Consider the following 72,089-nt stretch of genomic DNA (forward strand, 5'->3'; position numbering starts at 1 on the left):
CTAAAAATCAGTTTTCTGAATGACTGAATAGAACAATAAGAGTTTGTAACAACTGGGGCACATCATTGCCTTCGTCAGGGGATAATAGGAGCTATAGAAAGGCCTTTTCATCTTCAAGCAAGGGTCCATTATTTCCATGTATCTCTTCTGTGCTTTATGAAAAGGTTTGTACAGTAAATAATGACTGACTATGCAGTCGCTCTTTCTTCCTCTGCCAAGCTCTTTTTAGCTTTGGCAGCAATTTTGTTTTCCTTGTCATCATCTAATGTCTATTTATTCTGCGTTGCTACAAAGCCAGTGAAATTCCCTCATAAATCCCAGGTCGCGAAGATGAAGCAGGAACTCGATTCCTTTTTATTAAATGTCTCCAATGTCCTCTTCTTTTTCTAATTAGGCTCAAAGTGGTCAGTGGCTTGAGGGGCCTCGAGACAAGAATTGAATTCAGTTGGATAGTACATCCCCAAGGCCGGGCCACTTTTAATTAAAGGCCAGGTATTGAAAGCCAGACACTCACTGAATGAACTCAGGGCACCGCTAAAAGTTCCCTTTCCTAGCTGGGTGATTTGACCAAATTCCTACCCCTCCCTGTGTATCTCCCTCCCACACGCACATACAATAAGCATTAGGTATTCATTCAGAGCCTGGAGATATTACTCACCCGATGGCTGTCTGGGGCTGAAGTTCTCTTTTGTCAGTGCTGCCACAGCATGAAGGTGAGAACAAAAACCCTGAAACTGAAGGGAAAGAGATAAAAGGAAAAGTGTACAGAAGAGAGAAGCTCTTAAACTCCTCTGTCAACTCAATTTCTCCCCCTACTTGGCCACGGGCTTGTTCTAAAGATGGATCAGCCTTGGCATATGTACAGATGGTACTAGAGAGCAGCTGGGCTTTCCATCTGGGTACCATTTAGTAGCAGATAAATGTTTTCAGGCTGGTGTCTCCTCCAATTGTTGAAGATCGAGAGGGAAAGTGAGAGGCCCACTGATTTTTCTTCCCTCTGAATGCTCTAATGCTAAAACTAGTGCCTGTCTCTGCCTTTGGCTCCCTATCAAAATCTCATCACCCATTTGGAAAACAAAAAGGGGAAAATGAGTTGGTTGTGGGGAATGGGTGATCAGAGATGGTAGTGCCCATACACAAAGCATCACATGGAGCACATTAAAGACTGGGCTTGCCCAACACAGATTTCCCATATTGTCTTTAAGTATCCTACTTACAAATGTTCTGACTGCCAGGCAAGCTGTTCATCTTATGTGTGGGTTTTGGAAGTGGAAAGGAAAAAGGATTTGGGGAGAGAGTGGGTGGGAAAGATGTCAAAGGCTATGTCTGTACAAGATAAAACAACTGGTTGAAAAGTTTAAGATTCAACACATTGACCAATTTTTTAAAGTGTTTGTAAAGAAATCATTTTGTCTACATGTGATGCCAAAGGACCCTGACCAATTATTTTAGTTAAATCAGTCAAATAGGCAGTCAGTTCTGAAATAGTAATAATAATAATAATACTAGCAATTACAGTAATAATAGTTTGCTTTCCTCGTATCTTATAGACAAAAATATACTGTGTTTTTTTTAAAGTTCATCAATTTTCAACCAATTGTCTTGGTGTTGGCTATAGATTGTTAAACTTTGTATCATCCCCAGCATGCAGCAGTGTTTTAATAATCACTCATCAAGCATTTATTAAATACCTACTATGTCCCAGGCACCATCCACAGTAGGAACTTGAGAAATGTTTGTAAATTAAAAAAATTCATATAGACCTCAACTGAGTTGACCAGTTTACTTTTGGAAAGAATTCATTGGTTGTTGTTATCTATGGCCAAAGATAGGTGATCTAGTGGAAACAGTAATGGAATTGCAATTGGCAGAGACCTGAGTTCAAGCTTCTGTCATTTACTAGGTGGGCATTCACTTTACTTCTCTGTGTTTTGGTCCCTTCCTCTATAAAATGGGGGTAATAATCACACTTACCTGATGGCATTGTTTGTTTTTCTTTTTGGCTGAACCCCTGATTTCATTGGTGCAAGGAACAACTGTTAGGGACTTCCCTCTGCCAAAGGCCAGAGCCTGTTCGTAGATATGTGTCAGGAGCGAATACTTGATCCAAGGTCTTCCTGATTCAGAGGTCAAAGTCTCTATGCATGATGCCAAGCTACCTGTCACTGACTTTCATTACAATGAAAATCTATTGAGTTTATGTATGGAAAGAGCTTAGTACACATTAAAATTTTAATTAAAAGGTAGAGGTTGTTTTTCACCTCCTTTTCTTCCTTGTCAGTATTGTAATTAATTCTTCTGAGCAAAATAACCCTAATGGCACCAGCAACATAGACATTCTTTCCTCATGGCTGAGAAGATACATCTCTTGAATTATATGTATCCTTCAAACAAGAAGGATCATTTCCTTTTCAAAGAGGTGGTTTATATTGAATAATCATTTGTAAATAGTTCTTCCTATTATTCATAGTTAAGACCTTGAGTGTTTCAAAGAATTAGAAAGGACTTTTTTGACTGAGGAAGACATGTCAATATCTGTATAATTGTTGGTTTGTTTTTTTCCTGGCAAATAAATCTCTGCTGTGATTACGAACATGGAAAATCTCCATCATTCGTTAAACCTTGCTCTTTTCTTAATTCTTCTTGAGTTCATATTTTGCTCCCCTCTCTCCTTCCTCCCTGGGAGAAGTACCAATTTCTTTTGTCCCTTGGTTTGCTTCCCATAACTATGATAGGAGTCCACATAATTATGACCCTTGGTTTACTACCCTTTAAGCCAAACCATGTTGATGAATGTTTAACTTTTCTATAAATCCATCAGAATATAATCAAGCTTAATTCTTTTTTTGTGCTATGGAAGGGAAAGAGAGTTTGAAGAAGGACAAAAAGAGAAGAAAAGGATCATATATACTGAACTGGATTTCTTAGATATGGAGGGAAGGACTGACTTCATTCTGTCCCTACCAATGTCTTTCCCTCAAGCTGAATATTTTCCTTGTGCTTGTAATTTCTGAGCCTGTCAGCATTTTCCCACCTATTCAATATTTTTAAATCCCACCCAATTACATGTAAAAACAATTTTAACATCATTTTCTAAAAATTTGAATTCCAAATTTTCTCCCTCCATCCCTTTTGTCTTTTCTCATTGGGACAAGCAATTTGGTACAGGTTATGCATGTGTCTGTCAGCTTTTTAAAGGCATCAAGTAAAGTGGTTGTATTGAGGCCTTTAGGGACAATGTTTAGACTGAGGCTAGGGCATGATAGGGAATGGGGCCCATAGCCCACTCTCTGTTCAAACAAACAAATGAACAAAACTTTGGGAGTTCCTTTATGGGATCCAGCTACCATGGGAAGATGGAGAAGGAGATTTTAGTTCATTTAGCATTTGCCATGTGGTCTATAGAACACTTTATGTTCATAAGTAGCAATAGTGTCAGTGGCTGCTTCTCTTCATGATGTGTTGTTGTTTTCAAAATTTGAATAACTTACTTCCTGGGAAGTTTTTTTTTTCTTCCCGATGGAGCAGGTTCCTGGGATCACAGAACTGGGGAGAAGGTAGACACTGGGAAGCCAGTCATTCTGCTGTTATATTCTCCATCTCCCTCTGGATGCCTCTGAAGGTACAAAGTTTCCTTGGCCACTTCTTTATTTTGATTGGTTGGTTCCCTAAGTGTAACAGGGTGGGTTCTCTTCTCTTTGCCAGTGGTAAGCTACTGTGGGAAAAGCATCGCCTCTGGAGTCTGGAGTCTGGAGTCTCGTGTCCAAATCCAACTTTTGTCACTTACTACATGTGTGACTTTGACCAAGCCATTTAGCATATCTGGGCCCCCATTTTCTCATCTGTAAGGAAAAAAATAGTGTTCTTCAAGGTAATTTCTAACATCCTTTCCAGCTATAAATCTAAGACCCTAAATCCGTTCTGAATCCTGCCTCACAAAAGCATAGGGGGATATCGAGCCTAAGGCTAAAATTCCAAGGTTATGCTGACTCCAGAAAAAGCAGTCTATGTTTGTGCTCCCTCAGCCTTTTGGTGACTGGCTGAGCTGTTGGAGGTCATCTTATGACTTTAGATGTAGAATTTAAAGGCACCTTGGAGGTCATGTAGTCCAACCTCCTCATTTCCTCAGTGAGGAAAGTGAGGCCCAGAGACTCCCCCATAGTCAAACAAGTCATAAGTGTTATTCCTGGGATTCAAACCAAGGTTTTCTGGTGTACAAACTCTTTCTATTTGGACTATGAATGACCAATCATTTTGTTGCTTACTTAAAACTGAATCTATTTCTAGGATATTGCATATTGCATAAGTAATTTTGATCTTGGAATGGTTTTTGTTTTTATAATTTCCTTTGTTATTTAGTTCCCAGGAAACTCCTGAAATATGAAATAGAAACAGCATTTCCATTATTCCTTTCAAGCTAAGTAGGGCATAAAGTGGTGATCACAGGGGAATCAGAGATTGGAGCTTGAAGAGAGCTTAGTGGTCATCTAACCTAACCCACTTTTCTTATAGATGGGAAACTGAGGCCCAGAAATATTAAGTAGTTTGGCCCTTTAGTAATCCTTTAGCCTAGAGCAGTTAGGTGGTACAGTAGACAGAGTGCTGGGCCTGAAGTCAAGAAGGCCTGAGTTCAAATGTGGTCTCAGACATGAGTTGTGTGGCCCTGAACAAGTTATTTAGCCCTGTTTGCCTCAGTTTTCTCATCTGTAAAATGAGCTGAAGAAGTAAATGACAAACCACATCTTTGCTGAGAAAACCCCAAATGGGATCATGAAGAGTTGGGCTTGACTGAAAATGACTGAACAACAGCTACAAATCCTTCAACCTATGAAGTGAGTTAAGGAGAATCTGAGAAAGACAGGGATGAGTGAAACTCCCCCCTTTTACAATCCAGGACAAGGGTGGCATATTGAGCACTCTCAAATAAGAGGGTGAATATTAAATGGAACAGCATAACTGGGATCACTATGAACATTGGCCATATGTCAGAACGGCCTGTGTTATTGAATGCCAATGGCTTGATATCAAGTTTTATGTCCTAATTGGTACATTTTTTACATGTTCCTCCTATGTTTTTACTGGTTCCTCCCTGCTCTGGTGCAAACACAGAGAAGATCCTCTCTGCTAATTGTGATAATTCCCTACTCATGAGCACAAGACACATCCTGACCTTTCCATGTAAATGGAAACAAAGTTATCTACCCTCCATGATAGAGATGGCCTTTATTTCTCACTAAAAATAGAAAAATTATATCCAGCTCATAAGCAACATTCAGACAGGTTATGCATGCTTCCAAATTTGCATGCAATGTTTTTGAAATATAACCAAGCACTGTCCCTTTCCCACCCTTCCCCTCCCCTGACTTCAGGAAAGCAAATGAAATAATTGTTCTTAGTGTTCAATCTTTTTAACAGTCACTGGGCTGGGAAAAAATAAAAAAAATGCATTTATAGGGCTGGAAAAAATAGTGGGGGATTATCTCTCCTATAAAAACCAACTTTTAAACCTGAAGTTGTATTTCTTCCAGACTAATACTTTAGTTTATCTTTGATCATTATAAATTCTTCTTCTTTTTTTAAGGAGCTATGGTTGAGAAAGCCATTGGCAGTCTGTTCCACTGGAGCTTAAATGGCCTTATTTATTGAAAAATACTCAAAAGTAAAAATCTAAAGTGCTTCCCATTAAACTCGTCTGAACCCACCAAGATAGTTGCATGTAACTGTGTGTGTAAAATTATGGTCAGAGTCGAGTAACCACCTCTGGCTCCAGATCTAACTTTCCATGCCTCTTTGAGCCAAATGCATTTGCTTACTCAGATTTTCACTTGAATCATAATCTTTTTTTGGGTGATTCTAAGTTGTGAGGAGGTGGTAGGGGGATCTTAGGAGGAGGGGAAGAAGAAAAGGCCAATACTGGTAGGAGGGAAGGTGGGAAGGTCTTTAAACCTTTTCCATCTGGAGAGACAGATCTTCAACAGTGGATTGAAAAACATCTCCCAGCAGCAAATGATTCCAATCACAGTATGGAAATATTGTTTCATTATCAAGGGCAGAGGCAAATTATTTTGGCGACAGAAAATTGCTGTATTTTGGAGCCAATTGGTGTCCTAGAGTCCAGATGACAGGGATGTAATCATGAGAACATAAATTTGCTTGAGCTCTCTTCCCCCATGATGGGCAGGAAGGGACTACAGGTCATAACCACACTGAGGACATTTAGGGACATTATCCTTTTGGAGATACCTGGGTCCCCTCTAGGAGTCCTATCTCTCCCAATTGCCCTCTCCAACACTTGCAAGTTAGCTAGAGACCCCTGTAGGAACCAGAGACAAGAGTTGTGATTGTTACTTTTGGTGCCCAGGGCAACCCTTCCTCCCAAAGTGCCTGGGGCAAGCAGCACCAAAGATAACCTTAAATTCTTGTTTTTTTTTGGGGGGGTGAGGCAATCAGGCCTGGGTTCACACAGCTAGTAAGTGTCAAATGTCTGAGACTAAATTTGAACTCAGGTTCTCCTGACTACAGAGCTAGTGCTTTATCCACTTCGTCACCTAGATGACCCCCTTAAATACTTTCTTAAGACAAACTCTGATGGAATAGGGGGATAGGGTCTTCAGGGAGAGACTTTGTGCCATGTCTGACACACAGGTCTCCAGGGGCAGAGACTCTAATACACCTTGAGGATGCTCCTGGGTAGGCCACTTCCAGGATAGGGAGCAGGAAAGACCTTCCCAGGAGAAACTCCCCTTCAACAATGATTTCCTCTTTATACATTTTAAAATGGGCCATAACTGTTCCTAGGTCCTCCTATTTCTATGTTATGGTCCTCAATATTTTTTGGACCATAATCATTACTAAGTCACCATTATTACAAAATTTCTTCATATAGTCCTGGTGATCTATTTTAAACAAGACAGAAAAGTATACTGGTGAGAGAGCCAGCAAGACCCAAGTTCAAGTCTTTTCCTTGACATTAATTCACTGTGTGACTGTGGATAATACATTTAATCTTTAACCTCTTCATAAGCCAGAAAACCCACTAATGTTCTAAGTTATAGACTGATGGCCAATTTGTATTGGTAAAAGGAATTTCTATCCTTGTTCTTTACAACAATTAAATCATGAATCTAGTACAAAAAATACTTCATAGCAATGGTGTGAAGATCAAGTGAGATACTTTATGCAAAGCACTTTGCAAAACTTAAAACACTAGGTAAATGTCAGCTATTATTATTGTTAGTGTCTGGATCTTCTCATGGTTAGACTAGTGGTGTCAAACTCAAATAGAAAAGGATTCGCATATTGCCTAAGATAATCAGAAAATCACATTATCTATGTGTATTGTACTGTATTTTTGCTTATTTTGTTAAACTTTTCCCAATTACATTTAAATCTGCTTCTGTGTTTCCCTGAGATCTATGAGTTTGACACCTTTGTCTTAAACCTCATAGGGAAATATGGAGTCCTGGTAGTCAAGACCATTTTCAAGATGATTTCCCCTCCCAATTTTCCAAGTCTCCTTTGATGACCCAGAGATATTCTTTTGAGACATAGATTCTCAGATTGTAGGAGTGGTTTTCCCCAACCACTGAAAAGTGTAACCAAGTCATTTTCAGGGTCTCTTAACCTGACAGGCAGAGAGGGTATGGGAGGGAAGTGGAAGGAGTGGGTCATTATATCCTTCTGGATAGGAAAAGTAGAAAAGGATTGAGGACAGTTATGTGAGGAACCAATAAGTCTCTTCATTTATCTGCCATGTATTGTATGATTGAACTATCGGGATATAAAGAGGTAGGTGGAGGAAAAGATTTTCTATTTGAATGTTCTATTATGTTTAAAACATAAAGACTCCTCATGAAATGTTTGTATTGTGAAATGTTAAGTTTTTGGTATTGTTATTTCACTTTATAGTAATTTTTTTCAAGCAGGGACAGCTTCCAATGAGGTTATATAAGCTGTAACTTTCCAGTATATCCCTCCTTTGGATATCTTGGAGAACAATGATCACAGAGAAAAATTTAGTCAGTCAGAAGCAAGATTATTTTTATCTTCAAAGGTTCTAAAGGACTGACCACAGATGAAATGGAATGACACATTCAGCGCTTAAGACACATTTAGTGCTTTGTTGGGCTCTTCTTAGACAGTCAGGAAATCTTTCTGTGGCAAAATTACTTAGGCTGTGTTTCCTCAGTGTTCAACCAATCAACTAACCAATATGTTCTTGCCAATGGAGAAATTAGTTGACTGAAATTTTCTACGTTTTGACTGGTGATTTGATATCAAGTTGACACAATAAGCACAGAAATTTGAGAAATAAGAATGCTGTCATAAGACTCCAAGCCTAAAAGGCATAAGGGAGTAACTCAAGTGACATTTACTTGCTTGATTTTGGGTAGAGTTGCTTAACAATGAATGAATGAAAATAATATAATACTTAAGAGAAAGAGGGCACTTCTTTCTCCTTGAATTTCACATGCCATTTATCTCTTATAGCCCTTTCTCATGCAAAGCATGCATTCATTCCTTTTGCCTCTTAGAATTTCTGGCTTTCATCAAGGCTCTGTCCAAGAGCCCCCTCTCACAAGTACCCTTTCTTGGTTTCTCCTCCCTGCACCATTGTTCTATTGATAAAATTACTTTTTATTCACTTCTCTATGTACATGTTGTAATTCCAGGGAAACTTTACCCTGGTAGAATGTAAGCTCTTTGAGTACAAGAATTTGTTTCCCCTCTCTCTCTGTCTCTTTCTCTGTCTCTCTCTGACTGTCTGACTAACTTTGTATCCCTGGCTCCTAGCCCAGTTTTGTACATAGTAGGTACTTAAAATTTTTGTAGGAAGCAAGTACATAGTAAGTACTTAAAAAATTTGTAGGAAGCAAGGCACTGGGTTTTTCCACCCACCAATTTTGAAAATCAAATGTTCACTACCATTACTGTAGTCTTCAAGCATAGACCATAGAGGATTTACGTCAGCTTATGCCCTACTATACCTACTACATGGAGAAAATAAGAAAGAGAAATTTAATTTTTAGGTAGGTGGGCAAAGAAGATGGATATAATGGAAATTTTATTTGGGCTGGATGAAGTCAGTGAGTCTGGTCATCAGCTAGAAAAGAAGCCCTAGTTGATTGATCTTGTACTATATAGCATTGAACTATATGTGTTTGAAGGTAATGAGCTAGGTATGATGTCCACCATAGAGCAGCTTACACTCTAGCAGAAGAGAAAAGACAGACTCAGAAAATAAACCATCAACAAAACACAAACACTTTACTCCTGTGAGTACTTGGGCACACATTTAACTTCTTTTGGACTGTCTCCTTATCTCTAAAAAAATACAGGGGCTTTATTAGATGACCTCTAAGGTCCCTTCCAACTCCAGATCTATTGAATCCTGGGAGAGAAAGGGTACAGATGGTGCTGACTTATCGATGCAATGAATCTTGTTTTTAAGAGGAGGAGATCGTCAAGCTGTGATTTAAGAGGAGTGCTGTGGTTTGGTGGGTAGATAATCTGGTGGGCAATTGAAAAATTGATTCCACATTCTGAGCTCCTTTTCCAATGTATCCACACTTAAAGTGGAATGGTGTATTTAATTTCAGGAAAATATAAATTTTAAAATACTTTAACTGAAAATTCAAATGATATGATTCTAAAAATTGGAGGAACAATTATTAGCAGCCATCCTGGATTTCTACTACGCTTGCTTCTGCCAGCTCATATATGGGCTTGAGAATTAGTTGATTATTACATATTCAGTGTGAGAATTTACACCTCAGAAACAAGCAAATACTACAAATCAGGGCTTGAACTATTGTTTTGTTGATTGTCTAAATTTTAAAAAGTGATAGAGAAAATGTTAATGACGCAGATTAAACTTAAAAATATGTTGGGCATACTTTTGGGGGGAAGAACTTGTTATTAAACATTTCCTGTCATTCCCCAATAGTTGGTCATTCAGCCTTTTCATGGAGACTTCCATTAATGAGGAACCTACTACCTCGTGAGGCTACCCATTTCACTTTCTAGATGAGAAAACTGAGGCCCAAAGAGATTTAATGGTATGCCCAAGGTCTCACTATTAACAGATGTTCAGGTCTTCCAGACTCCAGGTCCCTCTCAAATCCTGGGAGCTCTTACACACAGCAAACAATCTAGGACCTTTATTTGACCCATCAAATAAGACATTGATTTGGTCAAGGAAAGTACTATTTCTCAATATTATAGTACTTGGAATTATTACAGACATTCTATTAATATTCATTGGAAAGAGAACTAAATCTAGAGAAGAAGATCTGGGTTGAAGTTCAGGTTCTATGGGATATTACCTGTATGACTGTGGGCCAGTCATTTACATACTCTGGGCTTTAGTTCACTATCAGGAAAATGAAACTATTGAACAAGACGACATTTAACTTTCCTTCAGGCTCTAAATCTACAATCCTGATTTTATGAATGGACAGTATGCCCTGACAGAAAGTGATTATTCTGTGTTCTTTAAATGGTTTAATTATTAATATTTTTAACCAAAGAAAGCTTATGTCACATGTTTATTTAAGAAATTCTAGGGTGCAGGAATGGGTTAGACAACAAAAATGTGTGTATCTCTCTAAACAAAGGAATACCCAGAATGTGGAATATGTGCATTTCATTGTCTTCCATGTTGGGTGGTTTGGATTCCCTTTCCAACCTAATCACTTCAAGTCCTACTGAAATAGAGAAAGTTCCCTGGGGGGATTTATTGACTCATAACTGCACTCATTTTTATACAGTTCTGGTTCCAATAGTTCATTTTTACTCGTGGCCAAACCATCTTTAATAAAATTTACCATTGTGATGCCACCTTTAGTTATACTAGTCCAGTATTGGACTATTTTTCTTCTCTACCTGGAATTACTGTTTTTATAATCAGCAAGTGCCTTTCCTTATCTTGGTTTTCTGTTTTCCTATCTTAGGGCATAGAAACAAAGTCCCTATGTATGATATAGAAAGAATAAAGTGGATTTTGGAGTAGACTGCAAGGATAATTTCCTGTTTTCTTGGTATAAACCATGAATAGAGTAAAAATAGAGTAATATCTCTGATGATGATGAATTTCTAATTGTAATTATCATAAAAACATGTAGTTTAGGACCCCCACCCTGGATAGTGGTGGGAGATTCATAATCCTGAGTTGGTAAAGTGACTGAACTCATAGCTGAGGACAAATTTTGATCCTCTGGTATACTGTCACCTTGGCTCAGTAGGGAGTTAAAAATGACTCACATGGGGACATATACTAAGAGTAAAAGAGCAAACGTGTATTTTACTAATTAGGTTCTAGAACTCTAAGCTCAAGAGGTTTATATTTGCCTGGGTTTCATGACTTAGGACACAGTTGTCATAGGCATTAACGTTTCCCAAGTCTTGGCCATTGGTTTGAGGGTGATTGGCTCAAGATGATGGTGGAATAGTGTAAGAGCTTCCTGCTGAGACTCATTTATACCATATTGAAGATTGAGAAAACAGATTTTGGAGGGTTTGAACAGGCTGCTCTAGTCAACCAATTTCACAGCAATAGAATTTTAACTGTTCCAGTCCTGGACAAAGAAGATGATTTTAGGCAAGAAAGAGCAGTGGAGAATAGGCAGATATTCTGCAATAATAATAATAGCTAATCTTCATAAAGAGTTTTCATGTTTGCAAATTGTTTTATATAGATTATCTCATTTGATTGTTACAATCTTGTGAGTTAAATGTTATTCCCCTTTTATGTATGAGGAAACTGAGTCTTGGAGATAGTCTCTCGCTCAGAGTCATAGAGCTGTTATGTCATTGCAGCAGGATTCGGACTTGGGTCTTATTTGTTGACCTAGGTCCAGCACTCTTTGCACTATGCTAACCTGCCTCCCAAATGACATAATTGTGGATAGACTTAAACTCCAAGTAGAATTTTTCCATATGGAACGTTATCCTTCATCTCTTGTCATTCTTCTTCCTCCATTCTGTTTTCCTGTACTGATTTGTCAAACCCTAAGCAACTGATGTTGAACTTCAGAATTTCTCCTCCAAGTCCTCAATATATGGTCTCCTCTAGGGAGACCACATGTTTCCTTTTGTCCCCATTGCCAAGAAACAGAGAACTAGAGGAAAATCTATGGTCTTTTCCTCGGATGGGTCTTGGATTTGAGAGACCCACATGTGCAAGGCTAAATAAAGTGTCCACTTGAAATGTGAAGGTGATAGCAGTAAGTTTTGAGGTCTTAGTTTGCTGATGGAAAAAAATAAATTGGTTTTTGGGAACAGAAATTGGAGGAGACAGACAAGAATCACACAGATGCATTTTATATTCGAAAAAGAATGGGCTTCATCCTTTGCCAACTACATAGTCATGTCAGGCATGTCATTGTGCATCTTACTCAGAAAAAGGTAAAGAATCATGTTTAGCACAATAAAGCTGTGTCCCTATTGTCAATGGGGAAGGAAGGGAACAAGTATTTACATATATTATCTCATTAGGTCATCACACAACCCTGGATGACAGGTATGACCCTCATTTTACAGTTGAGGAAACTGAGACAGACAGCTGTTAGGTGCCTTGTCTAGGGACACACAACTAGTAAGTGTATAAGGCAGGATTTGAACTCAGGTTTTCCTGACTCCAGATCCAGAACTCTATCCATGGAGACACCTACCTACCAACAGAGGGGTTGGGGGGAATTAAATGGATTCTGAGACCTTAGGCTAATCAGTCATATGTTCATCCACTCAACAAATATTCACTAAGCTTCCACTTCATACAAGGTATTGTGGAGAATGCAAAAGTGAATGGATGCTCATTTCCACCCTCAAAGGACTAGAGCCAAGCTCCCAAATGGTCTAGAGTAAGTGACTCTTTTGGAATATTCATTGCCTTTCTATTTTTGGTCCTTTGGATTGAGCATGACAGCTGTCCAATGATAATCATAAAGGTTTGCAAAGCATTTTGCATACAATATCTCATTTTTATTTATAATGACCATATGAGGTGGGTGCTATTGTGATCCCCATTTTGCCAGATGAGGGAGCTGAGCCTCAGAAAGATTAAATGACTTACCCACAGTTACTCATTTAAGTATCTGAGGCTGGGCTTGAACTCATATCTTCCTGACTCCAAAGCTAGTGCTCCATTCACTAGGCAACACTGCTTCACACAGAGTTCCATGAAATTTTGTGCTACATGTAGTCATGTTAGATATTTGTCTAGAGGATTTGACTCACAATTATTTGAAACTGGAGGTCCTCAAAAGTTAGTGTGGTGTAGGAGATAATGTGCAGGTTTGTAAACCTGAATTCAAATGCTACCTTAGATACTTGCCAACCGTATGACCCTGAGCAGGTCACTTAACCACTGTCTGCCTCAATTTTTCAACTGTAAAATGTGGATCATAATAGCACTTACCTAACAGAGTTGTTATAAGGATCAAAATTTGTAAAGTACTTGGTACAGTGTAGATACTTAAAAAAAAAATGTGTGTTCCCTCCTTTCTCTGTTGCCAAGAGGCACACTGGTTTTATAGTGCTAAACATGACTCAGTCTTTGTCTGTTTCTTTCTCTTCATCTATAAAATGAGGGGGGTGTGTATGGGGTGCTCAGGGAGGTCCAGCACTTGGGGTGTGAGGGCTTGCTGAGATTTTTCAGTGCTCCTCATCATCCTATAGTATCCATTTGTCACCCATCTCTTCTTACCTGTGGCTCCAAGAAGCTGTAGAATGCGCAGTGGCCATGCTGTGGTAAACCATCGAGGCAGATAGGCTAAACCAGGTTGAGGGTAACTGACAGACTTCAAGCCTGAATTGGGGGAATGTCTACCCCAAACATGTGAATACTTTCTCTGGCAGAATGGGCAGATGAGAACAATTTGTTCCAATGTCCATGAAGACAGGTAAAACAGACACTGTGAAGCACTTAGAGCTTAGTCAGACACCAAAGTTGCCAAGGTCATCCACTGCATCCTGGGCCACCTCCAGTCATCTTGATTTTTATCTTGCTACTCAATTTCAATGACTCTTAGAAGAAGGAATGGGGCCGGTGACATTGTGCTATTCTGTGTACAATTCATATGCAAGTCACGATATTGTTTTCATGATGTCATTGGTCTTCTTCAGAAAAAAAGGAAAAGTAACAACAACAAAAAAAAAAAAACGAGGGGGCTCAACCTGATGAATGCTGAGGTCCTTTCTGGCCCTAAATCTATGACCCTATGATTATGGCAAGTTGAAATAAATGACTCATGGAACAGAGGCAGTAAGAGACAATATTTCAAGTACCAAGTTTTTTAGAATTTCCTAGCTGAGTCTCATAGGCAAGCCCCACAAAGGTCAAAATATTTCATAACAATGTGACTTCTGAACTTCCACTTTTCAGCCTTCATTGATGAGTGAAAAAACTTGTCCAAAGATTTGTTGATAGGGACTGTTACCAATCATGCCAGAAACCAGAAACATCCTTGTAGCTGGTTTATTATATGCTCAGTATAGACCCATATACAGAAAAGCAGTGGACCCTGAGCAGATATTTTAACAACCTTATATAGGTTTTAGTTTCATAGTCAGAATAGATACAATGGGATTTTACAGAGGGCAGAAGGAAAGGTAAAGGTTTACACATCAAAAGATGCAGAAGGGGAATTTCTGCTGTAGGTAAAATGATAAACTGGTCAGGAAACACTAGGGATAAAGCTGGAATTTGCAGACTAACCATTAACACCAGAACTATAACTAGTTACTTAACATGTTTATGCTAAGCAGTAAAGTTGAGCCAGAAATTGTCTTATCATTGACTATCTGAGTTCAAGTTTGATGTCAGCTACATTCTGCAAGCTCTATCTATTTATATGACTTGCTGCGTTAAGGAAATGGCCAACAACATGGAAAACTTCTCTTATAGCATGAGTTATGTTCCACTTAGACTCCAAGACAATAGCTGTACTCTCCAGTGATCTCAGGAAAAATTTTAGTTGGAGCGACATAGAACAAGGCCAACCTCGTTCTGCTATACAATGATGAGAGATGACAAGTGTCCACCAAAAATCTGAGATGCCACTGTGTCCTGGAATGGCAGCTTCTATTAGTCAACTGAATAGATCTTTGTGCGCTGTGTCTAGACAGAAATGGGACTATGATACCTCATGGACCCAAGTTTAAGTGAAAGTCCTCCAAGGGTCTAGCATTTCACATTCTTTGGCTGTTGGTCCTGGCTATGTGGGACTGTTCTAGAGGAAGTCAGACCACTGCCCAGTGGCCTGTGGGACAACTTGCACTTTCCCAGAGTGGAGGGTGAGCAACAGAGATTTCCATTCCTGGAAACGAAGGCCAGTGGTGGGGTATCATGAGAGCTTTGTACATCTCGCTTAATCCTGGATCCTGGAATCTCTTTCAACTTGGATTGGCTCTCTTTGTTTTGGCTTGATGAATGGAAGGAGCTACAGCATGGGAATCTGGGAAGACTCTACTCTTGTTCTGGATTCTTACATCCATGAATATGCAGAACAGGTTGTGACTCTTCACTTTCCAAGGTTTAACAAAGATGTTTCTGCTTCAAAGTAGCCAGAACAGCCTTTGTTTGCTTTTCATTTGGAAACTCAACAAGCATTTTGGACCTCAACTCCTTGTATCCCCCCTGGCCAGCTGGAAAATACCCACTTGTTGCAAGGAAACACCAACTAATTACTGACAAAATTCATGTAAGAACTCTCTCTTGACCTGATTCTCTGTTCCCTTTCTTATTCCACTCTTAAAATCAGGACTTGGATACTTTATAAAAAGGAAATAGTATCATAGTTTTTGCTTTTGCTTAAGCTCCTTCCTAAAGTTCTTCCTTTGTACCAGCCCTGGTGCACAAACAATGAAATGTCACCTACCTAAGAGTGAAATCTAGCCACCCCAGCTCCTGTAGGCTGCTGACAGTGCTTTTTGGTAGCTCTGGAGTCTCATTAATTAAGAATTCCTGATAATTCAGACATGGGTGGGATAGTTTTACTTTGGCATTATAAAAAAAAAGAGTAAGTGCAAACAATATTGTCTGGGATAAAATCCACTATAATTAATGAGGACAAACTGGTTTCTAACATCCATAACCCCTGGAGAAATCTCTATTTGCATAAGTGAACAAACTAACTTTCTTAGAGGGTCTTCAAAGTGATAAATTTGCTAAAGTTGTTACTAAGCAGAAAGCACTTTTTAATTTTATTTTACAGCATAGTATGAGTAAGGTAAAGGTAGCTTTAGTTAGTTAGAACTTCAAGATCTTGGGTAGACCAATTAGCACTGACATTCAATAATCATGTTTTCCCATTTGTAGGGAAAATGAATGTCTCTGGTCACAGAGGGGAGAAGATAATATCCCACAGAAATACATGCAAATCAACTTTCACTAATATAGAAACAATTAGAAGTAAATCCTTACCAGCCATTCCCTTAGTGGGAAGTGAGTCAGCAACATCCTCTTTATGTTAATATGGCTAAGGACAAATCACATTTACAGGGTGCTTTTATTTTGCTAATTCTAATTTATTGAAATACTATCTCTCCTATTAGGATATAAACTACTTGAGGGCAGGGAGTAAAAAAAAAACATCCTTATTGTTTAGCTTAGTGTCTGGCACTTAGTAAGGCTTAATACATACTTCTTGATTCACCACTTGATCAACTGATTGATTGATTTAGAATGTGTTATCTTCACAATAATCCTTTAAAGTAGGCATGGTAAATAGAGAAGAAATGTGGTAGAATGGAACTGTAGGAGGGCTTTTTTCCTTTACATTCTAACTCATTACTCTTGTGATTTAGGATGAGCCTCTTTTATCAATCCCTGGGCATTTGTTTCCTCATAGGTAAAGTCAGGAGGCTAGACTTGAGGTCCTTTATGGGTCATTCTAGTCCTTACATAAATCTGTTGATCCTCATTTAAAAAATGAGGAAATGGTAGCTTAGAGATGTTAGAGGACTTACTAAGACTTATACCTCTTAAGTAGCAGAATTCAGTTAAATTCAGAGGCAGTACCAGCTTGGTAAAGGGGATAGAGGGCTGATCAGAGAGACAGACAGAGTTAGACTCAAGTTTTGCCTGTGACACAGACTGGTTATGTGACACTGGGCTAGTCACTTAACCTCTTAGTATTGTGGGCTGCTGTCTAAGATAATATGGAGTAGAAGGTACTAGATTGCATTGGTAGAGGAGTTTCCTTATCCAAAAAGGTCCCTATTATTAATGAAATTATAGGTCTAGTCTGTGTGTGTGTGTGTGGCTGTGATACATAATCTTTGATTTCCTCAAAGGTAGTTATCTTAAACTTAAAGAATCCTAGTGAGGGAGAGCCCACTATCTCTCAAGAATGTTTATTCATTGATAAAAATGTTGAACAGGACAGGTCAAAGACCAACATTCCACCAGTAACACTTCTCCCAGGGTGATTTTGAACCAGAAGCAACACTATTTTTGGTGTTGCTTTCTCTTTCTTCCTTCCTTTCCTTCTTTCCTTATTTGTTCCTTTCTTCCTTCCTTTTTTCCTTCCTCTCTTCCTTCCATCCATCCTTCTGTTTTCTTTGTTTCCTTCTTAATTTTTTCCATTTCAGACTATTTACTTTTTTGGAAAAGTTATGTAATAAATACTACACATTTTCAAAGCTACCCTGCTTTTCTGTGCTTCCTTCTAAGTTTTCTTTTATTCTCTGCTGTGCACTTTTTATTTTTTTCTCTCTCCCTCTCCACCCTACCCTAGAGAAGACTACAACTACAAACATACAGACACACATACGTAGATACCATATTATACATACTTCTATTTATCATTTCCCTGGAAGTGCATGACATCTTCTTTCATAGGATAGCCTACCACTTTCTGTAGTTGATTTTTGTAGTTGATTCAAGTATTTATGATACTCAAGATAAATTAGCCATTGAAAGTTCTTCTTAGGACAGTATTTCTGTTACTATATACAATATTCTCTTGGTAATGCTGATTTCACTTTTCATTATTTCATGGGTGTAGTCTTTCAATGAGCCACAAGTCCACCTAATCACAAGATCATCCAGTTCACATTTCTTCCTCATGTCCACAAGGATATTATAAGGAACTTTGCTCTTGACCACTTTGGCCTGCTAGATTAAAAAATTTTTTTTTGAGGGGAGAAGGCAAGGCATTGTGGGAAATCTCTCTATCATCATGGCTTATTAGATTAGTCTTAGGAAGCTGCCAGAGTCATATAGAAGTTCAGTGACTTGCTCTAGGTCACAGAACTAATAAGAATAAGAGATAGGATTTGAATTAAATTTTTCCTTATGCTAATCAATCACTCTATAGCTATGTATTATAGCACTTTATAATATGTTATAAGAGATCTTAAATTTACTTAATGAAGGATTTAAATTTTTGTTATAATATTCATTGTAATATTAAGAGAAAAGGGTTCTGGGTAGGAAACCTGACCCCTAATCATACTACATTACTGTATGAGCAAAAGACTTAAACCCAGAGCATAGTCCCACGACTCCTGACACTATGACCAATGGCTCTTTCCAATATATGATAAGGGCTTACTATAGTCCTTAAAAAGAATAAAGATACATTTCCTAAAAAAAAAATAAGGCATCAACATAGTACTGGGGAAAGAACTCTTGATTTGAACTCAGAGGACCTGAGTTTAAAACTTAGTTCTACCACTTATTACCTGTGGGATTTGGGGCAAGTCACTTTCCCTGTATCCTCATCTGCAAAATGAGGAGATTGGGCTGGATGACCTCAGAGATCTTTTTCCCGATTGAAATCTATGGCCCTATGATACCACAGAGGATCTAAATTCCCTTCTACCTGTAAGATATCAAGAACCTATGACTCTAGCTTTCAGACTTTTAATTCTTTCATGCTGGATCTTCTAGCCAAGTTGTTTGAATTTAGAAAAGGTATTTGGATGTTGTAATGGAAATGTAAATTTTTAAGATCTTCCCTGCCCCTAGGCTAAAGTGCACCTAAAGCCTGGGGTGGGAGGCTTGTTTTTCAGTAGATACTTTTTTGATTAGCCAGTGGGTTCAGAAGGTTGTTACATTCTCTGAGCCAGGAGAAGGCTATATAAGCTCTGATGTGTAGCTTTGTTTGGGGGCTCACTTTGAGAAGTGTTCTGTGATCAGATGAAACTCTGGGAAGCCGGTTGTTGAGAGCCCCAACTTTGAAAAACCCAGATGTTGATTTGGTATGGATATAATGGTTGGACAGTTTGGAAAGCTGTCTACTTGATCTGTTTCTCTGTCTTGATAATTCTGTCTGTATACCCTGAAGTTCGGGGTGCTGACCTTTTTCCCCTGAACTAGGTAAATGATATATATATTTGACTGATTAAAGTAAGCTTGTTAACCCATTTTGAGTTGCTTTCCTTTATCAAAGCAGATCTAAGAACCTGTGCTGGCAGACACCCTGGGGATACTGGGGTGCTTGCTGCTACAGATGCAGAGGCAGGGAGGCAGAAAGTTGTGGGCTATCTTCCTCAGTGTCAGCTTGGGAAGGCATTGCAGTATATGCATGTGTAATATAGAATAAGATCAGCACATTAAAAAAAATAAAGGAAAAAGAGGTGACTATTTCTCAGGCAATAGTGATGACAGGTAGGACAGTTTCAACAGTTGACTCAATTGGGAAGTTCCATTGGTTCTACTTCTTGTCAATCTTCCAATGGACTGGCCTATAGAGCTAAAGTCTTTGTTGTATAATTGTATGGCTCTTTCAAGGAAATGGAAACTTTTGGATGTAACTAGAATATTCCTGAGGTTATGAATTCATTTATATATGACTTGCATTGAGTATATATCAATTCAGCTATGTTTATAAAGATTTTTTCAGTCATTTTGCATTCACCTGCTATAGTTGACAAAGCTCTTAATGATGTAGGAACATAGCTAAATAGTAAGGGGAACATACTAAAGATGGGAGATGACCCTCTCATCAGATAAACAGAAATCTAATGTGTAGTAGTCTATTGAAAAGAGTGTTGGATCTGAGGACTTGAGTTCTCCTTCTGACTGTCTCCCTTGCTAACTCTGTGAGGTCTTGGGAAAAATCACATGACCTCCCTAGGTCTCAGATTCTTCATATATGGTGTTGTTCTTCATTCTCAAAGAGGGCAAAAATTATATGACCATGTTGTGGTCAAAGCACAATGTGTCTGACTGGTTGATCTGACCAATATAAACTTGGAAGGCTCTACCACAAGTTAGGCACAAATAGTTCACATGAACATTTGGGGTGGAGATGTCTCTAAATTTGCACTGCTCACACTTCCTTTGAACTACTGCAATTTCACTTCACTCATAGAGCACAATACCTTTTTTTAATATGGGCACACACCATGTTGGGTGGTCCTGTGCCAGTGTCTCCCATGTCTTACAGTCAATTCTAAAATCCTTCAGAGAGACCTTGAGAGTATTCTTGTATTGCTTATTCTGACCTCCATGTTGAGCACTTGCTTTATATGAGTTCTCCATAAAATAGTCTTTTAGGCAAAAGTACCTTTGACATTAGAACAATGTGGTCAGCCTATTGGAGTTGTGATCTTTGCAGTAGAGTTTAAATGCTTGGCACTTCAACTCAAGAAAGGACCTCAGTGTCTGGTACCTTATCTTTTCTGTGACCTTCAGAATCTTCCTAAGAATTCAAATAGAAGTGATTTAGTTTCCTGGCATGGTGCTGGTATATTGTCCAGGTTTCACAGGCATACAACAATGTATGCACAATAGCTTTATAGACCTTCAGTTTGGTAGGCAGCCTAATATCTCCTCTCCCAAGTTTTCTTTCAGAACCTCCCAAATACTGTATCAGCTCTGGCAATTTGTGTATCAACCTCATCATCTATTTATGCATCACTGGAAATACCAAGATAAGTGACGTTATCCACAGAATTCAAAATTTCTCCATTTGCTATAACTGAAGGTTCTACCTATGGATTGTGTGGTGCTGGCTGGTGGAAAATCTCTGTTTCTTGGTGTTAATTGTTAGACCAAAATTAGCACACACAGGAGAGAATCAATCCATACCCTGTTGCATCTCAGCTTCAGAGGCTGCATTGAGTGCATGGTCATCTTCAAACAAAAAGTTACCTGTGTACAAAAAGTCATGTACCAATTCTTCCTTCATTTTAGTCTTGGCCTGTAGCCTTTCCAAGTTTGATTTAGCTATATGTACAACAGCTGATCTTGATACTGTTTTAATCTTCATTAAAGGTGTCTGACAACATTGCTGAAAACATCATGCTAAAAATCATGGGAACAAACACAGTCCTGCTTTAGTCCATCGAGAGGGTTATATTACTTGATCTCTAAGATATCTTCCAACTCAACATTCTATGATCAATGTGTGTGTGTGTGTGTGTGTGTGTGTGTGTGTGTGATTCCATGGGAAGAGTAACAAATTTGGGTCAGAGCCCTTGGGTTTAAATCTCAGTTCTATCATTTGCTGTTTGTATGTTCCTGAGCAAATCTCCTTATTTCTTAAGGTCTGAGTTTCTTCATCTATAAAAGGAGAGGGCTAGGCTAGATTATCCCTGGGTCAGTGATGCTATGATCCTATTTTGTGCAACCTACTATCTAGAAAAAAAATACTCTAAATTATTGGTAGAAATCAAGCAAAAAGTAAAAATAAATCCAGTATTTCAATGAATTAGTCATTTGGGGGGTGAATGACATTCAGTAGCTGTGTGGCCATTGTTGTTATATCTTATTTTCTCTTTATTCTTGCCCTTTGTAATGATTTATCTCTCTTCCATTCTTCTTTGTCTTCTATTTACAGTGTTTCCCCGATAATAAGACACTGTCTTATTATTTTTTTGGAAAGAAAAACACCAGAGGGCTTATTTTCAGGGGAGGGCTTATGTTGTCCTGACTCAGCTCTCCTCCACGGCACTGCTCTCAATGGCGCCAGCAAGCAAATCACTGGGGAAGAACAGGATGACGCGCTCACTGCTGCAGCTCTGATAGGATGCAGCTTGGAGTGCGGCGTGCGTTTCACCTGGGGAGGGGGGGACGGTGCGTACAGAGGGTACCATAATGTAGCGTGTAGCGCAGGGGATCACCTTCACTACAGTAGCAATCTCAATAGGGCTTATTTTCGGGGGAGGGCTTATTTTAGAGGAATCTTACACAGTAAGGGGAGGGCTTATTTTAGGGATAGGTCTTATTATCGGGGAAACACGGTATTGATTCACCTCTTTATTCTTGTTACCTTCTTACTTCCTTATAATAATTTAAGTGGTGATGGTTAGAGCATTGGCCCTTGGAGCCAAGAAGAATTGAGTTCCATTCTTGCCTTAGACATTTCCATGACACTGGTTGTCACTTAACCTTTTTCAGTCTCAATTTCCCCAACTGTAAAATGGGAATATTAATTGTAGCTATTTCATGGAGTTGCTGTGAAGATCAAATGAGGTAACATGTAAAATGCTTGTAATCTTTAAAGCCCTATATAAATATTAGCTATTACTATGACACTCATAATTATAGTTCATTCCTATTGGTGTCCCTCAAGACTGCTGACTTGGAAGTGAGACAGGTCGCCTCAACTACCCCCAATTTACTAAGAATCAACAGATCCCTCTGCTTGATTTTGGCCTCATAGGCTTCTCTATATAGTATTTTGTTTCTCAGAAGGTCTGTTTTTGTTTTATAAGATTTTTTCTTTTGGAGTTCTAGTGGAGTAAGGAGGCCCTTTCAACCATTAGAAGTTTGGAAGTTTCTGGTTATATCAGTGTACTGCATCTCTAAGAGTGGTGAGTCTTCCAAGAATGAAATCACCATCACACCAAACAAAGCCAATTGGGTGTGTTTGTATTCTTAGCACTTGTGCCTATTAGTTTTTTCAGTTCATTTATAGGTGAAAGTTACAAAAACTTTCTGCTATAGGTATTTATATATTTTTTTAAATCCATCAAAATTTCACTGAACTAATAAACCCAAGGCAGACATACTGTGTGGTTTGTGAGGTAATGAATAGTTTTCCTTGAAAACTTCTTGCAATTTTATAAGCAACCCAAAGGGGTCAAATCCTGTCCAGCATTCCTATGTAGAAGTTTGGGGTGACACAGGGACAATGCTTTGTTTTGAGGAAGAACAGACCAGTTCATTGGATGATTAATGTTCTGTCCCAGCAAAGGGAGATCTCCAACCCAAATGGTTCATTTTGTTTCATGAGGTGTTGAAATAAAGAAGGGGAAAGATCCCCTGGTCTGATAACACCAATCACATAGACATGACTTCAAAGCCCTTGGGGGCTACCAGGAGTTGAATGAGTAAAGTTATGGACTACAGTCTGTTTGTAACTCTATTCTCCCAAATGGTGATGTGCCAATGCCTCATTGTGGTATAGAGGTGACCCTAAGTTCTTGGAGGCTGTTCCCACAGAGTGCAACCTCTGCAAGGTCCCACCTGGAAAGAAATTTTCATCCTGAAGACAGACTGTTTCTGCTGTTCAAAGACCAGCTTTGCTAAGTATGAAGATATTTAGCAAGTACAATGGACTAGCTACTAGGCAATGAGTTATTTGACCCCAACAACCCATGCGAGAAAGGAAAAAAATATTGCCATTAAAACCATCAACGAAGCATTATTTAAGTGCCTACTATATGCAAGGCACTATGCTTGGCCCTGGGAATACAAAGCATGAAAGAGATCCTTGAACAGACACTGCCACATTACCTAGGCAATATCAGTTCCTACTTCTAGACTTAGTCCCAGATTTGCCTTCAAAGTATTTAAAGTGCTTTTTGATATGACTTCCACTTACTTTTTCAGTAATTTCTTATCATTTTCTTTTTTACATATTCTCTTTTTCAGTTGAATTGGTCTGCTAATTCTTCCCTAGACACAATGTCCTTTGCATATGGACCTGATCTTGTACCCCCTCCACTCCCATTATACTCTAGTTTTACCTTCACCTTGTAGAACCTCTATCTACCTTCACAGTAGAGTTCAGGTGTTTTCTAGAATTCGACTTTTCCTCCTTCATTTAGAAGATGAACTCCTTGTGGGTGAGAACTGTATTTTTGCTTCTCTTGGTATATGCAGTGTTTAAGAACACAATGCTGGAAATATCATATGGCACTTAATAAAGGCTTTTTGGCTAACTGACTTTCTTTTCCTTCTTCCACTTTTCCTTGTTAAAATTATTTTGCATATGCATATTTCCTTGTCTGTGTATAAGTTTTATTCTCTTACAAGAATATAAGCTGCTTGAGGACAAGGGATGGTTTATTTAAATTTTTGTATCTCTAGTAACTAGTTCAGGGCCTGGTCCATAGTAGGAATGTAAATATTTGTAGAATTGCATTGAATTTCATTGAATAATCTAATAATCATTTTTGACTGTTGAAGAACTGGTAACTTAGAATCACATTAGACAATTTAGAATTTATACATTTTTCATTTAATGGATAATTGATTTTTATGCTAATCTTGTCTCCCTTAAGAAGCTATTCTGTCATCTTTTCCTTCTTTAATATTAGACACAGTGCTGGACACTCAAGACACTCAGAATATGTTCATTATTGACTGACTGATTGCTGGCATGATTGTCTATGAAAGCTGAGGGCTTTCATTCCAATGCGTTGGGAGAGGCAGTGCTCATTGCGGGCAGGTTCCTGGATCTCTGAACACATGGTCTAAGGCCAACAGTATTTCATACTCTGAAGGGGCTGAAAAAAAAATCCATGGAACGAGAACAACTGCATGGCAGGTCTTGACCACTGCAAGGCAGAACTTTCCAGGAGAAATGTCATTATTATTATTATTTTTATAGGTGGACTTTGGGCAATGGAAAATGGGCCCATAACTATAGTGAAAGGCAAATCCCAAGCAATTTTCTCCCTCCTTATTTCCATGAAAACCTGGAAGTATGTCATTCCCTTGCTCCATCTGTCTCATCCACTTCAATACCGGCAAATCCTAGATGGGAGAGACACATGCTAATCTCAAGGTTATATGTGGCCATTTCCCTTCCTCATAAGGAAGTGGTTCAGCCAATCATTGGAGCTGAATCACTTCTAAAAATCACCTTTACTCAGAAGAGTGTCAGCAAATAACTAGAATAGGAATGGAAACTCTAAAAATCAAATGTAGAACAGACACAGTGATCCCCACCCCCATCCATTTTTTCTCTGAGAATAACAAATATTTGGAACAGACTTCCAAGTCTAACTGTAAGCAGCACAGAAGCAATTAGATGCTGTCCTAGGAGAAAGAGCTTATTGGAAAGGAATGGCCTCAGTGGACTAAATTGACCTTCTCTTGTTCCTAGTGTTTCTTACATTCACATGAATAATGAGTGAATTTGAAACCACTATACACCAGGGCATTACTCTCTCTGGTCTTTATGTTCTTCATTTCTTGCTTCCATATGCTAGAGTAATTCTCCAAAACATTCAGTCCTGGTATATTAACTGGCCATTCTGGGTGGGAGGGGAAGATGGCTTATAAAACAGCCGATAAAACAGTCTTACTGTATAGTTTGACACAGTGAGCTCTTCCAAAAGTGACCCTAGCAAATGGGATTACATGTGCAACCTCTAGTTTAAAGGCAAAGGCTTCTGAATCACCAGTTCTGCTCAGCTGGCTGATGTATAAGGCTCACAGTAAACAATGTGTTCATTTCGAATTCAATTTGTCAGCTGCTTTTGACTATTTCTTACTCAGCTAGGGATCAGTCTATGAGGAATCTCCCTACATCTTGAGAAGAAGGATGTTGTCACGAAAAGAGCACTGCATTGGGAGTCCAGAGAGACTTGAGTTCAAATCCTGTTGCCAACAACTGTATGCCAACAGGCAAATCACTTAAACTTTGAGTCTCAGCTTTCTTGTTTGCACAATAAGACTATGCGGCACCTATTCATGCCAGTGTTTGTATTGTGAAGATCCAATAAGCTAATGTATGTAAAAGTGATGATGATGAGAGCTATTATTATCATCTTAGGAGTAATAAATAAGGTAATAGGATAGACTGATTCACTGTAGGGTGAATTATGCTAGGTTGTTACATAAAAACTGAGCCCTTTATAGGACTGAAGATTTATAGTTTCAGTGAGTTCTGAAGTCAAACCCATATTCAAACAGGCTTTTGTTTGTTTGTTTTTTTAAAGACTGGGTCTAATTAACTTGTCCAGGCTGGAAGTTCAGGGGCTACTCATGGGCTAACCCTATACTGATTGTTATTGGAGTTCTGATCTGGATCAGTATGGCCCTTCCTAGACAACCTGTTGATCCCTTGCTCCTGGGGGCTCTGTACATTAAGGCCTAACAGTGTGGCCATCTGATTGGCTTATCCCACTGCAACTCAGAAATTCTGAGCCTAAGATATCAGTCACCCTCCAATTTCCCCAGCAGCAGGGATTATAGGTACAATATCACCACACCTGGTGAGAACATTTTTTTTTTTTTACTAAACCCAAGAACATAGAATCCTATTCAACAAGAATTACTGGGAAGACTAGAAAACAGTTTGGCAGAAAATAGGGTTAGGCCAGCCTTATGGCATATACCAAAAAGACCTTCAAATTAGAGGAGAATAGAGCTATTTTAAAGATAATTTTTATTCTGAAGGGGAAATATTTCTTAAGAAAATCAGAAGGAAGGGTGGCTAGATGGCACAGTGAATAGAACACAAATCCTGGGGTCAGGAGGACCTGAGTTCAATTTCAGCCTCAGACACTTAATATTTACTAGCTATGTTACCTTGAGCAAGTCACTTAACCCCAATTGCCCTGCCCTTCCCCCTCCAAAAAGCAAAAAAAGAAAAATGAAAAGATAAACAGGAGTGGTGATCATAAAAGATAAAATAAATAATTTTGATTAGGTAAAATTAAGATGCTTTAACATGATCAAAATTAATGCAACTAGAATAAGAAAAGAAGCTCTTGAATGGAGGAAAATATTTGCACAAAATATCTTTGATAGTATTATTATATGCAAATTATATAGGAACTTGAGGAAAAAATATAAGACCAACAGTATTTTCCCAGTAGTTAAGTGGTAAAAAGAGTTGATCAAATAGCTTTCTAGAGAAGAAATATAAGCAATCAGTAACTTTATGAAAAATGCTCCATATCAGAAATATGAAAAAGTAACTGAAATTTCACTCCACAGTTTGCAAATTAGCAAAGATGACAAAATAACAATTAGCTAAAATTTATATAGCACTTTAAGCTTTGCAAAGTGCTTTACAAATAATATTTTATTTATCCTCACAACAACCCTAGGAGGTAAGTGCTATTATTATTATCCCCATTTTGCACTTGAGGAAACTGAGGCAGGGAAAGCTTAAGTGATTTATCCAAGGTCTCACAGAAATTAAGTATCTGAGTCCAGAATTGAATTCAGATCTTCCTGACTTCACATTCAGTATTCTATATGCTGCATAAACTAAATGCCTCTATGTTGATGTAGGAGGGGGCTGTGGGAAGACATCCACATTGATGGATTGTTAGTAAATCTAAGTATTGTTCCAATTGTTAGATAAAACAGTTTGGATGCATGCAAGAAAAGATATGAAATTGTTAATATCCAGTGGTCCAATGATCATATTATTTGATATATGCCTAAAGAAGTTAAAGATAGAAACACTTTACAGATATATTGAAATGTTTTTAGACTTCATTTTCAGGTGGCAGGGGAGGATCTAAAATTGGAAACGAAGTGCCTACGTGTTCAGTAAGTGCTACATTTTGCAACCTGCAGTGATGGGTTGAACATTTTCTATTGATTACTTGCATAATCTTTGTTGATTGCTAAGAATATCCTTCAAATCCTAGATAAGTATAATCCTTCTGTAACTCCTAGTGTTTATTAACTGACTCCAAATTGGCATCATAAATCCTTCTATTAAAAAAAGACCATACATTTCACCCACTTCTGTAATATTTCTTTGTCAATATATTGCTGACTGAGTTCATGTGGATAATGCATGTGAAATGACTTGCGATTCCACTCTTGTATCATAATCATTTCATTGGCTCTATGTAAAGATAAACCACTTTTACTTACATTAGACAAATCCCAGGTTAATATCTATTAATAGCCTTAACTACTGCTTTGTGAAGTCTATTTATTCCAAGTATTTATGTGACTTTTAAACCTGTTTATCGTGTGCTCTGAGAATATCTATCAATCCATTTATTCTTTTTGTTTAAGGGGTCTTTTCTATTGTCTTAGGATCACAAAATCTGTATTTCGTTTATATTATTTGAGTTTTTGTTTAGATACTTTCTAGATCCATTGTTGTCCATTTTGCCATTAAAAATGTATACATTAAGCCTGATATCATACAGGTGATAATTGCTCCAAATATGTTCTTTCTGTTAAAATTTAACTTCAGGATGCCAGTCAGACTCAATATATATTAAGCTTCAACTTTATTTTGATAGTCTTAAACTCAATGTGTCTTTCAAGGAGAAGAAGAAGGCATTTTTAAGTAACACCATTTATTGGTTCAATGAACTCTAACTTCACATTCAAAGCTTTCAGTCTTTCTTTCTCCTTGACATACATTAAGAAGTTTTCACTTATCTAACTAATCTAAATGACATTTTGATATCAATGGATAAAGATCCTTCAAGATGAAAAAGTTATTTAATGTACCTTTAAGTACAGCCATATATACTGATATAATCTATGCATATTAAATAATTAATGTAGTATTTTGTTTTGACTATGTTTTTGATTTCAAAGTCATACTTAGTTTTTCAGAAATAATGATAATGTGATTGGTGCCAGGCAGAAATGAAGGCTTAGCTATCTTCCTGGAAGATGCCATGTTCTGTATTGACTGTTTTCAACATTACTTGTTTGTGGCATGTTTAAATAGAGAACAATTTTCCATGTGGATATTTATGGATATATACAGTGTTCCTTTGATGTCTGAATCAATTTTATACATTTGGAGGACAATCAATCCTAGGATTATAAATCAGTGCAGAGCAGAATCAAATGCTTTATATGCATCTGTAAGAGTTATATAAATGTTAGAGCACTTAGACGTGGCTTGTTTTAATAATCATTAAATCAGTAAGAAGTTGCTTTTTAGATGTCTGAGACATTTTGGAATATCCTTTTTGTTCCTTTTCAAACTATTGCTTTTTTAATAGTGTTGATAGTTTTTATGTTAGTGATAATTATTTTACATAATGTACATGAGTAGGTAATTGGCCTATCTTTGAGAGGAAGGGAAAGGAAGAATTTATTATGTGCCTAATGCCTAATTTGTGCCAAGAACTGTGCTGGGTATGTCATAAACATTGTCTCCTTTGGTCCTCAGAACAGCCCTGGGAGGGAAGTGCTATTACCCCTATTTTAGGGTTGAGGTATATATTGACAGAGGGTAAGTGACTTGTCCAAGGTCACACAGTATCTGAGATATTTAGGATATAAAATTTCCTTTGATTCTCTCCTCTTCCATCAGATTATATGTATATATGTGTTTATGTGTATATATGTATATACAAGCGTACATACATATTTACACACATACAATAAAGACACACACTATGGTAATCTTATATGAGAGTGCATATTACATCATCTAGCAAATTAAATTAACATATAGTTTGCATGAATCAACATACTGTAGAAACTTAAGATAATGCCAGTAAGCCAAAAGTTACTACTCAAAAATCTTTATACAAGAATATTTTAATCTCTTTTCATTGTAGAAGCATTTGTCTACCAGTTGTCTGTATCAACACTTGAAATTTACATGCTAGCATTGCTGATACTGCAGCTGTCACAATACTTTTTATCCCCAAATTTGATGTCACCTCTGATTAAGTCACATCTAAATACTAAATACTTAGGTGCATGATCTAAGTACTGTTTTCCTGCAGAAATCTGAGTCTGGATTAGAAATTTGTTGTCTTAAAGCACATGGATGCCCTGATGATTCGTCCTTGGATTATCAATTTGTTTCTTGAAAACAGTGGTCCAAAAATCTTTGCAAATGAACTTCATAATATCTAATTCATTCTTGAACCTTGCGGTGTCCTTTGAAAAACTTTCTATCAATCCTTGTTCCACTCTAAAATCAATGTTCTCCAGCTTAGTGATGCAGTTTTCCATTTTCTACTTCCCCCTGATCTGCAGACTTGTAGACGCCGGTCACCATCCTGTTGTGGAGAAGCAAGAAGAGGGCCTCGTCTGCCATTTCCAGCTTCTTCTCTCAGGCTCCCCAGAGCCCGGGAAGGCTGAGGTTAGGTCTGGAAAGAGGTCGCTGCTGAGGTGGATGCAGCCTCCTTGTGGCCGCTGCCCAGCCCCTCCTTGTTTAGCTACCCCTGTGTGAGGCATAGCTTCAGCACAGGCAAAGTCTTATTTACAAAGCAATTTTGACACAAGGGGACATTTTTTTTTTCACCAAGTAATAAAGGTGCTGATTGCATTAGGATTTGGCAAGCCCTTTTGTTCCTGAAATCTTGGCCAGACAAAGCATCTGGGGACATGAAAACTCCTTCCCACCCTTCTTCCTACTCCCAAGTGCTTCCTCTATGAAAAGGGTGGAGGAGAATTTGGTCATTCTGTTGGAAGCTCTTAGGCTTAGGCAAGAAGTATGAATAGATGACCAAGGGGATGTTTTCCATATCTCATTGAGTCAGGCCTGGCTTTCTACTATGTTATATTCAGTAGTGACTGGCATGCTTGATGGGTACCTCTCCTTACTTTCCTCTTACCAATTTTCTCCCCAGTCCAAGCTCTCTCCCTAATAATATGCCAGTTATTTCTTAGTTCTGCTTCTCAAACTTGTTTTTCAAGCTTAGAAGAATGGGAAAATCACTCTCTTCTCCATTATGCTATTTACTGTGTATTGTGAATCTGAGGTTAAATTAAACTTTAATCTACACAGATTTCTGCAGCTGAGTTTACTGGTGCTGAATTGGTTTGCAAATAGCAGCTGGATGTGGATAGCTAGAAAAGGCCAGGAATGGAAGTCCAGTTAAGCAAGTAGGGTCATACTAATGATGCAGAGTTAAGCAGAACATGAAGTCAGGTCTTTGGAAGGGGATTTGTTCTGTGAAGTCTGGATTCGGTTGAAGGGCTGCACTTGAGGACCTAGAGGTCAAGAGGCCACAGGTTCCTCACCCCTGGTAAAGACTAAAAGAAGTAAAGTATCACAGATCTTGTCAGTCATCCAGGCAGGGATCACAATCTGAGAGAAGAAAACAACAACATCACAAGTGAATAAGGTTGACACTTTGACCCTAGGACAGAGACTGATGGATCTTGGTTCTGTTGGTTCCTATTTATGTGGGTAAAGCTGTGTCTATGGGGATTGATCATAACCAAAAAGAATCATAATCCCAGAGTTAGAATTGGTGGTGTTTCACATATAACACACAGGAGGCACTGGAGTTTTGGGATTCTAGCCTCTAACAGGTTCACACTTGATCTGGTCAGACAGGCAGACACCCTTTGGAGGGGTTAATAATCAGTTTTAGTCTAGTTGAATCTTCTCAAAGAGTTGCTGATCATGGGAGAATGAGCTCCTAGAGCATTCCCTAATCACCCTCCTTGCAGGGGCCAGTGAGAAGGGCCGGACAACTATCCCTGACATCTTGATGAGGTCAGTGGAGACAGATACATCTTATGCACTTCTCTAGATCCCCTCAAGCCTTGATGAGAGCCTGTCAAGGCACACACAGATTCCGCTATAGATTTTCCGTGGTTTTCCCCATGTGTTCCCCATAATTTCTCCCATTCGCTGACCAGTGCCCTCTTTGCTTTATAGAGCAATAGACAAAGAAGGCATCTTGCCAATATTAAGCTCACAAGTTAGCTGTAGCAATATCATCATTCTGTGTGAGTGTAGTAAATACCAATTATGTCACTCCCATTTCTCATGATGCAGCCTCAGTAGGACTGCCTATCAGTATAATTCTAGGATTTACTTCCTAAGATCCTAGGGGCGATTCTGGGAGTTATTATCTAACACCTGGAAACTAGACGTTGCCATGGCCACGGATCCTGAGAAATTAAACTAAAAAGGATAACAGAATCCTCCTTACATACAGATGGATTAACATAATTCTAGAACCAGAAGAGAACCAAGAAGACATCTGGTACAAACCATGGTGAGATAGGAATTCCCTTTATAAAATCCCTGCATTATCCAGTCTCTTCCTAAAGGTATCTAGATAAGGAAAACTCATTAGCTACCAAGGCTGCCCATTCCATATTTGAACAATTTAATACTTAAGAAGTATTTTTTTTAATACCAAACTCTCTATAATTTAAAATCATTGCTTATTTTTTCTAAAAGTTTATGCCAAAAAAGCATAACCACTTTTTAACTTTTTAAAAATTAATTTTTCAATGAATATGCATTCATTTCCCCTCCTTTCTATGCTCCCCAACCTGTCCCCCTTGAAAAAGAAAAGAAAAAACAAAACCCTTGTAACCAATATTCACAGCCGAACAAAACAAAGCCCTGTCTTGGCCAAAGCATAATTTCTCTTCTGCATGATTGTTTTTCAATTATTTGAAGGCAACAGTTATCTATTCAACATTTTTCCAGCTTGTCCCCAAAGATATTGTGAGAACATCAGAGGACAATAGGTTCTTGGAAGTGAATCCTCTTCCTGGCTGAGGCAGGGACAAAAATGTAAGGATGACCTTTTAATTGGGCTTTGAGATTTCAAATTTAATAGAGATATTGTTATTTAAAAAAATGTTTTTTTAAGTTGATAAGTGCTTCTTTGTAATTTAGTACTGAAATCCAAATAGTCTAACTAGTAAAAAGGCCTGGACTTTGAGTCAGAAGACCTGAAGTTTAGTTCAGAATGATAGAAATACATTGATGGACTATAAGACCTTGGTCAATTCAACATCTCTGTCTTGATCTACTCATGTATTTTATTCCCAGACCTGTATTTGATTGGTGTAAATAATTCCCAATAAAAAAAATCCCCTCTACCAGTGTAAATTCATAACTGTACTGAAATTTAAAGTCTTAGAAAGTTGCCTGGGCACTAAGAGCTTAAGTGACTTGCCAAACATTTTTTATTAAAATATACAAAAGCAATTAGATGGACCCAGTGGACAGAGCTCTGGGTCTGGGGTCAGGAAAGACCTGAGTTCAAATCCAGGTTTGGACACTAGTTGTATGACCCTGGACAACTACTTATGCTCTGTCACCCTCAGTTTTTTCACCTGTAAAATGAAGATGATAATAGTACCTACCTCTTAGGTTTCTTGTAACCAAATCAAATTATATAATATTAATAAAGAATTCTCAAAACTTACAGATCTAGATAAATGATAGCTATGATTAATAATTAGCCTTCCAATTTATAAAACAATGATTTAATATTAATAATGTTAATTAGCAATTGATGTCATATTAATTACTAATAACAATAACTTAACACAGGTTTTTCTGACTTTAAAATCAGTTCTTTATCCACTATCCCTTGCTGATTAATTATATTCTCCCTTTCTAGTCATAGTGATAATATGAGTATATATGAGAATATTATATGAGGGATAATAGATGTCAAAGCCCCAAGAAGATAAATCAGTGGTCAAGTACAATTGCCGTTAAACATGATTTTAAAAAGGAGATTAGTCAATTTTATCTGATGCCATCATGCAAATAGCTACCACCCCTCACTTCCTTTTCCTACCATGACTCCTGTGGGTGGAGACAAGGGCCCACTTCTCTCCTATGATTACTAAAATATGTTTCTTTTCTAGTCACACTTGGTTTCATTCTTTTGATCTATTGTGTTTTGATTGAGGGAGGAGAGGTTTCAGAGGAGCCCTTTTATACATTTCTGTGCTATGTGATGGTCTTGCTTCAATTCTAGCTTTTCAAATTTTAAAGGAGAAAATAAAGTCACATTGTAAGGAGGAGAAGAAGGAATTTGATGTGGAGGCTTCCTCAGCTCAGACATGGTGAAGAAGGCTTCAGATGTGAAGGGGAGGGCATCTTAAGTGATTCAGGAAATAGACAAGAGATCCCCCAGGGGAGGTGGGTGGGGAACCTTGTGAGGGAGGAAGTGCTTTTCACATTAAAAAAAAAAAGAATTTATTTCAACACATAGCAGGGGTTTCCATGAAGTCTTCTTTGTAATTTATTTCAGCTCACTTTCTGGCACCCAGTTAATTCTTCCTCCCCCTCTCCTGGGGCTGGAAAACATTACAGTTACTGAAATGCACAGGGAGTTTCTTTGCAGTCAGCCTTGAAATCCGCTCCTGGTGAAAGAGACAAATATGAAATGATTTTCTGGCCAACTTAGCAGAGATGATCATAGAAGTAGGTCTGGAAAGGCCCTCAAAAGCCATCAAGCCCAAACTCCTTATTTTGCAGATGAAGAAACTGAGGCTTGAGCCAGTTAAGTGATGTGCCCAAGTTCACATAGGCAGGAAGTGGTGAGATGTGTATGCCAGGTCCTCTGACTCTGCAGAGTATATTTCCACTATATCATGAAGTATATTTCAAAGATACCCACACATTTCCTCATTTCATTCTTGTTTTCTTAAATTAGGAGTCTGAGAGATAGTAATGCTGGAAGAGATGCCCCATTTATCATTAGAGTTAGATGCTCCATTTCAGATATCCCAAAATTCTAGAAAGTACATTGTTTCATGGAAGGTCATTGGAGCTGGAAGGGACCTTAGATATGAAATAGGTAACTCCCTCCCTTTATAGTTGTCAGGTGAAAAAGCATTTACTAAGTTCTTACTATTTGCCAGGTATTGTGTTGATCACTGGGAATATAAATACAAACAAATCAAAAATTCCTGCCCCGAATGAGCTTGCATTCTAATGGGAGAAGTCAACCTACAAAGGAGACAGAAAATCAGGAAAAAGGAGAAGATAGTCATGTAGTGAACTGGTGGAGAATTTCAAGGACTTGGGAGCAAACCCTATAGAGGAGTGAAGGAGTGAGCATTGCTGGCTTGGGCACATCCTCAAAATGGAATTTCTCAGGGTTAGAATTAGGATAGGAGAGGAGGGACCTTCCAGGATGAGAAAGCTACTGGGCAATGGTGGAGACATCTGAATAGTTAGAGGTAGATCCCAGAGGAGAGTAGAGGAGTGATAAGGAAACTGAGTTCTGAGCGTGGTCAGAAGAATGCTGGGTTTGGAGTTAGAGGACCTGAGTCTGAATGCTGGCTCTGCCCCTTAAATGTCTTGAATTTGGGGTAAATTATTTCCTTCTCTGGCTTCTCTTCTCAGTTTCCTCATCTTGAAAAAGGTGTAATGATGGGACTTGATGGTACCTTCCATTTCTAAATATGTGATCCTATGATCCTATTCTCCAGATCACAAGGGAGTGGGGTAGTGGTGATGGTGGTAGCAGAATGGGTATTATAACCCACATTTTCTGAGTCCCAATCCCATACTTTCCATTAAACTTTATGCTGTAGAATGGTATTGAATACTCCAAAGAGCCCTCTTAGATCTTCTAATCCCCAGTAGATACATTTCTATGGGCAAAGGCTATTATGATTGTCTGCCCTACATGAATGTAAGACCTGGGCCCTATTTTTGTGTATTAAACTCCCAATCAAATCATAATATCAAATACTCTGAGTACCATTTTGAAGCTATTACTTTTCAGAACTGATTGTGAAGGACTCAAAAGAGACCAGAATGCCTAACAAATGACTAGAAATAACTGAAAATAAATAAAAACTGGACCAAGGTAATGAGAGGGGGGGCAGAGAAAGAGAGAGAGGGAAAGAGATAAAAAGAGAGAGAGGGGGTGAGAGAGATAGATACAGAGAGAGAAAGAGAGAGAGAGAAAGAGACACAGAGAGAGAGATACAGAAACAGAGAGAGACAGAGACAGAAACACAGATAGAACAGTCAATTTGGTTTTTAGTGGGTCTCGAGACATGTCTATTTAGTCCCATCCTCTCCCATTTGCCCTGTAACCCTATCTAGGGTCAGTTGCCTATTCCCTTCCCCTGGGTCCAAAACTGTCCCTAAGCAGTAAGATATCAAGTTATAGGATAATACAATTATAGGTTTGGGACCTGAAAGATACCTTAAAGTTCATTTAACACAATTCACTCTTTAGAGAGATGAAGTGATTTGCTCAAAGGCTACATAGAATCTGTTTGGCAGAGCTAGAATTTGTACCCACATCCTTTGACTCCAAATCCAGTGAGTTCTCTATTTCACCAGACTGACAGCCCCCACTCGGTAATTTCTTGATTAGGCATCTAGTCATTCTTGCTGACGGTCCCACTTTGGCTTGGTGACCTAATCTTTCAGTGATGGACTTTCACATCCTTGTAACCTAGTCTTTTGCTCCAGCTCCACACACATTCACTGCATGCATCTCTACATGTCCATCATGTGGTCTTCCTGCAAGGTCTTTGAGTGGAGGTGTTCTATCAATACAATATTTCTGAGCAGATCCTATTATATTTCCTAGGAAAGAGTAGGAGAAATAGACATGTACACTCAATGTATTTATTTTCTGGATCTGGCTACAGAGGCACTGGGGGCAGTAGAAGGAACATATGCTACTTACCTCACAGGGCTGTTATGGGGAAAATGCTACAGAAACTTGAGCTATTATTTTTAATAAGTACACCATCTTTCAAAAAGTAATATTTTAACCATGGACTCAGATGCCATCAACCGATACAACCTTTCTTGATGCTCTACTGCAAATGTGGGCCACAAATCGAGTCTACTTGGATCAAATCTTGTACAATGTAGAGCCAATCTGGCCACAGCGCATACGTCAGCATTGTATTCTTCCTCTTGCCATATTGTCCTGCCTAGAAAATGCTGACTCTTACAGTGAGTGTGGCCTCAAAGAGCTCACCCATGTGGATGACACAAGCCTAGTACTTAACCACTTTTCCCTTTGCTAAGCCTTATTCTGAAAGAGGCCACGAGTACAGCATATTAATTCAAATATTTCATAACCATGAAACCACTGAATATCTCAATATCCGAATGTACATTCTCATTTGCCTACTCTGTGTTAACAGAGAAACATTTGGTTTTAAACAAGACTTTATTTGGGGGGAAAAGTATATAGAATTACATGTGAAAATGTAATTATTGAAAAGATAAACCATATGTCATCTTTTTTTGTGTTTACTTCCTGTTCACCATGCCTGTTCCAAAGAGTTCATTTGGAGGTGTTTAGAATTCCTAATTCTTTTGTTACCAGACTGGATAAGTTGAATATATCTTTCCTCACCAGTCATGTGTGTTCTTGTTTTGATGGAGCTCCTGCCAAAGTATCTAGAAGTCCCAGTGGTATAATCTTACTACAAAAAAAGAACCCAAGTTGTTGACTCAGAAATCCTGAGCCTAAATCTTCTCACCCACTTCCCTACCATGAAGGAGGGTTATCATGAAAGAGGAACTATCATAAACATGCACAGGCAGTGCTTGGGATGAGGGGGAGGAAGGAGAAAAGACTGGAGGAGAAACAGGACACAGATTATGATGTTGGTGACTCAAATACTGCTTCCTCACCTCTGAGTCAGTGCAATTTAGTGCAAGGTCCCCTTTCAATCCAACTGCATATAACAACATGGAACCCATCCAAGGGTAGACAACCATTAAAGGATATTCAAGTCCATTGAAGCTATTGATTTTAACTGAGGATCAGAGGATCAGGGGATTTAGAGCTCCAATTCTCTCATTTTATATATGAGGAAACTGAGGACAAGAGAGATGAAAGGACCTGCCAGGGTCATATTGGGATTTTTTTTGGAGGGGGGAAGGTAGGGCAATTGGGGTTAAGTGACTTGCCCAAGGTCACATTGTTAGTAAGTGTTAAGTGTCTGAGCTGGATTTGAACTCAGGTCATTCTGACTCTAGGGCCAGTGCTCTATTCACTGTGCCACCTAGCCACCCCTCCATATTGAAATTTAATAGAGCAAATAAACTTGTACACATGTAAAAACTGGTTCTGCTACTCTTCAAAGACATTTTGTAAAATGAGAGACTGAGCTCTGTGAGAGCAGGAATGTCTTTTGACTTTGTGTCTTAAACATTTAGCACAGTACTTGGAACATTGTAGGCTCTTGTAATGGTAATGGGAATTTGAAGATCTTCCCTGCCCCTTGTATTTGCAATCAAATAGGTACTTAGTACTTACTTTCAAGTCAAGTATTAAGACCCAGACTTGTGAATTCCACAGTGGGATGGATTTGTTGACATAACAGAAAGGGGCAGAACAGGAAGGAGCTAATACCATATATAAGGAAAAGCCCAAGCTGAGAGAGGCCAGAACTTCTGGGAACAAGCATTGTGGAGGCTGGGCTGCTACTGCTGGAGAGAGGGAAGAGAACTGATAACTGAACTGAGAAGAGAAATGAGAACTGAGGACTGAACTTAGAATTGAGAAGAACTGAGAAATGAGATGAGAGGAGAATTGGGAGGAAGCATGGCTGTGGTGTCAGTACTTTGTCTGTTTTGATATTACTTTGTCAGATTTGTCTGCTGATAGAGGATGGTGCTGTTGTTAGAGAAGCCCTGGGACTTTACTGCTGGTTCAGAAGCCCTGAATTTTCTTGTTGTATGTTTATAGAAATCCTGGAAGAGGGTCTTGCTGATAATCTCAGAGGTCCTGGGACTATACTGATGATTTGTATTGATTCCTCAGACCTTGTTGTTGGGTTTAAGTTGATTTCTCAGGCAGAAAGTGAATTGATGAGGGTGCTAGCCATGTGAATGAATGTTATTGTGGCTTTGTTAAGCTTTGTCTTCTCAGGAACAGAAACCGTGAAGGACTTCAGGTGGACTAGACACTGTGAGCTTCAGTACGGAATAAGAACTGGACAACAAGGAGCTGGCAGGAGCTGGGACCATGGAAGGAGAACCATGGAAGTGGAGAGCCAGTCTCATTAAGATAGTTTTTGGAATATTTTCATTTTCCTCTTCAGGATGATACCTATGCAGGAACTGCTTAATTCAAATTTTTTGAATTAAAAAGAACTGAGAATGTACTGCAATGATGGTTGCCAATGCATGTGGTACTTTTAGATATTCATGTAAAAAATTAATGCAAAGCAAATTGTTGCATTTTGTGAAATCTCCCCATAGGTTCAAGACTAAGGGCTAAAACTGTCTTTTGAGTCTGTAGCTAAACTATTAAAAATGAACAAATAAACCAGCATCTTGGTCATTGTTACTCTTACCTAAGAGGCATTATACTATTTAAAGTCTTAGTCTTGTACATAATTATAATTTATATCAGTGCATGCCGGAATGATGTAACCAAAGCTTCTAGGAACCTCTGTGGATACATGTTTGGCCTCAAATTAAAACTCGAAACAAGAATTTCCAGCAACAGAGTTTAAAATTTCTAGTCATTAGATCAATACCTCTTGGGGGTGAAGGGGAGGTGAATAAGAAAAGCCCAAGTCAGACCTTATTTAATCAGCACTAAGTCATATTTCATTTCCCAGGGCCTTTCCCTCATTTTTAAAGGACTTTCTTCTGTCATTGTGTGATGAAGTTTTACTGCCTTTTGGTCATGTGTTGAGAGAGAAAGCTTTAATTTGGTTGAGAATTGGTATGTCTCAAGATGGAGAGGCCAACTGCAGGTGACCAGGCAGAGGTCAGAGATTGGTACCCTTATTAGGGACATAACCTAAGAGCATCACCTTCTACCTTGTCCCATGACTCTTGGGACATATTAGTGAGGCACTTGCTTGGCAGAATAAGATCCTGATCACCATTGTGGTGACCATATCTCCTACTACAATTTGGTACCTTTGGTTACCAAATGCTCTATTTTTAAGGGGACAATAACCAAATCTCTTACAAGAAACAGAACTTTTCTAATTGGAAGGTAACTGGGAAATTTATATTTGCATTTTTGGAAACATTTTAATAGAATATTTTAGTTCTTCAGTTGGTTTAAAATGATCCTTGGATATTAGGATCATAGATTATTTTTTGCTTTTTGGAGGACAATTGGGGTTGTGACTTGCCCAAGGTCACATGGCTAGTTTTTGTGTTAAGTGTTTGAGGCCAGATTTGGACTCAGGTCCTTCTGACTCCAGGGCCAGTGCTCTATTCACTGCACCACCTAGCCGCCCCCAGGATCATAGATTTACAGCTGAAGGAAACTAGAAAATAACTTAGTCTAACCCCCTTATTTTAGAGTAGTCATCTTCCTCCTACTTAGGCAGGACCTCTCTGCACAGTCATAGATATCTGTAAAAGAGCAGGTTTCTGTGTAAAGTTCTTATCATATTACAGAATGAAAAATTTTAGAATTGGAATGAATCTTAGCAACCCAGATAAGCCCAATAGACTTAGTAGTCAAATATCTTCCTGAAAAATGAAGCCCCATCCCAATCTACCTAAGTAGCCATCTAACCTCTATTTAAATATTTCCCGTAAGAGGGGACTTTGCTTGCCTCCAGGGGCAACCTACTTTTCTCTTGAACATTTCCTATTGAGGAGAATTTTCCTTATCTCAAGACTAAATTTGTCTCTTTATAGAATAAGTCCAATCTATTTAGAAATTTTCCTGAAAGAATGTGCTTATAGTAAATATCTATGTATCTAGGAAGAAAGAGACAGAGAGATAGAGACAGACAAAGACAGAAACAGAGAGGCAAGGACAGATATAAACAGAGACAGAAAGACAGAGAAAGAAAGAGCAATAAATGGAGGGTGAGACAGATAGGGAAAAAGAGGGAGAGGGGAAAGAGAAGTAGAGAGGGAGAGAGAGGAAGAGAGAGAGAAAGAAAGGGAGTAAATCTGTGGTTTAGCAATGCAAATCAAGGTAATAAAATTATCCTTTAGCTTATATCCTTAACAAGTTGCCTATAATACTGAGAGGTTAAATAACTTGTCAATAGTGACAGTATTTACCAATAATTATACCATTCTTAATAGCACTCTTCTGCTGTACCCACTGTCTAATATCTGTAACTTCATTAACATCCAATAAACTATTATTATGGTATGCTGAAAATTTCCTTTTGATTATATGGAAACACAAGAAGTTCATGTTTTATTTTGCCGTAAATTTTAAATTTGTTTTTCAAAATTTTTTTTTCTGTTTATTTTTTTCTAAAATATTATTTTAGAATAAAAATTATTCTAAAGTAAAATAAAACTTGTTATAATATATTTTCACTTATTTATGGATGGAGCTTTGGTTTAAAAAGGGAGATGAAAAGACTCACTTTCTCCAACCCTAGCTAAACCAATTATGTGTAAGGATGCTGAAAAAGATGAAACTGAGATATCAGAGACTTCTTTGACTCATGGAAGAAAGGAATTTGCTCCAGAGAAACAGGATAAAACTATAAAGATGGAACAAAAATGGGAAAAAGTAATCTTTATTTCAGCTTTATTTGTGTTAATAATTTAGCTTATTGCACCTTATGCAACAGAACATTTTAAAATAGTACTATGGTGCCAGTTAAATTGCAATATCATTTGAGACCAATCATTCAGAGTTTAAACAAAAGGAATTGAATATTTTAAAAATAGTGGTAATGAGCTCTTTAAAAACTAAAAATTGTCTTGCTAAAGATATCCAGGCTAAAAATGAAAAAGTTGCTGAACATCTCTAACAGAGAAAGGTATATTGCTGTGGCTGGAGAAATGCACACAAATAGTTAAGATGCTAATAAAGCCTTGTTTAGTTGGGTTTGATGAATAACTCCTAGATGAAAAGCCACCAAAAGAAATCTCGTCAATGGCACCTTCCAATGATAAAATAATGTGTTGCTAAAGATTTTGCTACAAATATGGAGACTAAATTAAGATTTTGTTTGCAGAACTGTACTTTTGTCTTACAAGTGGATGAAACTACACATGTAACTGTACTTGAAATTTTGCTTGTATTCACCTGTCTGTTATCAGCACCAACTAATCATTGAATATATTTTATGCAAATTTTATGCAAATATTTGTCAAGAAACAGAAGTGGTGTTGAAATATTCACAGTGTTTAAAAACTTTTTGAATCTCATAGTTTATCCTGAAATAGTTAAATATATTGACATTTTTACTGATAGTGAGAAAGCAATGATGGGTAAAGCTGGTAGTTTCTGCTTTAAGAATCTCCCCACTCCAATTCATTCTCCATTCAGTCACAAATGTGATTTTCCTAAAGCACTGGTCTCACCATGTGACACCCCTATTCAAGGAATCAGTACTGATGGCTCTCTATTACCATCAGTAGTAAAATACAAAATCCTTTGTTTGACATTCAAAACTTTTCATAACCTGGCCCCTTTCCCAACCTTTCCAGTCTTTTTCCACCTCACTCCCTACCATGTACTTTTGGATCTAATGACACTGGTGGTTTTGCTGTTTTATAAACAAGACACTCCATCTCTCAGTTCCAGGCTTTTTCTCTGACTATCCCCCATGATTAGAATGCTCTCCTTTCCCATCTCTGCCTTCTGGTTTCCCTGGCTTCCTTTAAACCCCCCTCTTTTATAGGAAGTCTTTCCAAAGTGCTTTTATTTCTAATACCTTCCTTCTCCTAATTATTTCCTATTTGTCCTGCATATAGATGGTTTGAATGTATTTGTTTACATGTTGCTTACTCCATTAGATTATAAGTTTCTTGATGGTAGGGGCTATCTTTTGCCTCTTTTTGTATCCTAATCACTTACCACAGTGCCTGGAACACAGTAAGTGCTTAGTTAATGTTTGTTCATTATCACTGATTATTGGTTCCTTCCTAGGATTCAAGGCAATGACACCACACTGTACTAGTAGTCATTGTGTTCTTTACTACCAAGTACTTGCAGTTAAAAAAAAAGACAGTTTCATCTAAGAATGTTCTTGATGAAACAATAATTTTCTATTAATTCTCCACCCTTGAAGGAGGGTGAGAATAAGCATTTATTAACCACCTATTATGTTCCAGATGCTATACTAAGTCCTTCACAAGTATTATCTCATCTGATCCTTATAATAAACCTCAAGTAGGAGCTATTATTTTATCCATTTTATTTTTGAGGAAACTGAGGCAGACAGAGGTTAAGTGACTTGTTCAAGGTCACACAACTAGTAAATGTCTGAGGCTAGATATGAATTTGAGTCTTCCTGACCCCAGACTTAGCACTTTGTCTGCTGCATCACCTAGCTCCCTTGAGTGGACTAATTTTTAATTTTCTGTGTAATGAAATGAGAAGTATGCAGAAAGTACATAGAGAAGTAAGATGACTGGTTTGAGGGAAAGTCCTTATATAATAGTTTGAGTAGTGAACTAAAATTAGTTATTTTTTCATGGAACACCATTTTTACCTAAAAGAGTGACCAACAAGCTATATTTATTCAGGATTGGGTATTTTGCATATATTTTCTCAAAAATGGAAAAAAAAGGTGAGCATGTCACTTCAAGGAAAATAACTGACAGTATTTGTTGCCAATGATGAAATATGAACTTTCAAACAAAAATTAGAATTTTGGAACATTTATATCCACCACTATAAGCCTGAAAGTTTCTCAAATACTAAAGATGAGATCAGCAATGCAATTAACAAATAGGATTTTTTAATATTGTATAATGAAACATGTCAACATTTGGAAGATCTGCCTAACTCAGTGAACCAGTATTTTCCAAGTAACCAGTGCAGGATATTACAAAATCATGCATGGACAATGTGCAAGAGAGAACAATGGATTTTAATGTAACAGAGTATCATAATAATTAATAAGGCTTCAAGTTCCATTTTGCAAATAACTCTAAAGAAATCATCACTTGTAGAATTTTGGTGTGGTATCAAGGAAGAACATCTTCAATTATCTGAAAGTCTATTAACTTCCTTTTTCCAACCACATATCTGTGTGAGGTCAGATTTTCTCCATATACTTCATCCAAAGTAATGTACCACAACAGACTGAATACAGAAACAGATATGAAAATCCAGCTGTCTTGTATTAAGACAGACAACAAAGAAATTTGCAAAAATATGTGAAACAATGCCACTTTTCTAACTAATTTTTTTTCATTTTGGAAAATCTAGTTATTTTTCATAAAGTATATTATTTATATGAACATTTAATAGGCTTTTATTATTATTTTGGAATTAATACATATTTTAAATATGTATCCATTTTAATTTCAAATGTGATAAATATTAATAGATCTAAAAATTTCTTTGGGGTTCTCAGCAATTTTAGAAAGTATAGAGGAGTCCTTAATCCAAAGAGTTTGTGAACTTTTATACTACACAATGATGTTTTCATGGTTATTATAGGTGTTTAATAAAGGGTGGGGGGAGGTTTGTTAGGAATAGGTAGAGATTGATTTTCACATGATTATTTTGCATTTGCATAACACTTTTAAAATGGCTTTCATCTATTATTTCATTTTATATTATTCCTACAACTGTCTATAGATAGTTATTTCTTTGTATTAGTTAATAAATAAATAAATATTTATTAAGTCCCCGATATATGCCAGGAACTGTACCAGGCTTTGGCAATATACACACATATCTTCAAGGAACTTACATTCTACATAAGCTTACAATTCCCATGTAGGAAAGACTAGTTAAGACTTGGAGCTGTCCACAGATAAAACTCATTCAAAGAAATGAAGAAGGTATAGTTCACATCATTCAATAGGTTTAACGGGACATAAATATTTCAACTTATTAAGTGACACAAAATATATACGAGTTCTCTTGGTTCAATTTCAGACCTTGTTGGATAACCCAACTTCTTTGAATGCAACTTGAACTTTAGACTATATTTTTTTGCCTGCCCCTTATATCTCTTTGACATCTCATTGCCAGACATTCCTTTGAGTCCCTAGACATGTCTCTTGCCATATATTTATACTTATACTTCATTCATAATATTCCCCTAGGCACCATGCATAGTGTAGTAGTTGCCATTTAGTGGTTTGCAGTCCCCTGGAGGATGTGTGACAATCATTCAAAAGGTTAAATTCTTTAATGGCACCTTAGGTAGCAAAGTATGGCCCAGATATATAACAAATATATTTTTTGTCTGTGACATCAAGGATGTAAATGTTAGAAACATTATAGGGTTGTTACTGCAGCAATTCAAAACTGTCACGATCATGTGTACAATAATTTTGGTGTTTATGTGATCACATAAAACTCAGACTCCTTCTAAATAAGCACAAAGTGTTTTTGTAGTTTATCAAACTGTCATGAAATTGTTTCCAAACCATGCCAAAAGTTTGACTTTTAAGAGCAAACCAATTCCCAATGGATGGTCAGAGACATGTCAATATCCTCACCTGTGTTCTATACACAGTGCCAGAATAGCTCCTTCATTCTCCCGCTACCCTGCAAGGGTACCTCACCAGCTGTGCAATCCATATGTTATGAACATTTGCATTCTAGCAGCACAAATTTCAGGCTGTTTGAAAACCATGATCTCTGAGTATCCTCCTTTCAAACCATCTTGAAAGCATCATGGACCATTATGAATATTCTGCAGAAACAAACCTTATGTTGCCTCTTGCTACAATATTAAGGTTGTTTTCTGATTTAAACTTATCTTCTATGTCCCCTGGAGAGCTAGATGGCACAGTGGAAAAAGTACCAGTTTTGGAGTCCAAAAGACTCCATCTTCCTGAGTTCAAATCTGGCCTTAGATGCTTATGAGCTCTATGACCCTGGACAAGTAATTTAACTCAATTTGCCTCAGTTTCCTCATCTGTAAAATGAGTGGGAGAAGGAAAAGGCAAACTCTTTTAGTATCTTTGCCAGGAAAGCCCCAAATGGGATCTCAAAATGTCATATATGGTTGAAATGACTGAACAACAATAAAAACAAAACAAAACAAAATGTATGTTTTATTCTGTTTGGTGGATTTTTAAAAGGAACTGGTCAGCAACACCGGTCATTCATTTAGTAAAATTTATGTGAGAGTGTAGCTTCTATGCCAGTGGTAGAAGAGAAGGAAGTCATGTCTCCAGAGATTCTTACCTTACTAAGATTATTTTTTTCTACAAAAATTGTTTAAAATGAAGCAATATATACAATCAAACTTGAAGTACATTTATCATTTAATATACTGCTCATCATTAGCCAGTAGAAAACTAAACATTTTCCATAATATTTACCTTTTTATTTTCATTGATTGGTTAGTTGACCAATAATATGAACAGAGTTTCTATCTCTCAGAAATAGAGCTTGTAAAATTTTGTCCCATTTTCCATCACATATTTATTTGAGGAAACATTTTCAATTTATTCTCATTTTAAATTAAATACAGAAAGAAATTTGATATGGAACCAGAATTAAGACTGTCTCTGTTGTTGAGCCAAATATTCTAAACCTTTGCTCAAATAAACCCAACACAGAAATTTAGATTTTATATGATTATTGCATTATGCCAAATGTCTTCGAAGTTGTAAGTTATTTTGTTAAAAATGTTATTTGCATTCAAAAATATTTATAAAATAAAAAAATTAATATGAAGACTTTCAGAAAATAGTGAGCATTTGAGCTTTTGCTGGAACATTCCTTTTAATTCTTATAGAACATCCCACATTACATATTAATGATCATTTTATAATTAGTTTTATAGTTTTATACTTAATTTCCATAATTTTTGGCAGGATAAAATTGTATGTTTTATATTTATAATTACATTTGGAGTTTTGGAGGCAAAAGTTATAATTGTAGGTAATATAAGTACTTAATGAATAAATCAGTTAAATACTATATATATATTTTTAACATTTTTTCCTTTTAAAATTTTGAGTTACATATTCCAATCCTTCAAACACCAACTGAGAAGGCAAACAATATGATAGTGATTATACATATGAAATCATAGAAGACATTTTCATTTTAGTCATAATATATGAGTATACATAGTATATGACTAATGCCGCCAAAGTAAAGAAAGCAAGAAGATTCTATTTCAATTTGCACTCATTAATTCTCTCTCTTGAGGTGGTTAGCATTTTTTATGAGTCCTTTATAATTGATGTGTGTTGATAAGAGTAATCAAGTCTATAACAGTTGATCATCATTATAACATTGCTGTTACTGTGCATGATGATTTCCTAATTCCTCTCACTTCTCTTTGCATACGTTCATATAGGTCTTGCCATGGGTTTTTTTTTTTTTTACTGAAACCACCATTTTTTTAAATAGAACAACAGTACTCTAGCATAATCATATACCTTAACTTGTTCAGCCATTTCCCAATTGGTGAGCATCCCCTCAATTTGTAATTCTTTGCCACAACAAAATGAGCTACTACAACTATTTTTGTACATATAGGTCTATTTCCTTTTTGTTTGATCTCTTTGGGATACAAACCTAGTAGTGCTATTGTTGGATCAAAAGATAATCAAAGTTTTATAGTCCTTTGAGGTTAATTTCAGGTCATTTTCAAGAATAGTTGAACCAAGGGGTGGCTAGGTGGGGTAGTGAATAGAGCACTGGCCCTGGAGTCAGGAGGACCTGAGTTCAAATCCAGTCTCAAACACTTAACACTTACTAACCATGTGACCTTGGGCAAGAAGTCACTTAACCCCAATTGCCCTACAAAAAGCAAAAAAAAAAAAAAAAGAATTGTTGAATCAGTTCATCATTCCAGCAACAGTTCATTAATTGTACCCATTTTCCCTAATCTACTTCAGCATTTGTCATTTTAGATAGGTATGAGGATGCACCTTAGATTTGTTTTAATTTGCATTTCTCTAATAAATAGTGATTTAGAGCATTATTTAGGTGATGATAGATAGCTTTTATCTCTTCATATGAAAGCTGCCTGTTCATATCCTTTGATCATTTGTCAATTGGGAAATGACTTATATTTTTTTAAAGCTTTGCTTAGAGCTATTTTCACATTGCTATTTTCTTCTAAATTTATGTCTTGGTCTTCCCTGCCACTGTACTAGATTTTAGGGTGAAGGTCTTTATTTTTTGTGGTTTGTTCACTTTTCCAGGCTATACCTTCACTTTGAACTTTATGTCAAATTTGAGCTTTACTCACCTGGTGGTGGGGAGGCACTGTGCCAAGCTCAAGACTTTTTTTGTGCTACTCTTTTCAGAGCTAGTTCTAGAGATCTGCAAGTGTTTGGTGTTTCCAAGATGGTGATATCCTGGTAGAGGTGTGGTCATTGCTTTCCTGGTCTGTGCTCTGGTCTGTGCTTCCCTACAGCCACAATTATTAGTGCTCCTCTCGGTCCTGGAACTGTGACCAGGTTCCCTGCTTCCTTGAGACCAATCACAAGTGCTCCTTTCAGCCCTACCAAAAATATTATGGGTAGTATATATATATATATATATATACATATATATATATATGTATATATATATGATATATGTATATATATATATAATAGTCCTTAGACTTCACACATTTTTATTGTTGATGCTGTTGTTGAAAGGGGTTTTTACAACAAAAAATAATATGAACTCCTAGCATAGCGGATAGAGAGCCAGACTCAAAGCCAGGAAGATAATCATTTAAGTCCTCTGATACATACTGGCTAAGTGATTCTGGATAAGTCACTTAATCTCTCTATTTTCTACCTCTTTAAGACTATCAGTTACCAATTTATGTTGGTAGAGGTAGTTTTTTTCATGTGAGAGTTTTCTTTACCATTCTCAAGTCCTATCCCTATCTCCTTGACCTAACTCTAGCTATATGAATTTAGACTGAGACCACTGGGAAATGTTATCATTTCTTCTTAACCTTAGTTGAAAGCCTGGCAATTTCACCTGATGAGTTTGATATAATAAAGTTGAAAGACTTGTTTTATGGCCACAATGTTGAACCAATTTTATAAGAAAAATAAATCACAAACGGACAGGGACATACATGTGAAATGAGGATCTGTATAATCACTGTCTAAGAATCAACCATGTCAAGTTTGGGGAGCTCATCCACAGGTTAGTTGCTGGTTGATTAATCTTTTGTCTTCAGCAATTTCCAAAGATCATCTGCTAACATATAGAGGAATATCAATCTGTGTCAGTGGAGGGAATACCTACAACAATGGAATTTCATATACTTAAAGGACTAAAGTATGTATGTCTTTACAAAGTAGAAGAGGCAATATGGAATAGTGGATAAAGAACTAACCTTGGAGTCAGAAAGATCTGGGTTCAAGTTCCATCTTCATCTGCCACATATTAGCGGCTCTGGCTACGTGACTTTGGTCAAGTTACAACTTCTTTGTGTTTCAGGCAACCAGTCCTAGAATAAGAGGTTGGAAGGAAGAGGGTAATTTGTGTTGATAGAGCAAGTTCTTCAAAGAGAACTCCCTGTGACTATGAAATCACAGAATGTTAAGAAAGAAGTACGCATATATAGCTATACACATATGTACCTATATATACATGGATGCTTATAAACACACATATATACATAGCTATACACATGTGTACATATATACATGGATGCTTATAAACACACATATATACATAGCTATACACATGTGTATATATACATGGATGCTTTTAAATAAATACATATATAACTACACACACGTGTGTCTATGTACATATAGATGCTTATAAATATATACATACATATGTATACATGCAGCACTAAGACTTTTGGGACACAGGTGTGTATTTGTCTATCAGCATGTTTATATACATATATGTACACATATACATACAAATACATGCCAACATATCCAGACACACATACACAGTATCTCCAAAGTCTTAATGCGGTTTTAAGTATATACTTATACATAATATTTATACACATATATACATGCATATATATTCATATACAGACACCTACTTACACACATATAATATTTCCACATTTCTATGGTTTGTGTCTCTGTTTTATATACTTATAACTAGCTTTGCATTTGGTTATTTGCTCATTTGTTGAAAGCAGGTAACCGTACTTACCAAGAAGGTGGTAAAGAATGGATTTCATTAACTTTATTGTTTGTGCTTTATACCTTGGGATCAAGGTAAAGAGGATAGTAGTGTGGAATAATCTTATGTTTGGTCAATTCTTATTTTCTGTGGGTTAAATTCTCATATAAGGTTTGACACCATTTGTATAAAGATATTAATTATCTTTTCTATTTTTCTTCTCTAGCTCTTCCATTTTTCCCCTCTATTTCATTTCTTTATATACTTTTATAGTCCTTATGGCCAGGTCATTCTTTTCTCTAAGGTTCTTCTTGGATTAATTGTGGGGTTATTCTCTCCTTTCCCTTTGGGGTTATCTCATTCCAAGGTATTTCTTAATTATCTTTAGAATTTTCTTCTATTTGCTCATATCTCCAAACTTGGTTTCTGAACTGGAGTCTTGTGCTTGGCTTGAACTCTATTCTTATTATGCCAGATAATGTGGTTAGGCCTCCTTGACCAAAGTTCATAGTTAGACTAGGCCTCAAATTCTGCAGAAATTTTCTAACCTTCCCTGATGTGGTTCATGCCTAGGCTGCCTGGGTGCTGTGTTGTTTTGGTGCTGCCTGAATGCTGCTCTGTACCTGTTTCCTGCTGTGGGACCAGGCTGTTTCATGCTTTGCCTTCCCCATACTCCTGTGCTTTTGCAAGTGTGTGTGTGTGTGTGTGTGTGTGTGTGTGTGTGTGTGTGTGTGTGTGTGTGTGTGTGTGTGTGTAGGCTAGGACTAAAGGGAGAATGTCACTGAACTATTTGTGGGAAATCTGGACTCCTTTATATCATAATACCTATCCAGGGTTCTATAATTTCAAAATAGTTTTTAAAACAAATATACACGTGGATGGATGCATTTATAACATTGCTTTGTAATAATGGCCTATAATTAACTTCTTAGGGTACAATTTTACAATCCTTATATTTGATTTTTAAATAATCTAATCCTTTGCTATTTTCACCACTGCTGTGGACTAACTATAAAAACTGATGGCTGTTATAAGTAGTTTCATTGGGGGAAATTTAGACTTTATAAAAGAAATATAATAGAACATTACCTTTGAGAAGATGAACGATACAAATGCTCTTCTCTTTGCACTGTGGGAGGCTTTGGAATTAGGTGAGTAAAGCCAACTGGGGGAAGAGTGAACTGAACTCATTCTTTCCAATGACTAGTCCATCAGGAAAGAAACCATAAGGGATATGTCTTCATTTTTTTGTATGATCTGATAAACACAGGAAAAGGTAAAACATTCATTTTGTTTAATATTCCATGAAGGTATTTGAACTGGGCAATATTTTATTGTCTAAGAACATAACAAATATCTGTCATATCCCAGTAATGAAACATGTCAAGAAATGATCATTACTTGGAAAAGCAAAGTTTAAAGAACATGCTTTCTCTAATAAATCATAGTATGTAACATAATATGGTGTGGCTATGTTAAACAAATAATTACATCTCTTTGTGGAATTTCAGCCAAATGGGAAATTTAGACTCTTTTAAAACCAAGGGACTTAAAGATAAGTGAGATATATTATTTGATGGCCTGGAGAGTGACTGGGACATTATTGTTAAAACATCTTAGGATCTTATTAATCACTCAATCAATTAATATTTATTAAATACTTACCATGAGCCAGGCATTATAGACAATTCCTATTTTGAATGTGCTTATTCTATTGGGAGAGATAACAAAGACCTATAGAAATACATACAGAATAAATATAAAGAAAAAAAATACAAGTTAATACAAACTGATTTAGAAACAGGACATTAGTAGTTGAGTTGTCATAACTCTAGGTCTGTAATTGCTCATCAAGAGAGAAAGTATGGCTTAATAGGCACAGCTTCATATTTATTCTGCATATGTTTAGAATGGTTTAATGAATAAGGACTTGGGTTCAAATGCTACCCCAGACTCTTATTAGCAATGCTTTTCTGGGTAAGTCACTTAACCTCTCTTAGTCACAGTTTATTCATTTGTAATATGGGATAATAAGTACAAAGCTTATATCTCAGGGTTATTGGGAAGATCAAATGAGGTAAAAGATGTGATCATGTCACATTGTGACTTCAGTATGACTTCTCTTCATACAATCCCCTAAGAATCTGCTGGTAAATTTTGGCATCTTGAGAGAGCTTGAGAAGAGTTCTAGCTTAGAAAAATGAATCAATAGTAATTGAAGCTGGGATTGTTAGGTTTGATCAAAGGACCAGTCTATCAGCTAAAAACCTCTCAATCAATTTGGTTCACAACTCTCTTAAATCAGTACTCTAAGTTTAGAATGAAATCAGCAAGCAAGAGGATTAATTTAAGGTTATATGAATAAGGGACAACAGCTGACTACACAAAAAAAAATGCCTTTTTGACTATAGCTCACATCTCCGTGATTAGGATAGGGACACAGGAACTTATATGTTTGTTTATGTTTGGTCCTTGGATTGTATATGTTGTTCCCTCAAACACTTTGTCTTCCCATTTCACTAACCTCCTCAATTCTCATGATCTACACCTTTATTCCAATGCATCCAAACACAGGAATGGTCATACCTTTGATCTCATCATTATTCTGAGATGCTAGTTGGAAGAGCTGGTTCACATGTGAAAGAATTCACTTAGATCTTCTCTTTTAGCCAATGGGAGCTTTTTATTTTACATGAAAAAGCATCATGGGCCTCCTTAGCAAGAAAGCTAAATGAGACCCCAATATTTGGGGAGTTATGCTTATGTAGAGATGTTCAAGATGATGATGTAATTTTTAGACTTTTTTTTATGGGGGTTGGAGATTTAGAGACAGGATAAGTACAAACCAGGTGAGGTAGGTGGTTGCTTGTAAGATAAGGAAAAGTTGTTATGACACAGGGTGAGGAAGATGAATGACAGGATAAGAAACACAGGTGAGGGGGTGCAAAACCAATTCTTTTGGTACAAGCTGTATGGTATTTCAAGATAAAGGGGAAAGGGCATTAAGACACCCTCAGGTTATAAGAAATGAGCCTCAAACACCCTCAGGGGGCCTGGGAAGGTAAGCCTTACTATTAACCCTTAGGGCACCATTTATATCCACATCAATTACCCACCTCCATTGTCCAGAACTCAGAAATTCTTCTATTTGGCCACAACTTCCTATTCTTATAGTAATTCTCGAAGTGGAAGAAAGGAGGTTAGTCCTTGCTCCATTTATAGTTCAAGTAGTAGCTTGTCTCAGCAAAGTGCTGTTCACTGAAGTAGACTCCAGCCTGCCACTTCTTCAAAAGCCCTTCCACTCTCATGATTGGCTCAGTTTTTTCCATTCATTCATTTTGAATTTCACGTAACTCTGGGTTTAAGCCTTGACCATTTGCATGAGACTCTTCTCATTTGTTGAGAGAATGTCAATGCTGCATTCCTATGTGAGTCAGTCAGTCAATAAACATTCATTAACCACTTACTATGTGCCAAGTGCTATGCAAAGTGCTGTAACCATGGGGTCATGTCTAGATCATTTTCATAAGACTTTCCTCATTGGTGGAAAGGAACAAAATGCTGGCAAGGCACAGAAAGACAACAGATTGTCCTTGCTCTCAAAAGACTCATGGCGGTTGGTGGAATGGGTGAGATTGGGTGAGATGATAACAACTACGTACAAACAAGATATATACAAGATAAATTAGAGATAAATAGAAGGAAGGCACTGACGTTAAGGAGGATCAGAGAAGTCTTCTCATAGAAAATGAGATTTTAGTTTGGACCTGAAGGAATGGAGATGAGGGAGAGTATTCCAGGCACGGACAGTGAAGGTGCCTACAATTTGAACATGGCAGGTCTTACGCAAAGAACAGTAAAGAGGCTAGTTTCACAAGATCATATTGGGGTGCAGAAGGAGCAACGTGAAGGAAGACTGGAAAGGTAGGAGAGGGTTAGTTACATTGTAAAGGTCTTTGAATGCCAGAAGATTTTGAATTTGATCCTGGAGGTAGTAGGAACCCCTAGAGTTTATTGAGTGATCTATGTACATGTGTGTGGGTGGAATGGTTAGATCAGCTTTAGGAGGGTAATTTGACAGGTGAATGGAGGATGGACTGGACTTGTCATAAGCATCAAGTAATTTTTCTCTCCACCAATGAGGACGGTCTTATACAAATAATCTAGACTTGACCCCAAGGTTACATTCACATACATGATTCCTGGAAGCAACATGACAAAGAGGAGCCTCCCTAGAGAGGGAAGATCAGAGAACTGCATTTAGAAGTCTCTCTTTGGCACAGGTTCTATCTGTCTGACAGCATGTTTAGTTTCCTTTGTGGCATCAACAGTTTTGTTGCACTCCTTATGTGTTGTTATTTTCCTAGATTCTGTCCCTCTATTGTATCTATATGTCTGTCTATCTCTGCCTCTCTGTCTTTGTCCCTCTTAGTCTCTCTCTTTCAAAAATACTTGTTGAATTGAATGAGCAAAAGCACCTAGCTTAAAAGCAGTCAATTCCATATCTATAACTTTACATTAGAAAATTATAGTAATGTGCCAATTGGATCATTGTGACAAACTTGATCATTAAAACAAACTTGATGCAAGGCAACTTCCAGGTATTGCAGAATACTGCCTTTTCCCACTTTATCCCTAAAGAAATACAGATCACTCCTTAGACAATTGGGCAAATTTCCATTTGCCTTAAAGAGTGGTTCAGTGTAGAATAGCTTACCCTGATGCATCCTCAGATGAAGAGCCAAGCTGAGATTTTTCACTGGTGCACTACTGTTTTAATTATATGGGCTAAAAAGATATAGTTCAGTAAAAAACTACAAACTAGTTCAAGAAAAATCTAGATAAATTTATAGATGATCAATTTATCATAGGGCAGCTAGATGGCACAGTAGGTAGAGTACCAGGTCTGGAGTCAGGAAGACCCGAGTTCAAATCTGGCATCAGATAATCTCTACTTGTTGACCCTGGGCAAGTCACTTAACCCTGTTTGTGTCAGTTCCTCATTTATAAAATGAGCTTAAGGAAATGGCAAATTACTCCAGTATCTTTACCAAGAAAATTCCAAAAAAGTGTCACAGAGTAGTATATTATTGAAAATGACTAAGCAACAACAAAAACAACAATTTTATTATCCATAACAGATGGAAATGAGCAGATGGAGGTCATCTCAAAGCATATTTTATAAATTATTTGTTTTTATTCTGTTTAAATACCAGTGGCAATGTGCATTTCCATCCATATACATAGTGGAATAGAAAAAGAGGAGAAAAGTGAGAATCTTCATTATACACAGCTGGTTTTTGTTTTGCATATTTAAAACAATAAGTCTAACATGTAATTTTCAAAGCTGTCCTTATCTCTGATTCTTTTTGACCTTTCTGTTTTCTTCTGTGTACTTAAAAAAGATGTTCCAATGAGCCTCTTTTCTTTGTTTTTCTTTCCTTTTTGCTAACCTGTCATTTAACTTCAAACATTTTCAATTCAATTCAATTTAGCTTTTTGTGAAATACCTACTATGTGTTCAGTCCTATGAAATCTTTTTAGTTTAATGGATGTGTATTAAGATGGCTGATTCAAAAGATAGATGACTTAGATTGTCTCACAATCATGGATGGTTCAAATAAGCTAACTATATCTCTATAAGTAGAACCTCCACCCCTTAGGGCTCCTATAAACCCTTGCTTGAATAAATGCTCTGTCTTACACAACAATTTTAAAAAGCTTTGCTCTGATGCAACTGTGAAGGCAAACACCCTATTTGAATGATTCCCTTTCCCTCTACTACCAGTGAAGGAAATCTGCATATGTCATTAAGTGAAATATATCTGTAGAGTTTTTGCTTGCTTGGCAATATTCCTTACATATTTGTGAAGGGGCCCCATTATGGGGAGAAAATAGGTTTTGCCAAGGTCATGCAGGCCTAGGCTATTTGCCAAGGGACCAGTTCATTATCAAGGCTATGATCAATACAAAGACAAAAAGACAAAAACAAAAACACAATTTAAGGCAAAGATTAAAAAAAATAGCTGGGGGTGATATGCCAGCATGCCTTTCTCTCCCTTTGAGAAGAAAAAATTGGAGATTGAAAAGCTTTGAATCAGTAAGCATTTATGAAGAGCCTACTGTGTGCTAGGATCTAGTGATACTGAGGCAAAAGGAGCTTAGATACTACCGAGGAAGACAATATGGGCATGTACTAGTGCCTAGGATTATCAGGATAACCTCATGTAAAAAGTGGAACCCAAGTTGAGCTTTGAAGAAGACTAAGGATTTTAGGAGGCACAGGTGAGAAGAAGTACATTCCAGACATGGAGGAGGGCTATAAGAACAGAGCTACCACCCTAGAAGTAAATATAGGAGGACAGAAATTAGGTAGTCAGATTGTACCATCCCCATAGAGAAATCATTGCTTTGGAACAATGTGTGACTTCACAATCCTGGAATATATCTCATGTTGCTTGGGATTCCATACATATGGTAGAATTTAAACACAAGCTTTTTTCATCCTCATCATGACCAACAAGCTGTTGAATACATATTTTTGTGGGTATTTCTGGATAAAAGTGAACCCGAGGATATGTCAATGTATACATTGTGTTAATTGCCTATATACCCTTGGGAAAATCACATAACCTTCATGGGTCTCAGAGGTTTCCTATAAAATGATGGGGTTGAACCAGATGGCTTTTGAGAATCCTTCTGCTACTATAGCTCTGATATTAACAATTCTGTGCTTTCAGACTAAGGGAAGTAGTCTTTCATAAAAGGCAGATCATGAGGATGGGAAGGCCTTGTTCACCTTGGTAAAACTGGATATAGTGATTTTTTTTATATTCAGGTACTGTGAACTAGGTTATCCTCCATGTTCCCCTCCCCCCTGCAAACAAAACAAAATAAAACAAAATCAAGAGGGCAGCCCATGTACTGCTCTGATAAATGTGTTGGTAACAATACAACACTTAGAATAACTGGGCTGGAGAAATCAGAGTAACTGACTTAGTTAACTACTACCTTGTAACATTGGACAAGTCACTTCCCTTCTCTGGGGCTCAGTTTCCTCTTTTGTAAAAATGATGGGATTGAATTAGATGACTTATGAGGTCCCTTTCAGCTCTAAATCTATGAAATTTCTAACAATTTAATATCTTAAACCTTCAGGACAAAAAGGGGGCAAAAACATATCATTCAAGTGCATTGGCAAGAATATTAAGTTCCCCATGCAAAGGCCATATCCCATCAGAGTATGCACCAGTTTGTTCTATAGTATATCATGTTCTACAAGGCAGGGGTTTTGTCTGCTTGCTTAAAGGTCTCAGGAATCTGTCCTGGGGGAGAGAGAACACACTCAGCAGGTTTGACGGGGTTCTTTCAAACTGTTATTACTCTTGGCAGAGTCTTGTTTTAAGATGAGGTGGTAAATTAGTAAATTGCCATGGAGAAATATGATTTTGTAAAATTAGGTTGGATATAAAGAAACACAATTAATTCCAGGCCCTTGGGCCAGGGTGATGAAGTAAATGGAGTCTTTGTTCTTTCACATTATCAGAAATGCCATCTTTCCTTCTGAGTAATAACAGTCTCTCCCTTACTGTCACTCCAAGTGCCAAGTTTGCATTTGCAGTTTTGACAGGGCCACCCTAGAAAAAATTCTTGGTGGTCTGTAAGGGATGGGAGGAGGGGCAATGAATCATCCTCCTCTGGTCAACTTGCTCCTTCATCCCTAGCACAGAAACCTTGCTCAGTTTTTTAATGGCCACAATGGGATTAGTACATGCTCCCTTTATCCACACTCCCAAACTGTCCATTGGGATCAACAGAATGATTTAATGTCTAGTGGGTACAGGAGTACTAAATGATATTCATAAAGCCCTAGCTGGACCAAGTCACTTACTGCCCTTCTCAAAAAGCCCCCTTGGCTTCCTATTGCCTCAAGGATCAAACACAAATTTCTTCATTTAACCTCTAAAGCCAAGGACAATCGAGCTCCAGTTAACCTATCTAACCTTATTACATATTACTCTTTTCATGTAATCTACAGTCTAAGCAATCTGGCCTCCTTGTCCCTAATTCATGATATTTTACTTCTCATTTCAACTCTCTGTGACTGCATAGTTTGTTGCCCCTACCTGGAGTGAACTAGCTCCTCACCTGTTTCTTAGAATCCCAAGTGCTGCCTCCTCACTAATCCCATTGTACTAATCTCCCTACTCATGAACACCTTCCTGTCTTCCAAGTTGCTTCTGACAATCCCTGCCAAAAAACACATTTTATTTACCTAGAACTGTATTTGCTTTGTATGCATATATTGCATATACTTAAGTTTGCCCATGTTCTTTGAGAACAGGGATGGTTTGATTTTTTGCCTTTGCCTGGCACATCACTCAGCACATAGGAGACAATAAATGCCTACTGATTGATATTCCAAACATGTTGGGACTAAGGAAATACCAAGAAGTAGTCACTGTGAGGATTATTTCTTTTAGACCTAGGACAGATCTCATTTAGAGGACACATGGGGAGCTCCAAATTCAGAGATGTCTTCTGTATGTACATGTCTCTATTCTAATAGGAAGGGAGAGGAAGAGGAAAAAGGAAGTGATTAAGAACCTCCCATCCAAAAAAACCCAAAAACAAAAACAAATGCTGATATAGTCAGAGGTTGCTTTTATTAATACATATAGTATTCAGAACAAAGGAAGTAATGATTCCATTGCTTTCTGTATGGTCTTACAGCACACCTGGATTATTGAGTTTAGTTTAGCAGAAAACTGATTAGCTAGAGTATGACCAAATTAGAGGAATAATGATGGTGAAGAAACTCCTTATTGTGTCCATATAGTATTAATTGAAGTAATTGGGATTGTCTGGAAACCAGAAGGCAGGACTGGGGGGTAGTTTATTGTCTTTAAATATATAAAAAGGTGTCTTGTGGACTCAGACTTAAGCAGTTTTAAAGGCCTAATAGGTTAAGGCAATATGTGAGATGTGGACACAAAGCAAAATGAAAAGTAATCCTTGGCTTCAGGAAGCTTATACTCTATTTGGAAAGACATGATAGGAGAACAGATAAATATATACATGGTTATTTGAGGAGGGAAAGCTCTAATAACATAAACTATTGCTACAATATAGCCAAATTACACCTCAGAAATCAGGCAAAGACCTTCAGAAAGACCATTTTTTGAAATTGGAAGAAATGTAAGATCAGTTAAAAAAACCTGCTAACTCTTGCTATAAAAAAATTACTTGAACAGGACAATACAAAGACTGGACTACTGGAGATTGGAAAAAGGTAATTTTTGCTGACAAAATTAACTTTTTCATTGAAGGTTACAGCAAAACTGTAGTCAGAAAAATTGCAGTTGAGCCTATAAGATCTGGGCATGTTCTCTAATATCAACACAAAAATGTTTTGGGGCTTTGTTTACTTCCATTGAATGTGGAAGTACTGTCCCATTCATGGCACTGATGAACTCTGATAAATATATTATCATGCTTTGAAGCAAAATTGTTCCATAATTAAAGAAATTAATAGAAGAATGATAACAGAATAATGCAACAAGGTCATATCATGCCACACATTGAGAAAGGTTAAGAAATAAATCTAAGAGATGTGATAGAATGTTGTGAGGGGAATACACATTTGTATACTGTGTGCTAGGCACTGTGATAAGCACCTTATAAATATTATTGCATTTGATCCTTACAGAAACCTGGGATATAGGTGCTGTTATTATCCTAATTTTGCAGTTGAAGAAACTTGCCCAGGATCACACAGCTAACAAGTGTCAGAAGTTGGATTTGAACTTATCTTCCTTTTTCTAAGCCTAGGACTCTCCACTGGACAACCTAGGTTGCCTCACCTAGATAACATTCTTCAATGGTCTGGGAACTCACCTGATTTAAATCCCATTAAGAACCTTTGGACTATAACAAAAGCTAGACATAGAAAATGAATTATTCATCAAGGATATGCTTGATATATAATAAATGTAGTTTCATAATAAAAAGTTAATGAATAAATGTCAAAATCTTGAGAATTTGATTTCAAATTGAGTAAAATAAGTGATTGAAGCAAAAGAGGACATAATAAATATTAAACTTTTCTTGTTTTGTTTTGTTTTGGAGGGGGGAAGGCAGGGCAATGGGGGTTGAGTGACTTGCTCAAGGTCACATGGCTAGTAAGTGTTAAGTGTCTGAGGCTGGATTTGAACTCAGGTCCTCCTCATTCCAGGGCTGGTACTCTATTCACTACACCACCTAGCCACTCCCTTAAATTTTTTTTTAAGATGTAAATACTTTTAAGGTTTATTGTATAGTTCAGGAAACTTAATATTTTATTCTGTTCTAGTTAATTTGCACACCACTATACTTAATAATAATCATCTTTGGAAAACAGAACATCACTGCTTCAGATACACAATGCCCACAGGCTTAAATTTTTCTTTCCTAGCTATCAAGGATGGTGTCTTTTAAATAAGCAACCAACCAGTCAAAAATTATTGAAAGTGCTAACTATGTATGAGAAACTACACTAAGTGCTAGGTACAAAGACAAAATTTAAACAAGCTCTGTCCTTGTGGCTTCACCCTGACTTAGGGTTAGAAATTCCTTGCAGTTTGATGTTTAATTTCAAAGTGCTAAAGCCTTCCTAATTTGCATCTTTTTAGAGGTTATTAATCTGTTAGAATAGCAACTTGTGGAAGACTCTCAGGGTTTGGAACCTGTCAGTTTCTTTTTTTTTTCTTTTTATTTTTTTTAAATGCTTTATTAACTTCTGATTTACATCGTTCGTTTCCGCCAGATTTTGAGTTACAAATTTTCTCCCCGTTTTTCCCCTACCCATCCCCCCAAAACAGCAGTCCCACAGGAAATACACACTAAATAGGGGATCTCACCCTCCAGGAGAATAGGGGGGGAGGGGATGTGAGGGGGGATGATGGAAGGGAGGTCAGGCTTGGGGGAGGGAAGTTGGAAGCACCCACTTTTGAACCTGTCAGTTTCTGAATTGCAAAATCCCATTAGTCTGAAAATGAGTGGGAGGAGGAAAAAAGCATAGGAACAAAACTAAACCCATGTGAAAGATCATTTATTGTCTTTCCCTGCCGATTTCATTCTTGGTCTTTCAAATGCTTACATGATATTTACAGGGAAACAACTATGTGTAGGGGAAAATGAGCCATTGCATTTTTATACAGGACTCTTCAAGATTTAACCCAATACTTGTAAGCTCAAAGTTTTGGTAAGGAACTACATTAAAAATCTAAACCAAAATCTATGACAAGCATGCTTTTTTTCTTCTAGGTCTTTGCAAGCGTGTGGACTACAGGGAGTTACATGCACTTCAATTCTTCAATGCAGATATGGTGTCCATTATACAGACTACCAGTCACCTATACAATATCATCCTGTATAATTTTTGTACATGTCTTTCCATAAATCTAAGGAGCTGGAAGCCCTCCTTTGACTCTGAAAAGTTTATGGACACCAGCGCAGAATTCTAGTTGTTCATCATCTCTCATACTCGGTACAATGAGGACTTGTTGTCATGCCTGCCTTTTCATACCTAAATACTCTTAGGATGGCCTATCCTGGTCACTCCTTCTCATATTCATTTTTACCCCTATCACTTTTCATTGTTTTATGAGACTAGATTATTCTCAGTCTATCATTGACAGTTTTTCCACTAGATTTAGGGTTCAGAGGACATAAGTTCAAATTGCATAACATTTACTTACTATTTGTGTGACCTTGGGCAATTCATTTAAATTTTGGGTCTTAGGGTTCCTCCTTTAAAAAATTAGAGGGTTGGATTGGGTGATCGCTAAGATCTAACTCTTATAATTCTATTATCCCATACATAATAGCCTGTCTTGTATTTCAGTACCTTGTCATTTTTGCAACTGCAGTCAGATGAGTAATGTTTGAAGCTATGGCTATGGCTACTACATAATTCCCTCTTTTTTTGCACCCTGCTTCTGAACTCACTCACAATACGTGCTTTGTATTTTGGAGACTAACATATGCACTTCACTGCTTTCATTCCTCGGTAGTACAATACGAAAGTTTCATTTATGTTTTGTTTGTCATTTAGAAATATTTAGAAGACTAGCTGCATGACCTTGGGCAAGTCACTTAACCCCAATTGTGTTGCCTTCCTCCCTCCAAAAAAAAAGCAAAAAAACAAATTAAAAAAGAAATATTCAGAAGGAATAAGGGTCTTATCATCCCTTTAAGAGACTAGGGGATAAAATGGAAGAATTATTCACCATGAGGGAAAAACCTTCAGTGAATGAATTAGGAACAAATGAGGGGAGAGAGAATTACATTACCCCATGCTATCCCTTTTAAACAGGAGTTTATATTCAGTTGGAAAGAAGAGAAAGAGAAAAGACCCAGATGTTTGAAGTTCCAGATGGCAGTAATGATAATTTAAGCTGAGAGAAACTAAACTCAGAGTGAATAGTTAAGTTAATGAAGTAATTAACACCTATAGCAAAAAAAAAAAGACAATAAGCATAAGACAAAACAGATGTATAAAGGTCTGGGGTAACTCCAGAGGTGGGAGGGAATACAAGCAAATAAATATTTAGAGGAATGGGACCACATTGCAGCTGCTATGTTAGTAATCTAGTACTTAGTTTGCACTTTGGAGTTTTGTGTTTTATTTAGTTTTCCCTCATCACAGTAACAATGAAATCATAGGACATTAAAAAGGAAGGGAACCTCCTGGGTCATTTTGTTCAACTCTAACTTTACAAGAGAGGAAACTGAGGAACAGAATAGTTTGGTGAAGTGATTTTGTCACATAGCAAGGTTGTAGTAGAGTTGTGAAGAGAATTGAGTCTTCTAACTTCAATAGCTCTTTTCACTCCACTCTACATTCATTTGCTAAATAGATTAATTAGTCAGTATGTAGATCTATTTATGTAAAAGTTTACAAGATGGAGTGGAAAAAGCAATGGTTATGGAAATAGGGGGAAGCTAGGTTCAAATCCTGCCTGTGGCCATCACTAGCTGTGCGACTGTGGACAAATTATAGCTATTTTAGGCTTCAATTTCTTCATCTAGAAGATGGAGATAGTAATAGAGCCTACCTCTTGGGGTTATGGTAGGATTAAATGAGATAATTAGTGTAAAGTGCTTACTGAGCATTATATAAAAGTTGCCTGTTATTGTCATTCTTTTTTATGTAAAATACTTTTTTGTTGTGTGTTTATTTATGTAGGTATGCCACCATGATTTCATCAGTATTGGCAACTTACAATTTATAACCTTAGAGAAGCAATTAGAAGTTAAGTGATTTTCCCAGGTTTACAAAGGCAGAGGCAATACTTGAAGTCAAGTCTTCCTAACTCCAAGGACACAAATCTATCTAGTAGGCAATGTTTCCTCAAATTTCTTAATTTTGTACGCACACATACATATCATATGAATTGAGGGTCAATTAATCAATCAAACAACTACGTATGTCATGTAATGTGCTCTGCAATGGAAAATGCCCACATTTGCTTTTCTTTTTCATCATGCCTGAGATAAGTCTAACTGCAATTCCTATGTGATACAGGGGACAAGGGACCTCATATAATTCCAATACTTTTTCTAGAAGAAAGAGAGCACTGGACTAAGAGTTGTTGTTCAGCCATTTTTCAGACATGTCTGATTCTTTGTGACCTCATTTGGAGTTATCTTGATGAAAAGTTTGCCATTTCCTTCTTCAGCTCGGTTTTATAGGTGGGGAAACTGAGGCAAACAGAAGTTAAATGACTTGCCCAGGATCATACAGCTAGTAAGTGTCTGAGGCTGGTGTTTTTGATTCCAGGCCTGACACTTTATCCACTGAGCCATCTAGCTACTCCACTGGACTAGGAGACCTGAGTTCAAATTCAATTTTTTCACCAAGTAGCTGTATAACTTTATTCCCTTTATATGTGTAGATCTTAGTTTCTTCCTCTATTTTAAGATGAAGGCATCATCCTAGGTGATCTTAAAAGTCTCTTTCAGCTCTAACAACATATTAATCTATACCTTTAATCACCTGTTTTGTTGTTGTCCAGTCATTTTTCAGTCATGTCCAACTCTCCGTGACCCATTTGGGGTTTTCTTGGCAGAGATACTGGAGTGGTTTACCATTTCCTTCTCTAGCTCCTTTTACAGATGAGGAACTGAAGCAAACAGTGGTAAGTGACTTGCCCAGGGTCACAGAGCTAGTGAGTGTCTGAGGCCAGATTTGAACTGTTTCCTGATTCAAGACCTGGCAATCTATCCACTGCACCACCTAGTTCTTAATCACCCATTACCTGTCACCAATTGGAAAAGCATATGAATAATTGAAAGTCTTTCCAGGAGTTGCCCTATAATTTCAACCCCTTTTTGGTGAGGGAATTTTTTCAATTATGTCATGTAACTTTTGATAGGTAGGGGACCCCCTGCATGCCCATTAGAAACATATTCCTTACCCGAGCTGCTTATAGACATTCCTGTCCTATTCTTGGTGCAAGTTGAACATGCTCCAGATTTCATATCAATGGCCTGATCTGAATTGACATTTCTTTTGGAGGAAAAGCTTTTCATGACAACTCCCCATGTAATTCCTATGGTTTTGGTAAACTCAAAGGCCCAGTGATGCCATAGAGAAATATACTTCTCTTGACAAAAATGGTATTTGCTGATTAAAACATATAATATATAATTGTAAGCCCACTTTGTTAAGACTTGCTTTGTTTGCATCAGATGCTTAGTAATCCTACAGCCTTCTGAAGAGCTCCTTAGTGAATCTTTAATAATGAAAACTCTACTTCCAGGGCTGGACATTGCACCTGGAAATTGCAAAGTCCAGAGTAAAGTAATTAACTTGGCACAGCTTCTCTCTGCTCCAAAAATTAGCTGTGTCTCTATCCAGCTGACAGTGTCTTAAAAAGATACATCTGGAGAGCTATAAGCACAAGAAAAAATCTGTCTTGTTGTCACACAAAAATAAAAAGGACCAGGATCAAATCACTGTGGGAAAAAATAACAAAACAAAAAGAACCCTCACAAACCCTTGCTCCAAACATTTCACTGTTTACTATCTTGCTGTACTGGAGAATACTTCAGAGATATGTCAAATGGTGAGGTTCAACTGATACATTATCATCTCAGATACTGTCTGAAAGTTGGCTTTGCTCAGGATAATAACAGCAGATGTGTCTGTATGCAATCTTGTGGGCTGCAAGGGACCACATGTTCTCAGTAGCTCCACCAAACTTTCTACCAGCAAGCCTAGACAGGTCCCTGTTAACTGGTGATCTTGTTAAATTTAAATCCATCACCATGTCACCTTGTTTATAAGGATTCTCAGAACTTCAAGTTTTTGTTTGCATCTTATCCATTCCCTTGCTGTCCAATAATAGTACAATAAACTTTAAGGTTCTTAAAGAGGAGAATGTAGAGGAAAACGAGAAGGAAGAAAGGGAGGAGGAGGATGAGGAGGAAGAGAAGGGGTGGAAGAGGAGAAGGAGTAAAGAGCAGGTCAAGGATGTATAAAATGGCAGACATACTGTCTGTATGGTACCAGGAAGTCCAGTACAATTGTAGGGTATATGCTTTGGCTTTCTTTCCTGGAACCAGGTTGCTATGTCTCCCTGCTCAGGAGATCTCTTTTCTCTTGCCGTTGGCTCTAGTCATCAGTGGTTATGTTTATGTTATTGTTAGGGAGCCTATGACTAATATTCCTATTTCATTTACATATACATACATACACACATATGTGTGTGTATGTATATGTGTGTATCTCTCTCTCTCTCTCTATCATCTACCTATCTTCACAAATATAATGAGAATGAAGTGCAAACATTTTCCTAACACTTCAAGAACATAATCTCTCCTACACTATCCTGGTGTCTAAGGGAATAGGTTTAAATTTAGTCCAGTTCCTACATAGTATATTGGTACTACCAAGTTCATGTCCAAAGGCAATAATGTTGCCAATGAATCTTCGTTTCAGCTTTCACTGGCGTGGATACAGTTTGCTCCTTTTTCTTCAGGGTATCACTGCTCTGCTGGCTACAAAACTGGCCTTAGAGATCCCTTGAACTCACAAGGCTGTGCTCTCTCCACTTAGAATGGAAAAACAACAAATGAAAAGGCCAAGAACTGAAGGTAATTTCTTGGGGTCATGTGGCTCCATAGGGAAAGAAAGCCCTTAGGCCTCTTCCCTGTACAGTACATTATCTCAGTAGATGCTATTGGCAAAGGAGTCACCAAATTAAGTGAAGAGATGGGACGAGAGTGTCAAAGATGATTCAAACTTTTTTAAAAGATGCTACCAGTGGTAACTAAGCTTTCAACTGAAAAAAGACTCCTCCCAACCACATGGTTAATGTGGAATCAATTAACAATGTGTATGCATGCTTCACAGTGTCTCTAAAGCACTTCCTTTATGTGTCATCTCAATTCTCCTGAATACAAGCTCCCTGGAATCCTCTACATGGAGGGATACCATGTGAACAAGGAGATGGGGTGTCTGCATGAGCTAGATCCCCATTACACAATGAAATCTCAAGTTGGAACATAAGAATCAGAAAACTTGCATACAGTGAATATGCTAATTGACAGACTAGTTTTATCAAGGAAAGTGGCTGAAACCTCATCTTCTCTAAAAAAAAAATTTCTAAAGAGGTAGTGCCAGGAAGATCTATAATTACTGAGCTAAATGCTGCAGAGTGGAAGATAACTTACTAGGAAAGCATTTTAGGAAATTTCTTCTCAGATGCAATCCTGAAAAGCCCTTCTTTGAAGAAGGCATTGCAGATTTATTATCCAAAGACAAAATGACCAGTGAAATTCTCCAGAGGTCAAATATGTGATTATATACTTTATACAAAGTATTTATGGCTTGTATCACTGAAAAAGAGACAGTTCTACACAGAACTAGCTTTAGAGAAGGGCGCTTGGAATCCTGACATGTCCTACTTCTGACATATTGGCTGTGTAATACTGGGTAAGACATTAGTCTCTCAATACTCTACATCAGGGCTTCTTACATTTCTTCCGCTCCCAATCTCTTTTCATGTTCCAGCAGTGTTCATCAGTATTGCATGGCATGATGGCATGTGTAGTACAAAGTGCACATGCTGTGTGTTCAGAACCAAGGCAGTTGTGAAGTTGCACGATGCAACAGGGGCAAGTGCTGCCAGAAACAGCTCAGATTCATTCTGCATTTGATTTTTAATTAATTTTTGGTTGTTGTGTGTTCAGAAACCTTTCACTGTTGCCAATATTTTTTACGAGCCCATATGGGGTGATGACCCACAGTTTAAGAAGCGTTGCTCTGGGCAACTCTCTAAGCCTATGAGCTTCAGTGAAAGTGCTTCCCTGCATCCATAGAGGAAGTTTGGCCATCTAGGTGCCCCCTCCATTAACAAAACCACAGGTCTAGTCTGCGTCCTGATCACTAAGATAAAAAAAAAGCCACCAACAACTCTCGTATAATATTATTGTTATTCAGTCACGTCCAACTCTTTGTGATCCCCTTTGGGGTTTTCTTGGCAAAGATATTGGAGTGCTTTGTCATTTCCTTATCCAGCTCATTTTTTTTTAAATAGATGGTTTGGTGCAATGGAAAGAGCACTGGACTTGGAAACAGGAAAACTTGTCTTCATGATTTTGAATCTGGTCTCCCACACATATTGGCTGTGTGACCTTGGGCAAATCACTTAACTCTGCCTCAATTTCTCTTAATATAATATATAACAAATCTATATATTGACTGAGAAACAAAAAAAGTATCCCAGGGTTGTACAGAACAAACTTTTGTCAATTTAATAATTATTGAACAAACTTCTCCAAAGTGGAGTAATGCTTATGCCACTTCGGTTGATTATCACAAAGTCTTTGATTTAGTTCTGTACTCATGGCTCATTCATGTACTGTTAATTTATAAAAGAGATCCAACCATAGTGAGAATTCTGGAGTATTTGGTGTTTATTTGGAAAATGTTTGTCTATCTAAAACATGCTTACCAACTGAATCATGTCAAGAAAAGTCGATTTTTAAAATTGACATTTTTAGGGCAACTATTTAAGCCCATTATGGTTCTTTCCAATCTTCAATACATTATCTTTTCTTCTAAGTAAAGCTGAGTATAGTTTCCAAATTTAAGAAGTAGGACAAAAACATGTAATCAATCTAAATGGTCTGCTGGCAAATATATTAAAAGTCCCTTTTCATTAAATCACTCTTTAATGATATCAAAATATTGTTTGGACTGTATAATTATAAATTCTTCAATATATGTCAAGGAAAAATATTGATTGGAGGTTTTAAGATGGAATCCAAAGGTGATACCTAGGAATATCTTAATTTATTACATACAAAATATATTGAGCATAAAAATATCAAGAGAAAGTTGTGGATGAATATTTTAAGATATTTACTGGAATTAATTGATTGATTAATGAATCAATGAACATTCATTCATTAAATATTTATTATGTGTTTATCTCTGTCTTTTATGTTGGAGATACAAATAGAAAAGTAAAGACAGTCTTGTGTAGCACCACTGCAATATTCACAGTGCCAATGGTCACTATAAATATACTTACACAGTGCTCAATAGCACAGACTCTCCATATAGAAGACAGAAGCAAAACATTTATCCAGACACCAGAAAGCTATGTCCCAATACCAGGAAACCAAATCCATCATAGCAACATAGAAGTTAATGCACCACAATGTAGTAGAGAGACATACCATCCTTTAGCCTGCCCACAAACCAACATGAGATCAATATTTACTCACAAGCTCAACTATCTGCCTTGGAAGTGTCCTCTCCTCCCTACCATGTCTAGCTGCTCTGACTCCCAGTTTCCTGTGGGCTCTGCTTTACCCTTCAGCAAACTCCTCCCATCACAGGTTCTATGTGATTACATTCAGCCTATTAGGGGCAGAGTATATTTTAAAAGCAGGGAAGGTCTTCAAATTCCCTTAGGCTTATTAAAGGGCAGGGAAGATCTTCGTATTTCCTATTACCATTACATTTGGCCACAAGATCTTTCATGTCCCTTATATAGCAAAAATACATTAACAATACATTTCATTACATAGATTAATGGGACTTTAGGGGTAACTGGTGTCAACAGACTTTGTAACAATATAACAGGGATAATAGAAAATAAGCACATAAAACAATATCTTGGGATGGGGATTTGGGTTTAAGCACTCCATCTTTCCCCCTCAAATGAATGGGGCTCAAAATCTTGGGGCAAGGGGTGAAGGTCTCTTCTACACAGCTACTTCCAGCTGAAATTGGACATAGAACTGTCCCTGCCCCAAAAGATCCTATTTGAGATATCAGTTCTTTAACTGGCATCCAGAGCTTGATCGATGCCAGGTCTGGGAAGTCCCATTCGAAAGGTCAATTTGAGCTTGGTCAATGCCAGGTCCAGGGATGGCAGATCACAGTCATGAACAGAGAGTGGAATCTGGCTTAAGTGATCAGGCATCTGCAGATGGAGGGTATTAAGCCTTCAGGAAACAAATCTCGCAAACAAGTTTAACAGACAAAAAGCCAAAAAGAGCCAAATATAGTGTCAGTTGTGCTTCAGGAGACTACACGCTATCATTGCCTCATTCATTTTAAGGGTACAATTTGGCAGTCATCTTCTCCTGAATAAACAACAACCATGGTATTGTCTTTGTCATGTGCTATAATATCTGCAGCCTTTGGAACATCATCTGACTTCCATTTTACCCATACTTCAGCTCCCAATTTTGTCCTATTAGAAGCAAATCCTTAAATTCCTCCGATAGTTATTTCAGAAGGAGCGTCAGTTTTAACAAGGGCTATTGTTTCACAAGGAATAATAATCACTTGAACTATTCTATCATTTTTACAAAACTGTATGGGTTTTCTACCCAAATTTTGCAATGTCACAATAATTTCTCCTTGACCATTAGAATCTATTACTCCAGCTAATACATGCATATCTTGAGCTGCTAAACCTGATTTAGGTAATATCCACCCCAAATGATACATATTTCAATAAAGAGGTTTCTTATTTCTTTTCTGTCCAACCAAAAGTCTTCTAAACAATGTAAATCAGATCCTGCTGAACCAGTTGTTCCTGGATACAGTGCTGGGACATCTTACTTTACAGTTTAATAATCAAGATTTGGGATCTTATGTGTCTGCTGTTTTCTAATTTTTAGATTTGGTATCATCATTCTGGCTAGAGGTGGACCTACTCCCAATGGTCTATTATTCAGATTACATAAAGCAAAGAACAAATTATCTTTCCAATGTTGATATGTATTATTATAACTTAACTTCCTTAACTGTTTTTTCAACAATCCATTCATTCTTTCAATTAACCCAGATGCTTGTGAATAATATGGAATATGATATATCCATTCTATATTGCTTAATATACAATATCTATTCATTTCATTTCCTTTGAAATGTGACCCATTGTCACTTTGAATCTGCATTGGGTTTCCATAATATTAGGCTTATGAGATCTAGAGTTTTACAGATGTTTTTCTGAGTCACATTCTCATAAGGATAAACCACTAGTACACCTGAAGTGACAGGTGTCAACACAAGTACATATAAATTTATATCCTCTCTCTCTCTCTCTCTCTCTCTCTCTCTCTCTCTCTCTCTCTCTCTCTCTCTCTCTCTCTCTCTCTCTCTCTCTCTCTCTCTCTCTCTCTCTCTCTGTCTCTCTTTCTCTGTCTCTGTCTCTCTCTGTCTCTGTCTCTCTGTCTCTGTCTCTGTCTCTGTCTCTCTCTCTCTCTCTCTATATATATATATATATACATACATATAATCTATAATCTATTTGCCAAATTTGAGTTGGAACTTTTCCCCTTGCAATCTCCCCAGTTACTACCCAAAGAACAGTTTGTTCCTTTTCCAGTTGACATATATAACATTCCTTGGCCATATGTTTTAACCATGAATGAGAGATACTAGTACCTCAATCTTGTGCCCATCAGTGTGTGGCCTGGACCCCTAAATGGCCGGCTGTTTGATGGACCCATTTTGCTAGTACTGGATCATCAGTTGGTGTCAGAATAGGGACAATATGTTGAGTAGCAATCTTCTAGTTGATCAGCATGTGCATTGTACTCACGTTCTGGCATGGTAAAGGCCATGTGAGCATCTACATGAAAAAATGACCAGTTAGTGACCAAAAACATGTCCCATATATATTTACATAATTCTTTGCCTCAGACTTGTATACCATGAAATTCCAAATTTTGATTTTTTCACATGGACATCCATGTAGCTAATCCACTAGCTTCCACCCATGGATCAGTAAGTATATGACACTGTCCTCCTTGTTCTGTTTTGATGGCTTGATGTACTGCCATAAGTTCAGCATATTGACTACTACCTATCCCAGTACTTTCCAAAGTCCACATTCTTTCCAATGTCTTTTATGGCCCAAATATTTTGCTGTCCCATTAATAAACCATGCTTCTTTCTTCTGTTCTTTAGTTAATCCATCATATCCATCCTTCCATTTTACCAAGGACTGTACCAACTGTTGCTTTGGTCCAGGGAATGTATCATTTCCCTCAGTATCAATGTTTGCTAGAGATTCATGTAAAGCAGAAACTCCACTTTTGCCTGTTTTAGCTCTATTTTGAATATACCATTTCCATTTAATTATGCTGGCCTCTTATGCATGTCCAATTCTGTGAGAAGCTGGGGTGCTCATTACCCAGGTTATAATCAGGATTCCAGGCCTTAGTATCACTTCATGGCTCAGAGTCTCTACCAGTCTCTACCAGAACCTAATATGCAGCTAACAACTGCTTTTCAAAAGGTGTATATTGAGCTCCAGATGAAGGAAGTTTCCTAGACCAAAATCCTAAAGGTATATTTTGGCTTTGTAGTTTCTGCCATAAACTCCAGTTTGCATAATCATGCTGTACAGTCACATGTAATTCCACAGGGTCATTTTGCACAGGTCATAAATCTAGGGCCAATTGTATAGCAGCCTTGGCTTCTTCAAAAGCTCTACTATTTTCAAGTCCCCAATCAAATTCATATTTCTTCCAAGTAACTTTATAGAAAGGTTTCAAAATCTGTCCCAGATGCATAATGTGATATCGCCAATATCCAAATAATCCTATAAACTTTTGGATCTCTTTATTATTGGTAGGGATAGGAAAATCCTGAATCTTTTGTCAGGCTTGTAGAAGAATCTCTTGCAGCCCCTTATTCCATGGTATTTCCCAAATTTTTACATTTTCAGCTGGTGTTTGAAACTTTGCATGATTAATTTCCCACCCTTTGCTTTTTATATACTCAATTAAGT

The 72,089-nt window shown here is 37.4% G+C and overlaps 1 pseudogene; it reads right to left on the reverse strand.

The window, feature by feature from the left end:
• Nucleotides 1-29,682: 29,682 nt before the first annotated feature.
• LOC138144664 (trafficking protein particle complex subunit 6B pseudogene) lies at nt 29,683-30,179 on the reverse strand (annotated as a pseudogene).
• Between the last annotated feature and the right edge of the window lie 41,910 nt (nt 30,180-72,089).

Source organism: Petaurus breviceps, unplaced genomic scaffold (assembly GCF_028583685.1).
Source record: "Petaurus breviceps papuanus isolate PSGF00001 unplaced genomic scaffold, PetGlider_PUasm1.0 90702, whole genome shotgun sequence".
In the NCBI taxonomy this organism is placed as follows: domain Eukaryota; kingdom Metazoa; phylum Chordata; class Mammalia; order Diprotodontia; family Petauridae; genus Petaurus; species Petaurus breviceps.